Source organism: Myotis davidii, unplaced genomic scaffold, assembly GCF_000327345.1.
Source record: "Myotis davidii unplaced genomic scaffold, ASM32734v1 scaffold395, whole genome shotgun sequence".
NCBI lineage: Eukaryota > Metazoa > Chordata > Mammalia > Chiroptera > Vespertilionidae > Myotis > Myotis davidii.
The window spans coordinates 2,845,635-2,917,723 of record NW_006287904.1 but is presented as its reverse complement, the minus strand read 5'-3'; positions in this window follow the sequence as shown (position 1 = coordinate 2,917,723).

Below are 72,089 nucleotides of genomic sequence, written 5' to 3'. Positions count from 1 at the left end.
CAAGGCCAAATGTATTCCACTTTCTTTAATATAATTCAAATTCTCTCTGGTATTAAAAAAGAAAATGACCACTCTTAATTCCTGTCTTAAAATATAGCAGGAAAAGATGGAGGTATTTTGCCAGGAAATGAGATGACTCTAAAATCAAAAATTGCCTAACTAGTTTCCCTTGTAAACACCCTGGAAAGTAGGTATTCCCAAAGCACTAAGCAATAAACACCAAGCTCCAGAGAAAAAATACAGAAGACATAGCAGGTATTATTGCTTTTGCTTGTACTGAACTGAAATACACTCGGCATAGGATTACCAAGTAAAAGAGCAGGTCCCTGGTGCATGTTAACATAATAAACCTCCTCATTCTTGGTTAGTACTATGTTACTGAAAAATCTCATAATTCATACAGAATTAGATACATAAGATATAGAGACACATGCACACCCAAATATGTTTATGCATATGAACATGTACACATACCCAATGACACTAACCAGACTGTACGCATTTTTCTGTTTTGCTTTATTGTAGCATAACATGTCCACAGTAGGAGAGCATGGGAAGGGGACACTTTGGATAATCTGACCCCTTCTCCTTCTATCAAAGACAGCAAACACAAGTGGAAAAGTGAAATGAGGCCTAGAGTGCACAGCATTTCATGGCCGACCCCCTGAGTCAAGGAACATTAGTGACCCACCCTAGTCCTTCCATTGGTTCCTATAAGCAGAAAGTATCAGGGTCCCATGTATGTCCTCCCAGCCCACCTCGGAGGTCATCTGTCAGGGCCCCATATATGCCTCTCTCTGGTCCTGGGAGTGCGCTCAGCCTGGGCTCAGGACAGGTCAGAAGGACCCCAGAGTCAATGTCCCAAGAGCTGCTCTCAATACTGAGATGTGACGGGAACTTCTAGACAAACACTCCAGCTTCCTCACCCTCAGTGGGACAGAGTATGGGGTGTGCTCTCTCTAGCCTCTCATCAGGACTGCGCCCCAGTGCCCACGGCAGGGATCTGCCTATCAATGGGCCCTTTACTGGCCTTCCCCACACATGCCTGTCTCACTGCCCCACCCCATTACTGTGCTCCCTGAGTTCACTGCCCGAATAAACTACTTACCTAAACCCCCGTTTCAGGCTGTGCTTGTAGGGAACCCAAACTACAAAAGCTTTCCAATTCCAATGCCTCCAAACCAGGCCTCCAACACCTGACAGTTCTGTCTCTCCTGATAAATGCCCTTGGCTGGGCAAGCTTCTCAGCCACGATGGCTCCCTCCTCTGTGCCTTGACTATTTTGTCTCCCCTCGTGGCCTGCAGCAGGTATCCTGTCATGTCTCCAGGGCAGCACTAGGACAAAGCAGCTGTTCAGTAGATAGCAGGTGAATCATCTCATCTCCTCTAGGCCCAGCACATACAACTCCAGCACATCTGCCTGGTGCTACAGCCCTGGAGTCAGGAGCCACCTGGGAAGCCCAGAAGTATGCTTTACTGTAACAGATGGACACACCAACAGGCCTCTGGCCACTGGGCCCCTCTGTTGCCATGGTTTTGCACCTAAGTGGAGCCAGCCTTGCTCTGGAGCTAAGCAATTTGCCACAAATCACTCCTTACCCCCTTGTTCCCAGCTTTACCTCTCATAGCTTCTCTCCTCCTAATGTCCCTGCATATTTCCAAAGAGCACACCCCTCATTCCCTCAGGATGAGGCTGTTCTGCAGCTGGGCTCTCAGACAAAGTCACCCCACATTTGAAAGTTCTTGTGACTATCTCATAAGTTGTTGCAGCAACTCGGAGGGTGAGAGACACTCCACTGCTCCTCACCTTCAGTGTGGACTGCCTCCCATACTTTGCCTCAATCCCCCATCAAGCCCATGCCCTGATACCCATGACCATCCTCAAGCCTGAGCTCCCACAGCCAAGCTGGCACTGTATGGAGATCTCTTTCCTACCAGACTCCCGTCCCCACAGCTGATCATGGTGCCAATTATACATAAGGCCTTCTATGTGTGTTGAATACAAAGAACTTTCCACACCAGGGGGCACAGGCCTTATGTATAACTGGCACCATGATCAGCTGTGCTACTGATACCCTTTAGAGCAGGGACACCGTCGCCTACATTCACTGAGGAACACTGAGTCTCTGAAGTGTAGAGAAGTGGACTCCTAAAGGGGGAGAAGGCTCAGGAAGGAGAAACATGAGGACAACAAAGGCATGCTTGCCTTCATTTGAATACCTTCGCCTGGGAAGAGAGTGGGGGAATAGAAGCTGGTTGGATGTTACAGAGAAGAGAGAGGATGACATCTTCTCTCAGCAGAATATTTCTTCTTGCAGTAAAAAGATTAAGAACTCTGTAGTCAGACAGAATTTGATTTGCAGCCTCACTTTCAGAGGTTGTTCGAGAAGGACTCTGGAAATGCCAAAACGCAGAGGCAAAGGAGCCTTTGGAAATGAGCTCAGGCCTGTGGGCACTGCTGACTGGTAACCAGTGTGGTTTATCTAAGCTTCCTGGAGGCCATGGGGAAATGAACAGAAGGCCAAAGCTGTGCCGACTCCCTTCCAGATGACTCTTCCACAGAGTGGAGGGAGGAGGTGGTTTCTACTCATTGAATTAACTTAGAAAAGCATTTAGAAAATTCCTGGCAGGGATTAGCAGGGACTTGATCCAGGGATAACTCTGGGTAGGCATGTTTTAATGAGATTCAGAGTAAACACCATAAAGAAAGTCACCATCACAGCGAGGGAAAGATGCTGGCCTTTGAACACACCTGGCGGAGGCTGAACCTAGCCGGTGGCACACAGAGCTGGTCTGCAGACGTGTGGCAGCCTCACCACCGATTTGGCAGTGGTGCAGCAGCTGTGTTAGAGCCCTGGCCCAATGTCATGGAAATGAAGTTTTACGTACAGGTCCAACTAAGGTCTCCGAACCAACTGTGGGAAGCAAGATCCTACAACATTCTCCATCCATTTCCATTTCAATATTTCAAAATAGGAGATGATCCTTTTTCTTTAAAAAGGTGGGGGAAGTGGGTGTTTATAGAGCGCCCACTATGCACCACGTTCACACTAGGTGCCCTACATGAATTATTCCATTTAACCCTCACAACGACCTGAAGTAGTGAGGTAGTGTAAGGCAGTATCTATCAGTCAGGCTTCAGTCAGGAGAAGAGAAACCTCTCTAGGTATTTTAGCAGAAAGGGAGTTAATACAGAGTTTATTAAAGACAGGGCAGGGGAGTGAAGGCCACTGAGAATCCCTGTTGGCTTTGGAGAAATCAGAAAACTCTTGGATCACAGGAAATCTTGGCCAATACTCTCACCTGCATGCCACACAGAGGTGAGGGTTCCCAGAAGCTCACCAGGGAGCCCCTGCAAACAGTCTGTCCCTATCTGTTGGCGTGACTACCCACCCCAATCACAGGGGAGGAAGGCGTCTCCTCTCTGCCTTCCAAGTCGGCGTGAATGTCTTGCATTGGCAGGACCCAAGCCAGAACCCTTTTGACCAAAAGAGACTATGAAATGTAGTTTTCAGCCTTCCAACCTCCCCTACCCCCAAAACAATGAAGATCTTAAAATCCACAGGCATATCTGACATAGAAAGGTACTATGCTGCTCATTTTACTATTGAGGCAACTGAAGTTCCTAGAAGTGGAATAACTTTGTCTAAAAGTTCCCTCTACTACTTTGTGGTAGGAATGGGATAGGAATAAGCCTGAGTTCCTCTACCCCGAGGATGCAGAAAAATTCATGGAATTTTCATTGATGTGGAGACACAAATTTGACCATCACTTCTGTGCTCTGGTGGCTCCTTATTCACCAATGCTGACAGCAGAAGAAAGATAAATAAGGCACTCAGAGTGAGGTTTTCCCATCAGCCATGCAAAGGTCTATTTGATGTTCACCCAAAGTCATTAGGAGGAATCTGAAGGCAATAATATTAAAACCTGAAAAAAGTACCAAGTGTTATCACAGAAAAGCAAGTTAAAACCACAATGAGTTGCTCTAGCCCAGCAACATGATGGGTTAGCAAGGATGTAGAGCCTCTCAACTCTCAGACACTGCTGGTAGACATGTAAATTAAACAACACTTTGAAAAATAATTTATCACTACCTCTTCAAGTTAAATGTGTTCACCATCTATGAGCAAGAAATTCCACTCATAAAATAAGTCATGGGAATATAGAGAATAATATTATAATTACTAGGCTGATTGTGGAGATCACGTCTTAGGGTGTATAAATGTTGTATCACTGTATTGTATACCTGAAACTAATATGTATTTTATGTCAACTATAATTAAAAATTATAAAAGAAATTCCACTCATAAAAATATTTCCTAAAGAAATTCTTGCATTTATGCTCCATAATATGAAACACGTGTAACAATGTTTATAGTAGCATCGCCTTAGCAGACTAAAATTTAAAGCAAATCTAATGGCCACAAACAGGATGAATAAATAAAATGGATTATATTCATACCATGGACTCTTAGAGAGCAATGGAAATGAATGAATTACAACTAGACTTTACAAGATGTATGAACTTTGTAAGTTTGATGCTGAAGGAAAAAGAAAATCAAGTATCACTCCATTCATACAAAAGCCAAAATTAAATAACACTGTCTAGATTGCATACATATAGTATAAAATTATAAAGAAGACCAAGGTAAATATTTATTTAAATGGAGAATAATGGGCTATTTTAGAGAGAGACGGGAATAGAATGGAATGGGGGGCAGGCTTAGTGGGGTTTCTATGGTCTTATGATGTTTTTAAGTGGGAGAGCAGGTTCAATGGTGTTTATTATTCCTTATACTATATCGTATATGTTATAGACAGTTTTACGTCTACGATGCACTTCACATACAAAGAAACCTAATGTCATAGTGGAGATGATCTGTCAGTCTCTGTCTTTTGTCGGGCCCATCGAACCACAGCCTGGTACTAGGGGTAGTCTATGAACAGCCTTGCTCATTCCATCTGGCCTTTCAAATGCAGCCTTGCTCACACCCCGAGACAATGTAAGTTTCACTGCAGGCATGTGAACTGCATCCCCAGAATTCCTCCTGACCACTCTCCCTTGCCAGCTCCACAATGCAGAGAAACACACCACAGTGGTTTAGAACACAGACTTTCAAACTTGAATTTCAGAACCTGGATCTGAATCCCAGTCCTGCCACTCACGGGCTGTGCAATCTTGGGAACAGTACCCAACCTCCATGTGTCTTAGCCAGTAAGATAGTACTTATCTCATGGGATTGTTGTCTTATAACAACGAGATGCAGTGAGGTAATGCATGTAACACACTTTGAAGAGTGACTGGCATACATTGACTTCTCATTTTTCCTATTGCTAGATTTGCTGATCAAATGACCTTTCTTGTTTGACCCCCACATCTTAGTAACTATTCTATCTGCCTTGCACCAGTCTCACAAATAGAGATCAGCAAACTATGGCCTGTGGGTCAAATAGGGTCAACTACCCAGTATTGATAAATATAATTTTATTGGAACACAGCCATGCCCATTCATTTATATATTACCTGACTGCTTTTGTGCCACGATAGCAGAGATGAGATCATTGTCACAGAAACTGCAAAGCCCATCTGGCCCTTTACAAAAAATGTTTGCTGACCCCTGCTTAAGAATATGATTGAACTCTGCTCTCCTGGCTTTGATCTTGCTCCCCTCCCATATCCTCCTTATCACAGACCCCATTTCAACCTCCGTGGTATCTGTACCCCACCTCAGGCACATGACTAGTGAAATTAACATAATCTTATGTCCTTGGGCTTGAGGAACCATGAGGTCAAGTCCAACTATGTTGGCCATCTCCCTTCATGGGTAGAAAACTGGACATATCACATACCCAATCCATTCCTGACCACAGTAAGTCATCTGCCAGCAGTTTCTGATCCTAGGGTCTCGTTATCTCATAACAGAAATTTCCAACAGAAGAGCATGTCATTACCTCACCTTAAAACAGAACATGTGAAAACATTATAAACATGCCAATACCATATATCTGTAAATCATACAAAGATAAGTATTAACTAGCAGCATGACATGGCCATAAAAACGTTTTAAGTCTTCAATATTCACTATATGCTCCTCTTAAGTAAGACAAAGTCTTGAAGATAATAATCATGAAGCCATATGATTCCCCAATGTGTCTTAGGAGGAAAGAAGTCAATGTGAAACACACATCTATTTTTTTTAACGTTATCCCTACACCACTGACTTGGTCCCCACGACCTCCCCCGCCCAAGACAGCGCACCTACTTGGCAGCTCTAAATGAGAAGCCCTCCAATGAGGATGAAGGATGACACTAAGGCTAAAAACAGAAACCAGAAAGCATGCGAAGTCAAGGAGTTTCAGCACATCACCCATCCCCGCCCAGAGAAGGAAAAGAAATAGGAGTGCCCTCCATTGTGTGCTATTTTGGTCACATGTGATTAATAGCCTGTCACACTGTCAGGGGAACCCAGACTCCATCAAATCGACACACAGGGCACATTTTTGTGCAAAAGGTGCCAGGGGGTTGCACTGTGTGTGTGTATATATAGAACACATACCTGCCACTTGCATCCCTTGATCCTGAAATACTGCTGAAATTCCTCTCCCCCCACACACTCCCAAAGTGTGTGTGTTTTGCCATTTCATTCAGCAAGCAGCTGTGAAAGCTATTATACTGCCTGCATAGCAACAGAAAAGGATCTGGTAAGTGTTTAATGAGGGGGAGGTGTGATAAAAGGGATAGGGCAGTTAAATTGGGTAACTCAGGAAAGATTGAAATAAGATAATGAATGTTGTTGTCATGGAAACCAGGTCACAGTCTATAATCTAATACAGCTCTGGCTATAATATTCTATATTCTGAGAAATGGGCAAATGCTTACTTTTTTCACTCATGAGTATTACTTTCATAGATATTAACCATCTAGTCAAAGTACTTCATTTTCCCACCCATTAGTGAAGCGATACATAAGTGAGATATAAAACACTCCCTCTAGAATAGAACACAAAAACCCTTTGTGAGTCCTAAGAAGAATATAATTTATTTTTGTCCCTTATGAAATTGGCTGTCACATTTCTCTTTTCTTCCCATAAACATCCTATCTTCCAGGCCTGCTCTTTAAAGTATATATATATATATACAAGGACACCCAAGAAGTTGATATTTTCCGTAAAGTTTGGCTTTGCAACCACATGTGCCCCAAATTTCTGTGTCAAAAGAGCCTTTCCAATAATCATTCCTGGAAGTTTCTGGGCTGGCTGATTTCCCAGGGAGAACTTAGCACATGGGATTTTAGGTGACTTTAAAACACACAGTATTACAATACTAAAATAGAAATAAAAATTCAGGACTCAAAAATCTAAATCTAAATGAAAGATCAGCATGGGGGAGAGAATGCTACAATACATACTTGTAGCCCTGACCGTCCTGGTTTTACTCGTGGAACCAACAATTTGACTGAGCATCCGGTGGTCAGAGCTAAAGAGAAATCACACAAAAATAAATATGTAAAATAAATGAGAATAATACATGGCATTTTAAAAAATAAGTCAAGCTTTTTAAAACTCACATTAAGAAACATTTCTTACTTGGAGGCTCATATATGGACCACTGAGAGATAGTGTGCCTAGTAACCCAACTGCAAATGCAGCGATGGTTCCAGTAGGTGTGATCCTTTGAAGACAGTCTGGAGGGGGAGGGAGAGAGGTGATGGAGAGAACGGTGGGGGAATAATATAGAAGATCTACAGAGCATGTAAACTTGTCCTGCTTGATCCAAGAATAACATTTCCAAGAACTCCCATATAGTCACTTCCAAATGTTCCTTATTTCAATTAACCTATAGGTAAGAATTGGAAAGTAGGCTTTTTAAAAAAAAATTCTCTAATCTAGACTGTAGATCTACTCTGGCTATAATTGATATTATTATTGACAACTTTTTATGAAAATGGAGGAGCAAGTTCAACTTGTTCCTCCAACCAACTGCCAGACGATGGTGGCATTGCAAAGGCATTATTACAATGGAAAAATCTCTGAGGATGGTTCTAAAACATTCACGCTGCAACTGTGTCACCCTGGAGAACTTGGTCCAATTCATACTCTATCAAAGGCAGAGACCAGTGCTCATCGGATCTTCATGGGCTTCTCTACATTTCCCAGGATCCTTTGCAGTTAGGTTGCGCTCTATGGCTAAATTCCCACCAAAGGAATGTGGGCCAAAAAATGATGTCAGCCCTTCAAAAGTCCAAAGTAACCCCCCAACTTGCTTTCTTCCCTTGTTATGGCAACCTTAGAGGTTTCTGATATGTGTATATAAGCTTATATTCCAAATAACATGACTATAACTAGCTGCGATATGAGCAAAAATAACATTTAATCTTGCTAAGCCATTGAGATTTTAGGGTTTATCTAGTGTGAGAGTAAGCATCGGTTACCTGGATGACTAATACACTGGCCAACAAATGACCTTCACCACTTTTTAAATCAAGTGTTATTAATTTTATTATCTTACATATTTTTGGGTTAAATATTCTCTATAAAAATACAGACTTAAACTTACATAAGTTTTAACTACTGCACTATCTTTGGACATAATTTATTCTCTCTCTCTCTCTCCTCCCCACCCCCACTGACCCATGCCTTCTTAACAGAGAGAAAAAATATAATTAGAAAAAAGAATAAATATGGTAAATGCCAGATATAGATAAATACAGGGAAAACGGATACAATGCTTAGATATGCTTCTGTAAGTTTCAGAGGGGCATGGTTTTGGCATTTACTTCAAGCAGTAAGCATGTAAAGGCCACTCCTGTTAACTTATAAATGTTGGCACTGAGTACTGAGAAGTAGACTGAGATTAGCAGACACAAAGTGGAAGGGAAGTGTCTTAACTCAAATGCAACAGTGCTATTCCAGACTCTGCATCGGAGTCACCTGTCTCTCTACTGCCTCAAGTGGATTATCTTTCATTGACTAAGTCAACTTTTCCAAAACCAATTGTGGCTTAATTAAGGAGGTTAGTGATAGGTCACTGTTGTTGTTTTTCTGTTTCCCAACAACTTGCCGCTTTTTTTTTCTGTAGACGGCCTGCTTTCTTTAAGGATATTTATCTGTTTATTGATTTGCAAGAGTTCTGTATAAATTAAAAATATTAATCTTCTGTCATATTTGTTCAAACATATTTACCCAGTTTTCTTTTAATTTAAGGTAAATTTATTTACTTTCAAATTTTCCTTTATGATTTCATCATTAAGTTCTTGTTCACTCCAAACTAACATAAATATGAGCTTATATTGTCCATGTATGTTCACAGTTCGCTTTTTTCACCTTTACATCCTTTGTCCACCTAAGAGTTATGCTTATAAAAGGCTTCGGATGCTTCTTACTTTATTCCCTTGAGTATTTTTCAAATAATGGGTTTTCCCAATAATATTAACAAATATTTGTACTTTATCTAACTGATTTGAAGTACTTTCTTTATTATATATTGGGCCAATTATGATACAGTTGGAAGAATAGACAATCTTGACTTATAACAAGAATGGCTCTAGTGTCTGTATTTAAGTGTAATGCACATGTTTTGGTCAGATATATTTTTATTACATGCAGGAACTATTCTTCTAGTCCCATCCTATCTAATATAGAATATGCTAATTGACCCTCATGCTGTCACAAAGCTGGCGGCACCCACAGCCAATAAGGAGGGAATATGCTAATTGACTATCCCGCCCTCAAAGATGGTGGCACCCACAGCCAATAAGGGGGGAATATGCTAACTGACTGCCCTGCCCTCAAATATGGCAGTTCCCATAGCCACAAGGTGGCGGCACCCAGTCCCCTCAGCCCCGCCAGGGCAATAGGCACACGGCAAGGCCTGGGAGCAGGCCCAGCTGCCCTGTGCACCTGCCTCTGAAGTCCCCCAGTCCCTTCAGCCCCCCAGCTGCCCAGGGCTGGCCTGAGACACAGGCAAGCCTCAGATGTCAGCTACCCAGCCACCCAAGGCCAGCCCAAGGCACAGGTAACCAGGGCCAGCCAGGCTTGCACTGCTGGCAATGGCAGCAGCAGAGGTGTGATGGGGCGTTGCCTTCCCCTGATCACTGGGTCGCCTCCTGCCCCTGAGGGCTTCTGGACTGTCAGAGGGAGCAGGCCAGACTGAGGGATGCCCCCCTCCATTGCATGAATTTACATGCACCAGGCCTCTAGTTTTACTATAATTTACTTTAAATCAGGAATAGTCACACATTTTCCCCTTACTAACATAATGGATTATCATAATATATGTTTTTATTATTATATCATCATTAAATTCTGGAATAAAATCCACTTATTCACAGCACATAATTTCTTTAATATACTTGATTTCATGCATCCATCATGTGTTTAGAAATTTGCATATTTATTTCTAAGAGAGATTGGTCTGTAGTTCTCTACAGTTATGCTAGTCAGAAGGGAAAAAAGGAGAAACTTATCTTTTTGTGCTCAAGTATTTCCAGTGGCATGGTAAGTTTGTGTTCTAAAATTGTTAGAAAGAACTAATGCCTAAACCCATATGGGCCTGACAGGCTTCTAGGGGTTATTTTTTAGACATTTTTCATAATTTCTATTAGGTTTTATTCAGTTTTTTTTCCTATTTCTTCTATAACTAGTTTTTTATATTGCCCCTAGTCATTCATTCATGTATTTATCTGTACTGGCATATATTGACATGGAAGTCTACATTTTCTGATATGTGTATATAAGCATATACAAATAACTATTTAACTACATATTTTTGATAGTTCCTAATGAGATATATGGCTATTTTTATTTCCATGATCAACTTTATAAGAGCTTATTTTATTGGTCTTGATCTTTAAAAAAGGGGGGGGTATAAGGAGAAAAAGGAAAAAAGAAGCAAAATAAAAAGAACAGAAACTATTATTTATCACTTATTTCTCATATTCATAGATAGGACATGATTCAAAATACAGCCATTAAATAAAGTCCATCAATCCCATTATTGATCTCTCTTTATTCTGTTCCTACTTAATAATTAAAATATGTTTCATACTATTTCCTTGAGTCTTCCATTTTTCTCTTTTTTATTTTGTACATCTGTGTAATTCATCACCTAAAGTTTTGTGATTGTTATATTTTCATTTGGATTTTACCATTAGCAATTTAGACTACTCTCTTTCATATATTTAATTTTTTCATATCATTTACTTCTAATATCAATCTGGTTTCCATTTGTTTAAAATTCCATATATGTCCATTCCTTCACTATTAAGCATTATTCTTTCACTTGTTTATGGGCACCTACTGGGGAACTTACATAGTTGGATTTCATGTTATTTTAGACGTTTTTCACATTTGACATTGACAGGTAGTTTAATGCTCCCTAAATGTCTTTCTCCTTTATTATCCTGCAAAACAAGTTTAAAGTGTGGAAAATGCCAATTAAAATCAGAATGGGGAAAGCACACTCAAGTTTTTGTGTGCACAAAAGCCCATGCAAGCATGCATGCATGTATGTATGTATGTATGCAATTGTGCATGTTTGCATTCATTTGTATACATGTATATGCATGTGACATGTGTGCAGTCTGAAACCAAAGATACTGAAAGGTGACCAACCAGACGAACAAAGACCAAAAAACCACACTGTATCTCATGGGGCATGTTCATTAGCTTCTCTGTGCTACAAAGAGTTGCAGTCCAGTATAACAACGGTAGCAAGAACCTATCAAATATGGTGAACTATCACACTCTTGCTGCGGGAGAGGCATATGGGCAGGACTGGGAGATAAGTTCCAGATTCAGAAGGACAGGCAGAAGCTCATTTAAATCAAGAATTGAAATCCAGGCTTAATGACACTTCCAGGGAGCTGCAGAATTTTGCCTTATATCCTTGAGTGTACAGGTCTCTGGTGATAATAACCGAATAAACAATCTGGCTTGCCTGAATCTGAATAATCAAATCTGTAACAGTGTTGTTATATTTCTATCAACTCCTTTCAAGCTCTCAGAACAATTTCTTCACAGTTAGAGAAAGGCTCATGCTGGCTACCGCTCTGGACTACCTGAACCCTATATCACCCTCCCCTCCCAGTACTGCCCTCGGCTGTTCCAATGAGCTACCTAATTCATCTGAGGCAGGGACCCGAAAGGGCCTCTCTCAAGGTCTTGGCCAACTGCCAGATCCTAGTGATGGGACTGGACCAATCTTGTGTTTTAGAAAGAGCTGTGAAATCTGGGCTTTCTAAAATATGTTACAGAAACGTGTTCTTCTGAAATTCAGTATTCCATGGGGAATTCTCTCTCCTTCCTGCAGAGGAAGACCAGTTACCCTGAGCATAGAGAAACTAGAAGCCAGAACACACCTGCTCCATGCATTTATTCACAAATAGATCCAAAAGAACTATATGAGGTTTTTCCCCTCCATCCAGGTATAAAAGTAGGCCTCTTTTAAAGGAAGAACTATCTTAATGCAGCCGTGGGATAGTCACACAGGTTTTTGAAAGTGAGTTTAATGCACTGCCCTCACTGGGAAGCATTTCTATTTCTTAGGCATCATTCTCTCCTCCACTTTTTATGCTCTGCACGTTGAGCTCACCTGTTCAATCAGCCTATAGTCATAGGGATCAGGGGGGGAAAAAATGCTTAACTACATTTCAGATGTCAATGGACATCTGGGGAGGGGAGCATCCTGAGTAAAGAGCCATCCTCACACACCTGTGGCCTCCTGAGGGCGGTTGCTCTCACAGAGTCCACTGCGACCTTGTTGGCAGGTGGCCCGACAGTCTAGGAAAGGACCCACGTTGGCGCTTGTCCATCTCACCTGCATTATGCTATTGGCAGTGTTATCCTCCTGCGATGGCCCAGCTCCAAAAGGCCCAGACATACTCTATCAAGAACTACTTTACACACCAGTCTTTTCTTCTTAATTGTTCTATCACATACACAACGTGGTAAACATAAAAACCAAGAAATATGATAAACAAAGGCTGAATGAGGCACAGGTGTTCCATGCAGGTCTCACTGAAGCACAATAAAGCCAACCCATTCACGAGGTTTAGATGCATTACTTTCTCCTTCAGCAGATTTTTACACACACACACACACACACACACACACACACACACACACACACACACACACCACGTTCACAAATTAGGGAAAATTGGAAAGTCAGATGTATATTCCCTGATGCAGCCTGGCTAATGGGCCCTGGAGGAGGAGGGGATTGTGTTTTTCCAGGGAAGCAGCCAAAGAAACACTCTCTTTTGTGTTTTCCTTAGTGAGGTCATGAGCAGCAACCCCACGCATCAAAGGTGCAGAAGGTAACATTGCCGAATGCTTCACACAAAGCCTCATTTGCTACCAGTGCTAGTGTTCTCATTCCTCTTTTGAGATTACAAAGAGCCCATTCAAGCTAGACAAAGCCCTCCTGGCTTCCTCGAATGCCAGCCCCTGGACAGTCCTGAAATGCAGCCTTATCCCAGCCTTGAAACACCAGGTTCATTTTCCAAGATCCCCCTGTGGCACACAGACATTGCCTGATAAAGCTTGGCCTACATATGAAATGTGCATGGCTGTTTCCCCCACCCATCCTGCCAGCTGCAGCTGGTTAGAGTGCCAGGCTAATGAGGCCAAGGCCCCCCACAGCCCCATCTCCAAGGGGTTTCAAGAGAAACTGCCAGTTCAGGTCTCCAACATTTGTAAGAAATTGTCATATGGGCAGTTAGCACAAATGCTTCAAGGGGAAAGTCCCTGCATGAGATAGGAGACTCAAATACTTCAACCTTAATGTCCCTTCAACAAAGATGCTACCAATGAACGCATCTACTAAGCCCATCAATTCCTTCATGAATCCCCTTTCTCCATCTTGGCTCAGTCAGCAAAGATAGGGTAGGTCAATCAAGTAAAATTGTAACTAGAATCCAAGTAACGTGAATGGTTATAGAAACATTTTACCTCCTCTCTGGTGTTGCATGATATGACTTTTTTTTTTTCATACAGAGAACAAGATAGTGATTATCTCTGACCTGGAATCTCTGCATCGTTAAAGCCCATCCATCAGAATTACCTCTAAATGGAAACTTCATGAATGAAGTGTGTCTACACCCACTAATACTCCTTGTTTCAGCCATGAATGAGATCACTTCATGAACTTTGCTAAAAACAAAATAGGCAAACCCAAAACTTGGTAGGTCCCTCTTTGTTGCTATGATCAGCAGCAGCGTCAGCAATGACTGAGCTCAGAAAGTAGCAGGAAAACAGGAAACTATCAATAACCACAGCCCTTTTCAGCCCAGGAACAATCCAGCAGCCATCTCCCAACACAGAGCTCCCGGGTGGGCCAAGGAGCAGATGGATTGCTAGCCTTTGTGAGGCATTCTTCTTGTTTGAGAAGGAGCTGTAGGCTAACCATCACATTGCTCTTTGAGCCTCGAATGGAGCCCATAGCTCTTTGGAGCTTAGCTGTATTTTGTTTACACAGCTCCTCAGTGAAGGTTAACAAGGTATAAAATAATACGGCACACAGCCCTATGCACCTCAGTGTTCCAGAAATCCAAGTGCTAAATGCTGTAAGAGCAGAGAAAGAAAATAAGAGGCATTCCTAACAGTGTGGATTTAAATTCCAACACTGACACTATTCTCTTCCCAGCAATTTTTTTTAGGTCAAATTTGAGTCAAAGAAAGCAGTGCACTTCAAATTCTCTTAAAGACGCTGGGTGATTGGTGTTTCTAGAATATTCAACAAAATGCCAGCACTCTGTCAATTTATAGTGTTGCTTGCTATCGATCCCGAGTTGACTCAAGAAAGAAGTTAGAAAATACAGGTTTCGTTTCCTTGGAAGGAAATTAGCATCATGATACTTAATCACATACCAAAACTATTTGAGAAGCCTATGAAGAGAATTTGAGTTGTCTAGAGAATGGAGAAATATGCAGATTAGAAACGTGTTTGCCATACTTTTAATACTCAGGATAGTATACTTAGATGAAAGAACTGAGGCCCAGAAAAAAGGTCTTACACTGAAGGATACTCAATTAAGCCCTTAGAAATCCAGAAAACAAACTGGAAAGAAATGAATAAAATTGATTGAAAACCCATTCACCAGAATAGCTAGAATGAAAAAGAGAACAGTGGCCAAATGAGCATAACGACATGGAAGAACTGGCCCTCTCATAGCGCATGCTCCTGTTGGGACTGTAAGTTGGTGCAACCACTTTGGAAAAGGGTCTCATGATATCTACGAAAGTCGCTCACCTACCTATTCTATGACCCAGCAATTTCACTCTCAGGAAAGCACACAAAAGAAATGTGTGAACATGTTCACTAAAAGACAGGGACTAGAATGTTCATAACAGCATCATTCACAACAGCCCAAAACTGGATACACCCCAAAGGTTATTAAATGGGAGGTTAATAAAGTTGTAATATAGTCATACAACAAAATATATGCAGTAATAATCTATAATAATAAAAACATAATACGCAAATCAACCGAACAGTCGAACAGCAGAACAACCTTCCGGACAACCTTCCAGATGATGCCGGGACTGCGAAGGCCTACTCTTGCATGAATTTTGTGCATCAGGCCTCTAGTAATAAACAACTCTACACAGCAGCACAAATGAAAATCACTTAAGTATTGCTGAATAAAAAAAGTTGAAACAAAAGATTATATATCGTGTAATCCCACTTACGTAGTATATGCAATCAGATCTAATTAATCTACGGTGTTAGAGGGTAAAATGGAGGATGGTGTTGGAGAGGGTAGAGAGTGTGGACAAGAGAGGCTTTGAGAGGCAGATTTCTTAAACTGCATGTTTATTACATAGATGTGCTGAGGGAAATATACTCCACAAGTATTCCTTCAGGTAGAAAGTATAAAAGCAACAAACAGACATTCTCTAGTATGCAATAACTTACAATGTCCAGCCCTTGTGGGCTTTTCTTGCAAAAACTACTAGAGGGTGAAATTTGCTAGCAAAAAAAAATCCATCAAAATTCGTACAACAGGAAAGGAGAAGGCAGGAAATAAGGGCTGCTAGTTAGATTTAAATTCATTTAAATATAAAACTTAGTCCAAGCAACTATGAGAATTATGAAGTCTTTGGTTCTTTTCATTTCACTGCAAATTCATCTCTGCTAAATTAAAGAAAAATTATGTTTAATCCTTTCAGTAAAATTAGCATGTGCTATATGAAACCAATCTTTGTTCTCTATCTCTCTCTCTCCTTCTACCTGTATGTATATTAATAAAGGTATATCTGATGTTGTATTGACCAAATATTAAAAACAGTTGTTTCTGGGTAGTGAGATTTCAGGTAATTTTTTTCTTCTCTGCATGGCCCATTTTACTGTATTTTTTATTTTAAATAATGAACATTTATATGTCCATAAAAAAGTTATTTTTCTTTCAAAAATAAAAAATAAATTGAGAACAATATATATAAACAAAATCTATACACACGAGTCAGGTAAGAAAGCATGCTTCCCTTAGCAACACTAAAGGAGATATTTAAACACAGTCAGCATTCAATGAACACATAATTTAGCAATCAACAAAATAACTGGGAGTCAGCATGTAAATTATTCATATTTTAATTTTTCAACTGTTTACTCTTTTCAAATATTTATTTCTCCTTTAAAGCAAACTCATTTAAGAGTCTAAAATAAGAATAAGAAAATTTTGTATCAAACTGGGTTTAAATTACATATGGAAAATTTGGGTTCAACAGAAGAAACTTCTGATGGCAGAAAATAGTCAAAGCTATCATAAGTGGTTATAGAACTATATAGTTCATTAAAATTGACTTATATAAACCATTTTCTACCTTAAAAATGTCCCTCCCGCCCCCATATATCCACTCCTAACACATCAAATCTTCTGAAGCAGGCCCAAAGCTTCTATCACTTTTGATGCTCCTTTTTCATTGCTCATGGCACCCAGTCAGGGGTTGCTATTGCAACTTCACTCCTGAAAACTCAAACACATCCTCTGATCCATACCTTCCCATTGTCTCCAAAGACCGGCTACCTCTCTAGTCTTTTTACGTCTATTCTCATAGCATTCATTCATTCCTTAACTCACTCATGGAACCTACTACGAGCAGGGCACTGAGATAGGCCATGAAGGAAAGACCTCCTGAGTGAGTTTTCTGCCATCAGTTGGGTTGGAGCTCCATAAGTAAAAGGACGAACAAGAGATGGCTATGATACAGTGTAAAAGAGGGAAGTAGCTGGCCCTAGGAAGGGGGCACTGTCCAGGCTGGGGAAGTCAGGGAAGGCTCCCCCTAGGGGTGAAGGGTGAGATAAATCTGAACCATATGACAGCCAAGTGCAGAAAAGGCTGCACCAGGCTGAGAGAGTGTGGCGTGTTGGGGGAAATGTCTAGTCATTCCTTTAATCTGACACATTCAAGAGGAGAAATGGAGAGAGCAGAGAGGAAGCCGCGGCGATGGCCTGTGGGCCAGAGCAGAACATTCGCCAGGAGGCACCAGCAGACTCCAAGCCTCACACGATTCTGTCTGAACATCACAGCCAGATCATCTTTCCAACAATGTATCTCTAATTTTCTCATTCCCTTGATTAAAATGTGTCAGCATTTCCTCAATTAAGTATACGCATCTTTGAAATAAATGACAATTGTTTTCTCCTTTTGCAGCAGACTGGTGGACAATGCTGCACAGTCTAAGCATAATCCATGATGATCATGAGGAGGAGGTGAGAGAAAATACTAGGAAAATTACCATTTTGGCTCCTCATATGCCATAATGTTAAACTGAAAGTTCTCATGTGTATTCACATGTCCCTAAGTGACTTTAATCACAAAAGCTGCCCTGAAATGACTGCCCTGGCTAATGTGGCTCCATGGTTAGAGCATTGGCCTGCACACTGAAAAGTGTCAGGTTCGATTTCTGGTCAGAGGCACGTATCTGGATTGCAGGTTTGATCCCCAGCCCTGGTCGGGGGATGTGCAGGAAGCAACCAATTGATGTGTCTCTCTCACATCAATGTTTCTGTCTCTCTCCCTCCCCATTCCTCCTTCCTTTCCACTGTCTCTAAAATCAATGAAGAAAATATTGTCAGGTGAGGATTAAGAAAAAACAAAAAAGTTGCCCTGATTGGAACAAAGGGACTTTTAAAGTATAACCATACAACACTAGTTCTGACTAATTAAGAGAAGTCAACTAGTTTATGAAACTTTGGAACAGATTCAAAATTTATCTCCAGAAACCATGGGCCTTTATCATTTCTGAGTAAGGGAATGAATAAAAGTATAAAAATTGAAATATGGACAATTCTTTAAGACATGACATTGCATACTTCCAAGTATGTAAAATGATCCCAAAAATGTTGAGAAAGCCTTATAGACTTACTGTAATGAACTGATAAGTATGATAGATCATCAAAATAGTGATTTAACTAAGAAAATGTAGGTATTGGAAGTACAGATGTGCTTAAAAACACTTTATCTTTAGTATTCAAGAATCTCATTGCAATTTTCTTTCTTCCATCAATTCTGGCAAAACCCAGGCTTTTTTTTACGGGGGGTGGAGGGAGGGCTGTAATCAGTGATGATTCAAACATGGTGATTTCCCCTGGGGAAAAGGCTTAAATGTGCTCATCTCTTTGGGGATTCCATCTAGTCAATGTACATACATTAGCACATATTCCGATTTAATGGAATCAAAATAACTAAGTTGTAGTCCACTCCCCATTCATTCATGTGCTGAAGATGTGATGACAAACAGAAGACTGTCATAGAGTCATGAAGGAGATAAACATGAGCCATAACAGAAATATGATTAGAGCTTTAATAAAAAAAAATATGTACAAGACACTGTGGGATCCAAACTGATGCATCCCAAGTCTGTCTGTAGATATTCTGAAAAGTGGTCTAAAGAAGACAGAAACTGAGCTAAATGTTGGAGAACGAGTGAGTTTCTCAGGCAGGCAAGGGCGGGAAGGGCATCGGAGCCCCAGCTCAAAGGTCTGAAAGGTGAAACCACCTGCCTTGACCACAGGGTGCAGGAGACAGGAAGCACCTAGAAAAGGCAGCTAAAATCAAATGATCAGCCCCGGGGAACAGTTTCGGGTTTGCCTTTTGAAAAGTTCATTCTGGCAAGATTGAGGAGTGAGGGCAGTAAAGGATGAGACCAGTTAGAAAATGTCAAGATAAACCCCGTGAGAAATGATGAGGCTTGAACTCCTTAAACATGAGATGCTGGAACCTGGCCTTTTTAAATAAAGTGTTTGGTTCCATTCTCTCTCAGTGGGAGCTTGTTGACATAAATGGAAAACTTCAAAAGCAATTAAAATTAGATCATCTGACTCTGAATTTTCATTCTTGGATTTCTGGGAGAGATTTCTAGTCAGACTGTGACTCTGGTAAACACCGCAGGGCTTGCTAATCTGTCAATGACTCTAAATTGAGGCATGTCCAGGAGTGACCAAGATGCAAACAGAGGAAGCCCAGTAAGGGAGGACCGCCCCCCCAAAAGAAATCTAGTGTCCCCATGGTCCCTCAGTTTATCATTCACATCCCAGTCCATTTGGAAACCCTCTTGGAATTATCCCCACTCTGTACAAATCCTTCCAGACCTTGGTTGGAAACTAACGTGACCATAATTTGTTCCCTATGCATCAATTGCTGATAACCAGTTCTAATTTCCAGGCCCTGATGATTCAAGAGGAAGATACTGAGCTGTTTGTTTTGCTTGCCAGAGGTATTCTTAGCTTCTTAGGTAGGTCACTTTGCTCTATGGAGAGAATGGGAGCTTATCAGTTTTTCCTTCTCATCTCTATTGTTTCTTGCCAAAAATCCTTAAAATTTTAAGATGACAGCATTTGCAGATTTATACTCATGATATAGAAATGTCTTTGTTATTAGATTATAGCCGTGAAGATGTGAAAGACTAGAAGAATCAGTCCTGTGAATTTAGGTGGCCATCAGGACCAGAAGTTGGGATAAATCCCCATTATTTGGTTCATTATCATAGGTCTAATCCATTCCAGGATGCCCATAGTTCAATGGGGTCCAAAGCAAGCCAATGGAAAATTTTTCAGGTACATGAGATAACAAAACGATCTCTTATATGAGACCTTTGGGACACATCCCTTCCTTCTAGAGCTCTGCCTGTCATCTCAAGAACATCAACAGTTAAATCACTCTGGAACCAGCTGGTAGGGAACACCAAAAAAACGGAGTTGACTTTCCCAAGGTAATAGTACTGAGTACTCTTCTCTGAGTCTTGCCATGGCTCTGAAGCCAAGCTGCTCTCTCTTTTTTTTCTTTCTTTCTTTTTTAATATCAGAGAGGAAGGGAGAGGAAGAGAGATAGAAACATCAATGATGAGAGAGCATCATTGATTAGCTTCCCCCTGCATGCTCCACACTGGGGATCGAGCCCATAACACGGGCATGTGTCCTGACTAGGAATCAAACCGTGACCTCCTGGTTCATAGGTCGATGTTCAACCACTGAGCCACGCTTGCTGGGCCCAAGCTGCTCTTCTATTTAAGGTCTTGAAGCTACATAAACTATTTGTTGAAATATATATTTGATGTAAGCAGTTCATTCACGCTACACCCCCTTTCTTGGCATGTGATTCAACTTTGTAAACATTGTCAATAAGGTTTATAGCATGATCTTTAACCTCTGGCTGCTTTACATATATTGAAAATTCTTATCGCATCCTGCTTTGTGTGTTGGGGAGGTTGGTTTAGGGGTGAGAGTTGGAGGCCCAGTGTGGTAATCAGTGGCTACTGTCTTTGTTTCTAGTTCTGTTTAACCACTGACAAAAATGCTGACAAGTTAGCCACACAGCAAATTTCAAAAAAAATGTGTGTGTTTACTTGAGTTATTTTTATGTTTGAGCTCCACCTACGCACACCTGCTGAAAGTGTAGAGGAGATGTAGGACATGTGGTGACAGTCCTTGGGCTGAAAGACCTCAAAGGAACTTAAGAGAAGCTTAAGGGCTCTGAGATCCCCTTGTGGGAATTGTAAAGTCTGTGAATATGCTTCATCCAGGTGTCTTTCTTCTATTTTGAACATTAAGCAGTCAGAAAAAAAAAACAAAGTGCCAATTTGCATTTTCAGTGGGAAGCAGAAATGTAGACCTTCAAAACAGACTATCCCACTTGAAAAGACCAGCCAGCCATACATATTAATAGTGAAGAGATCAAAGCCAAAAGAGGTTAACAGTTTTATTCCCAGCTGGGTAAGCAGTTAGTGGAAGGGGTAGGAGTAGGTCAGATGTGTTCTAATTCCCAACCCAATGTTCTTGCCTCCACCCTAAGAACACTTCTCCATATTACCTATGATCAAAGGGAGTTGGCCATGATGGTCTTGGTCAACATGCGAGACTTCATTTTGTAAGACTGTTACTTAAGTTCCAAATCATCTGTGCTAGAAACTCTGAGTCATCTTTGACTTTCCTCTCACATGCATTCCTCTATCCCAGGGCTCCTCAAACTATGGCCCGCGGACCACATGCAAATACAAATATTGTATTTGCTCCCGTTTTGTTTTTTTACTTCAAAATAAGATATGTGCAATGTGGATAGGAATTTGTTCATAGTTTTTTTTAAAACTCTAGTCCGGCCCTCCAACAGTCTGAGGGACAGTGAGCTGGTCCCCTGTTTAAAAAGTTTGAGGACTCCTGCTCTATCTACTGAAGATGGCTACGACATATCTGCCTCTTCTTTTCCTACCCCCACAGATGCTGTTTCACTTCAGGCCTTCAGCATTTGGGTCCTGGATTCCTACCATGGCCGCTTAAGGCATTTCCTTTCTTTCAGCCTTTCACTTTTTCAGTTCTACATACTACCAGTAGATTTCTCTTTCTCCCAAGTGATTGGATCACTCACTTTCTGAAATACCTGTTCTGGATTCTCATCGCTTATAGAATCGCATCAGAAATTCTAAGCACAGCCTCCTAGGGTCTGAACTGAACATGCTTCTCTGACTTAATCTCCCACCATTTGTTTTTAGCAATTCTGTGCTGTTGACACTGGGCCCTGCTACACCTTCCCAGAAAAGAAAAATATGTATGCTGGCCTCCGTTTATGTCCCAGGTATTGATACATGCTGATACCTCTCTCTGGAAACTATGCTTTCCCTTTCAGAATATCACTATTTAAAGCAATAGGTTAACTGAGTGTGAATGAATAAAACAACAGTTGAATTCAGTACCTGTTCATTCCACTTTGTTTATATTCCATAATTTACTCCTTCAATTTCTCTAGATAATTAGTTCCTTGAGAGTAGGGACCATAGATCTTTGCCCCTATGTCATACATCTTCCTGGAGATGAAGGCTTACCCTGCTCTGCCCCTGCTGCTGTGACATCCCACAAGCAAGTCTTCTGTCAGGGCTTCCTGAGCTAATGGACATGTGACCTGCATACCCCAATGTCCTGTCACTGCATACTCCGCTGGAGGAAAATAGTCAGGGTCACCAATACAACAAGGATCTGGTCCATGCTCCCTGCCACCACTGGTTCACCCCCAAAAGCCAGTGCATACCCAAGGTAAGGAGAAGGCCCTTGGCTAATTGTGCACAATGCCAAGAGGGGCTATATTTGGCCAACAATAGGGACCTTATCATCTGGCTGAAGGGTTTCAAAAAGAGAAATTCCCTAAAAATTTGGTGATAAATTTCCAAGCGGGTCTCCTGAGGCTACTTCTGGGTGTAAGAGCCTTCAAGAAGCAAAAGTTCTGGTGGAGAAATAGTTCTTTTAAATCAAGGACTTCGTGCAGAAGGGTCTTCCTGGGGTTAATATTTAATAGGGAAAATGTCTTCTTGGAAAGATTAGTACTCGGATAGAAAGGGTCTTCATGGGAAAAGGGTCTTTTGAGGGGCAGGGTTCTCGTGGAAGGAAGGTCCTCACAGGTGAAAGATCCTTTTGAAGGAAGGGCCCTTAAAGGGAAAAGTTCTCACGGAGAAATGTCCTCATAGGAAAGAGTCCTCATGGGGAAGGGTCTTTATAAAAGAAGAGTCCTCCTGGTTTTAGAATCCCTATAAGAGAAGAGTCCTAAACTCCTATAGAAAGAGTCCCCCACTGTGAAGAGCCCTTATGGAGGTTATTCCTCTACCAGGACCTTTCCTCCATGAAGACCCTTCTTCATGATGACCTTTCTAAGAAGAGAGGGAGCTGTGAGGATGAGGCTACTGGTTTCCGTGCTTAGGAACAACATCAGGGGACCTAATAATAGCAAGTACACACTGAACACATACTATGTACCAGGCACAACCTACCCCCCTTTACAGTAGTAGCTCATTTAATCCTTAAAATAATCCCAGAAGGCCGATACCGTTGGCATACTATCCATTTAACAAAAATGAAACTGAAGAATAGCAAGGCTAAGTGAGGAGACTAAATCATACATTTGGAAAAGGGCAGAACCAGAGTTTGAGCCTAGAACTCAGCTTCTGACCCAATACGTTATCCTACAATAGGGCCAAAGGCTTTCCATTAATCTATCTCAGAAAGGTCAGAGGTTACGTGCCTGGAACCAGGACCCTCACAGATCCATAGACTTGATTACTCCCTTATCCTGTTAACTCTGAGATATCTTATGCCCCAAAGAATAAACAATAAAACATTAAAAACACAAGGTTTTGGACTTTAAAAAAATAAATAAAAACAGGCTTTGGAAGAGGAGAACCCAAATGTGCAGTATTGAGGAATAAAATGTGGATTGGGGCAAGAAAAAAGTCAGCTCCCTGAGCTGGTCTGAGCCTAAACAGAAGCAGCTTACCAAGCGTCCTTGACCCTCAGCTGCAGCTCCTGTGACATGAGCAACTCCATTATAAACCCAATTCCGAAACACTGGCGAAGGCCTCTCTGATGGAACACCCGCTACTTGCAACTGGTCACCAGCCCAAGAAATAAACCCCCACCTTTAGATTTGCACTGTGTTCCTGCCTAGACCCCAGCTGAACTGTAATTCCAAGTGTGTGGAAACAGCACAGTGACTCGCTTTCTCTGAGTCTGGACAAAGTGCTCTCTGAGACGCCTAAGCAAATGAGACTTCCAGAGATAATGCAAAAAGAAAGCAGGTGGGGTGCCAGACGATGGCCCAGAAAGCTAATGAGATAAACATGGAATTAGGCTGGACGACACGGAGCTTCAAGAACTAAGGGGAGAATTAAGGCCAGGGTCAGGCATTTCACAGACTAAATTACAGCATGTTTAAAGTCACAAATTCTTAACCTAAGCCACAGACATCTTTGGCTCAGTCCTCACTCCCCATACAATAACTAGTTGACTCCACGTAAAGATGAGAAGATGAACCATAAATGAAAAGGGACTATATTTATATATAAGACAAAAAAAAAGGAAGAAAGAAAAGTAAGCAAGATAAAAGTCATACATAAAGAAAAGAAGAGCTCATGCAAATGACTCTTCAGAGTCTCAAAGAATTACTTAAGACTTTCTTTTTAAAAAGGCCCTTAAAAAAGAAGTAAAGGTTCCAAAAGCTTCAAAGGAGATAGTACGATAATAGAAGGCGCATTAAAGTGAGCTGACAAAGCAGAGATAGAAGCAGAAAAGAAAATGAAAACATTATAGAGATTAAAGTCATATTAGAAGCAGAAAACTATTGAATATATATAACTGAAAACATAGCCAGGTCCCTGGCTGACAAAGTTCGGGTAATCACTCAAATGGTATGAGAAAGAACAGATATTTAAAGGACTATTAAGGGGAGAACAATGGTGCAAGATTCATAAAGTTATGAGTTAAGTAAGACATGGCTCAACAACTGTACACCAGCCAAGTGATTCTTCAAGTAAAATTGCAACTGAGAAATATTCTAATAGATTCAAGAATGCAGGAAATATAACACCTGTGATTCCTTTATGAAGAAAATTATTAGAATATTAAAGTGAACATAAAAATAAACCAAAATAAAGAAAAATGTGAATAAAATGGCAAGGTAAAAGAAATGCTTATGATTTGTTTTAAAATAGAAGAAAACTTGACAACTGTGGATATTATAGTTAAAGACTTGTAAATGTTATAAGACTTGACAAAGTTAAAATAGTGAAATTAGAAGTGTTGAGAAAATAGAGATAGAAGTATGTTTGCTAATCGTTCATCTTTTATAGCAAAGATTTCCAAAGATACCATTTAAAGTTAAATTATGTAGTTCAAAAATTATTCCAAACTCATAAACTTTTTTATAATAAATAATCTTTTAGGATTAACATATTTTGTAATGAGAAATACCGTAAGTATAGTCATTTCAATAACAACTATTGTATTTTTAGGCAATTCTTCTAGTCTAAACTTTGACCTACCTATCTAGTTAGTTTTCTCTGTATATGCACAGAGAAATGTCTAAAATGAGTTTCATCAGAACTTTATTATTTCTGGATTTTTTGTGTGTCTTGTTTTGTCTCTGGGGAGTGGAATTTGTAAAAATGTTTATATTTCTGTGATCTTTTATTGGTTGAACGTTTTATGATGAGCAAGTAGCATTTTTTACAATAATAAAAGTTACTTTTCATAAAAGATAAACAAAATGAGAATAATATTTGCAACATATGTGACAAGCAATAGTCCATATAAAGCAACATAAACATTAACAGTAAAAAGATGAACACCAGAAAATATAGGCAAAGGACATTAAAAGTCAATTTGCTAAGAAAAAATACAAATGTTAAAAAACCAATAAAATGTTACTCAACTAATTATCAAAGCACAAAAAATTTAAAGACAGAATTAATATATATAAATATTTGTTTATCAATTTGGCAAAAATTGGAAATATTATCAGTCTACATTTGGTGAAAGTGGGCAAATGGCCTCCTTGTACATTATTGGCACATGATTCCTAGTACACCATTCTTCCAAGCATATAATTTGGAGAAAATAAAATGTATTGTGCATTTTTAAATATAGTGAGTTTCAGGCAAAATCAGGACATTCAAGAGGTAGTTTTGGGGCAATAATGATCTTTTCATGTTCTCATTCTCTTCCAAACTATTCAATATTCGTCTTTTATCTCATGTTCCTTAAATGAAATTGTGCTGCTTTACAGTGATTTCCAACATAATTTCATTACTTTGAATCACCAAAAGCAACTAGGATTTTTATGCACTGTTAGTAGGAATGTAAAATGGTAAATCGCTTTGGAGACTTATTGAGGAGTTTCTAATAAAGTTGAAATATGCACTACAACCCAGAAATTCTGCTCCTAGCCGTGTACCCAAGAGAAATGAATGTGTATGTCCATAAAAACGTGTATGAATATTCATAGCCTTATTCATAATAGACAAAAACAGAACACAACCCAAATGTCCATCAACAGGAGAACGTCTATGGTTTATTCACACAATGAAATGCTACTCAGAAATTCAAAGGAGTGAGCTACCGATATACACAGCACACATGAATCTCACTGACATTATGTGAGCGAAAGGAGCCAAGGGAGTTCACGCTATATGCTTTCATGTACATGAAGTTCTAGAATAGGCACAGCACCCTATGGTGGTGCTAGGTGTCAGAATAGTGGTCATATTTGAAGAGGGGGCTATTCACATGTCCATTAGCTATTGACTAAAAAGCGACATGAGAACATTTTCAGGGGTAAGAAAAATGTTCCATAAGTTAATCTGGGTTTGGGTTGCACAGGTATATGCAAAAGTTAAAATTCTTCCAACTGTCCACTTATGGTTTCTGCATTTCACTTAAGTAAACTGTACACAGCAATGGACTACTGGCTTGAAAGAAAGGCCATTTCCCCGTGGGGAAGGATCAGTTCCATCCCAAGCACCTTCTCTCCCAATGCTTAGATTCCTGGTTGCCTGGGAGCCTCAGAGGCTGGGGAGGATCTGAAGAGCAGGGTGGATTCAATCCAGGGAGAGGAAGGGGTCACTGACCTCATTTCCTTACTTTGGATGGAGCTGTATCTGTGCTGTTGGGTAAAACAGCACAAATGTAAACGAGGTGTAAACTGCTTTCACATCTCATTTAGGCAACAGATGAGGCGTGAAATGCATTTCACAGGCACAAGTACTGGTGGGGTATGCTTAGCATGGCACAATGTAGAACATTTGTTCCTCTTCCCTCAGGAATGCTGGATTATTTCTGAACATGGCTCCTGTAGAGGGTAACGGAGGAGGGGTGGCGGTGTAAGTGCAGGAGGAGGAGGAAGGGCTCTGCTGTCTCCTATACCTATGGCACCTTCCTTCCTTTCTCTGCCTGACCACCTCCTTCCTACACATCTGTTCAAGTCCAGCTCAAACATCACCTCCCCGCCCATCGCTGGCTCTCAGGATCTGTGGCTCTCTCCCCTGGTCACCCACAGCACTTGGCTCAGCATTCAGGTTTGTCACTGATTTCCCTCCATTTTATGTTAGAAGGACCAGGAGTGTGTATTGCTCTTATAATCCCAGGCTTGGACTCAGTAGCTGCTCAATTAACCTTTCAGGAATGGCAGTAAGCTGAAGCAGGGGAAGTAGAAAGGGCCAAGAATGTATTCGGGGAGGGCAGTTTAGCAGCCAAACCTTCTTCAAATACCCAAAAGAAATACAAGTTCCAAAGATGATTTAAGAGCTTAGAGGATTTATATTATTTTAGATCTCTCAAAGAAGTACATGTCTGTACCCTTCAGGGCGAGCTTATTTGTAAAGATAAAAGTGGGAGTTAATGTGTTCTGATCACTGAAACAGTGTTGTGGCCCCTCCTGAGAGAGGAACTTTGATATCTCCGGCTGATAATTGTTATATCTCTCTATCACCTATTCTAAAATATGTGACTGGGTTTACAGGCCTTTGCCCACTAACAAGATAGATCTTTTTGAAGAGAACAGGTTGGGTTTAAATTCCCAATGCCTCTCCTGATAAGAGCTGCTTATCTCTGCATACACTGCAACATACATGTTGAATGTTGACTTCTTTTTTTTTTTCTTTTAGAAAAGCAAGCAAGAATTTATTGTCTGCAGCAAAAACATACTTAGGGCAATGAAACAAGGAAGGGCATAGAAGAAGCAACAGGAGAGCCTAGGCTGGGCTGCTTTGGTTCACTGGGAAGTCAGAGAAAAGGGAGGGGAAAGGGGCCTGGAAGACAGGTTCAAGGGGTTAGCCCTGGACAAGCTGCCACTGCCCATTGCTCCCCTGATTGCAAGTCTCATGGGGTCCCTTAGAGGTTAGGGGATACATGTGGGTGGGGGGGAGGTCTTAGGGGTCAATCAACAGAATATTCATCAGCTTTATGCTGATGTACAAAAATGAGATTTATTCTCTTAATTTGTCTGTCCTTGGGTGTGGTTGGCAAATGGCACTAACTGCACTTCTGTTCTTTGTCTGCCTGAGTAGGGTGATTTAAGCCATCTACCCTCTGGCTGGGGAGGAGAAGTGCAAGCAATTTAATCTCAAGTGTCCTTGGTTGAGGGAGGATAGGATTTACTAGGTGGCTGCAAACTGCTGTTTAACTGTCTTAGTCTCCCCATTCCACTTGCCCTGGAATTTTCTTAGGGTCTTACTATTTACTTATGGTGGCCAAAACAAGGCCAATTCCAAGCTCTAACACAATTAAACTATCATACTAGAGAAACTGTACTTGGAAAATTCCAGGGAACTCAGGGAAATTGAGATGGCAGCATACTGTGAAATAACTCTTTCACCAAGATTGAGATGTGAGATCAAGCCTAGCCACAAACTTGACCTCAGAAAATTGTTTAACCTCTGCAGATCTCTGTTTCCTCCTCTGTAAAATATGAACAATTCGGAATTCAGTTTGCGCTTTGCCTACAACCCAATGATTGCTTTCCTAGGAATGTACCTCAGACAGGTACTCAAATTCAGATGCACACTAATATTCATGCACTGGTTATAAAAACAAAGGGTGGGAAACAATGCGAATGCTTATTCGTGTGGGCATGGATAAATAACATTTGCATATGAAACAGACCTACATAGCCTACTTAGATGGGTCTTAAAACAAAGGATGCACAACATATTAAAGGTACAGTTTTGAATTTATAGTACCATAGCATTTGAGTAGAGAAACAGTCAAGATAGACGGGGATAAGAGAGTACTAGGGATGAAAGAAACAAAAATAAAATGTCAAAGAAAATAAAAAGAGATAGGAATCTAGAGACATTAAATCTTGGTTTAGCAAGACAGAGACAAAAAGATAGGCAACTATTTCTAAGTGGACAATGTTTGATTTTTCCTGTTTATCTCAAGTCAGAGTGAAAAAAAACCTAAGATTTTCAATGGCTTTACATGTGGCCTCACATTTTCACCGGATCATCTACTCTGTGTTTAAATAACATGCTGCACAACGTAAGCGGTAGATAGTCACCGATTTTGCTCAGTATTGACAATCAAGGCCTTTTTTCTGATAATGCAATATTAATTGGGACCATGCTAACATTTAATTAATTTTAAGTACAAATAGATCATTTGTCAACAAAGGGGGGTAAAAAATATTAATTGAAACATGTGAATGGTTATTTGCAAGTGGAGGAAAGATCCCACAATTAAAGTTAATCACAGTGTGATTAATTGATTTTAATTGATTCAGGATGGTTTCCTGTGGCAAAACACAAGTCTGTCAATAAAACTTACAATTAAGACTCATTATGGAAAACAAAGTTACTAAGGCAAGCAGCGACGGGACAGGGCACAGCGGGCTGCTTTCCTTATGATGCGGAGAGGCCAGCATCCCAAGCAGGACAGCAAAGGCCCAGGGACTGGGCATTCTGGGAAGGTGGAAGATGTGCTCAGGAAAGTCTTCAGCCAAAGGTGGGCGCATACTTGGGTCTGAGAAATGGAAGCTTTGGAGATGAGAGGGTTGGGTAGGGAGTTGGGTCCAGTGGTGGATGGAGATGGAGGAGAATTGTGTCAGCAGCTCTATCCCTCAAGTATAGAGATAAGCAAGGCTCGGCTACCCCATGAGGTATACAGGTGCATGGAGCCAGAGGTTCTAAAACACAAGATCTGTAAGTCTTAGGAAATCAAAATGGAGTCTCCCTACAAATGGGGATTAACACAGACAGGGTTCTGAGAGCCTACAGGGCCCCAAGCCTCAGACATGACTGCTGCTCAGAACAACAGGCCCACAGGGCACTCCAGGAAGATGCATGCAGGCTCCCCTGCTCTGCAGATGATTCTGGTGGGAATTCAAGGTCAATCTGTTTACTCAATTATCCCGTTCTTGGGAAACTGAAGAGATTGTCACTTGTTTTCATTACATGCCTGGAAGGTGAGGCCTTCCATGATGTCGTCCCATCAAACTTCTATGAATTCCTCTCCCTCACACCAGGGGAGAATCTTGGAACCTGTCAACAAAGAGCTTTTTTATAGATGTCGGGTACAAGCGTAAAAACTTTTAGTTTTAGTTTATTTTTTTTAATTGATTTCAGAGAGGAAGGGAGAGCGAGAGAGATAGAAACATCTATGATGAGAGAGAATCATTGATTGGCGGCCTTCTCCACGCCTCACACTGGAGATCAAGCCCACAACCTGGGCATGTGCCATGACCAGGAATCAAACCAAGACCTCCTGGTTCAGAGGTCGATGCTTAATCACTGAGCCACGACAGCTGAGCTGTTTTATTTTGCATTCTCCGCAGAGTACAGCTGTGATATAACAAATATATCTGGTCTTTGTCCCCAGTTCCTGGCATAGTTTTAAAAACCCTTGGAACTTTGACTGATAGGAGTGTCCTTGTTATGGTTACAAGGTGATTCCTGGCTGAGGTCCTACACAGCTTCAGGATGGGAGCTAGTCGCCAGGAAGACGAACCAGTCACCTGGCAACTTTAGGCCAGTTCAGCCTCTGGGGAGGGGAAGATGGCTGGAGATTACATTCAGTCATGTGGCAATGAGTGGATCAATTTCCATAAAATAAAATAAAACCCTAATAAAAACTCTGGATATCAACCCTCAGTGAGGCTTCCTGGGTGGTGAACACATTGATATGCAGGATGGGTGACATGCCCAGATTCCAGAAGCAGACGTCGTGAAAATATGGAATAGGACTGGAGTCCGGCCCCCCTCCACCTTCCTTAACACTTGCCCTATCCACCTCTTCCATTTGGCTGTCCCTGAGTTGTATCCTTTATAATAAAAATATAACCATAATAAATATAGCACTTTCAGAGAGTTCTGTAAGTTGCTCTAGCAAATTATCAAACTTGCGAGAGTCATGAAAGTCTCTGAATTTATGTAGCAGGTAAGACAAAAGGGCAGGTGGCATCTGAGATGGGGCAGCATTGTGAAGGGCTTTGCCATTAACCTCTGGGGTCTATGCTAATACCAGGTACTTAGTGTCTTCACTGAATTGAAATTTAGGACACCCAACTGGTTTCAGAGAATTGGTGTCAGAACACAAAAGCCTGAGACAAGAGCGTGGGTGCAGACAATTTATTTAAGAGGCAGTCCCAAGAGGCAAATGAAGGGAGTGAGACAGAGAAGGGAGAAACGCCAATGCAGAGTACACTGAGTGCTGGTTACCTCTATGGGAAGTGGGGGTCAGTGCTGTTGGGGATGTTCTTGGTTTTTTTTTGTTTTGATTTGTATTTGTGTGTGTGTGTGTGTGTGTGTGTGTGTGTGTGAAGAAAATGCTATTCTTTTGTCTCTAGAAGCTACTTATCTTTCCTGTTTCTTCCTCCACCTATTTTCACCTACCTTTTGATATATAATTTCAGAGAGGAAGGAAGAAAGAGAGAGAAACATTGATGGGCTGCCTCCTACACACTCCCCACTGGGGATTAAGCCCACAACCCGGGCATGTGCCCTTGACTGGACTCGAACCTGGGATGCTTCAGTTCGCAGGCCAACACTCAATCCACTGAGCCAAACCAGCCAGGGCTGTTGAGGATGTTTGAAAGAACCAGATAGAACACAGCTCCAAGAACAAGGAAGCCAAGGGGCTCCTCCGCTGATTCTCTTCCCCGGCCTGTTAAGGGTTCCTCTGGGGAAGGGGCTTGTTAATTTCTCTACCACTCTGGTGGTAGCACTTTCCTTGGTGCAGAGAAATTTCCAAACCAACAAACAAAGAGACACACAGGTATGAGCTTGACGTGAATACTAAAAGCAAGCAGGAATTTGAAAGGACATAGTTTGGTGCCTGACAATTACCTGTTGCACTCAAGAATCTCAATACCCTCTATAAATTATTCCAAGCTGCTTTCGTGGAGTAAAATTATAAACAAATCATTTATTAGGCAAAAGTAAAGCTTCGGAATGCCTCTCTTTTCCTCCCAGTTCCACCCTGCAAGAGAAACAGCCCTAGGGGGTACTTGCAAATAAGTCACCAGGCTCATACCACGTAACATGGGTCTCCTTGCCAAGAATGATTGAATTATGGATGGTACCAGCCCCTAAGAAGCTAATCCATGGGCCAGTCAGAGACCCATGAAAGTAGTGAAGGAGAAGCCATGCTGTCAGTGCTGGAACTGGAGCAGAAACAAAGGGAGCATACAAAGTCCTGACAACGAAGAAACCCCAGTATCACAAACAAGGATGTTCCAAGATGGCCCAAGGCCAGAGCGACCTTGGGCAGGGCAAATATCTAATGCCCAAATCGCATTCTAATATGCACAGAGCCCGCGCTATGGCTGTGTTCCGCAAGAGGCCTGGGTCCCTCCCTGATAACACAATGGTAGCCTGAAGGAGTGCTCTCTATCCCCGGCCACCATAAGAACCCAACACTGCTGCCAAGGGAAGGGCTCTCACAGATGCCCCATCTAAAACCTTCCGAGGCCACCAGAACCTACTTTGTCCACCTTGACTTTTACTTTCCTCATCACATCCTTGGGCCAACAGTTGTCCTAAAAAACACATCTCACAGATATTCACTGAGTAAAGGTTTGGAGGAGGAAAAGACTCCATTCAACTGTAGGTGAGGTAAGACGCATGGGTGCTCGCCAAGGAGAGAGGAAGAAGGATTAAGAAGACATGAATTTTGAGCCAATTCTGTACTATTTCTTGAAGCACATACACCTACTGGGACATTGGAGTTAACAACCAAAATGAAACCCCCTTTCTGAGGCAAGTCACCACTTTCAACCTGCCTTTATTGACTGGAGCAACAGTACTTGCTTATAAAATAGTCAATTTGACTCTTTGAATTACAGGAAAATTGAATTATAAATACTGTCTTCACTTCTCTCTGAATGTTGGCTTTATTCTTTCATATTGCAATCAGTCTTACTCCATATACTGGAACATCTGGCCAAACTCACCCCTTCCAACTTTGGGGTGGATCACCATAACCAGGAGGATATAAATTATGTCGGCCTCATCCTGAGTAATTTGCCCAACACTTTGGCTAGAAACATGGGATATGGGCCCAAAAGAGAATTGGCAGTGTTCAAATAGGACAAACACAATAACCATACCCATCTCCACCACTTCCCCACGTATCTATCGCATAAGTATATATAGTACCTACTATGGGCCAGGTACTAGGTTCTGAGCTTATGATGGTGAACAAAACCAGTATAGTCCCCACCCTCACTGAACTTACAGTTGAGGGTTTCTATCTAACTTTGGGAACAAGCTACCTAACATCTCTAAATTGCACATCTCCCCTGTAAAACAAAGAGAATCATATTTACCTTTCCTTGTTGTTGCAGGGAAAATTTGACATGGCTTCCGGTGTTCAGCATTAGCAGCTCAGCTGTGGCACTGTGCCCAGGTGGCAGCTGGGATGTCCCCGTTACCTCCAATTCTGCAGTGAGATTCTGGACATTGCTCCTGGCTGCACAGCTTCCCAACTCTGTCCTTCAGCCTTGCTCTGCACATCCTAAGGTCCTTTCACAAATTACCCTTCCGCTCAAACCAGTTTTTCATTGTTTGCTACTAAAAACCTTAACTGATAATGTGCTTGATAAACGGTAACTATAGTTACTAATCCCTCAGCTCCTTGTCCCTTTAATAAGAAAAGTACAGCTGAGAGCCATGCAAAGTGGAACCCGAAAGGAGCAGTCCTAAGAATTAAATCAGACCCAGGGCCTGGCCGTGGCAGGTGTTGACGACAGCCCCACGTCTGATGCACAGGCAGGGGGAACTGTCCCTGTCATTTTGCAGGAACCAGAAGTAGAGAAGCAGTTCTTCTCTCCACGTTCAGAGGTAAAATAATGATCTCTACAAAGGAGCTTTCATGCACTGCACTGATTAAAAGTAATAAGAGGCGGCTGCTTCGACTCCAGATTTAATTTCAGACACTTAAATGTGTTATGGCCTTTCAATTGAGTTCTGTGTATTCAGTGGAGCAGGAAGGCAGGGAATCTTAGATGTTTCCTTGTCACTCAGCAGACATTAAGGGGAAACAGGTCCCCATCTCTGACCTTCAGAAGGTGGGCACAGGACATGATTATCTCTTTGGCTCCAAACCTTGATCTTGGTTTCCACAGGGGGAAAGTCTCCGAATTTTGCTAAACTGACCCCGAGATGACGTGACTATCAGAAAACCCGTCAAGGGCAGCTGGGCCACTGCTCAGAAGTCTGGGCAGGTCACTCAGAACCTGCCTGTGAGGAAACGCCTGTCTGCCCAGAGACACCTCTGGCTGAAGTCAAATGGCTGAGATTCACCTGGTCTCATTTCTCCTGCTCCAGCCTCACCCAGCCCAGGATTCACATCACCCCCGGTTCCACCACTTATGCCCTGTGATACTTTACTTCTCCTGACCTCAGTATTCTTACCTTTTAAATGGGATGGTTCTATTTAAGACACAGAGAGTATTACATGCAATGTCTATAAAATGCTAAGATGATGGAAAGTGGTTACCCACTATCTCTTACTGAAAGGCCAATAAATGCAACCTAATGTGCCAATACCTAAACCAGGGCAGAGAGTTCAGACAGGGGCGTGGCCTCCTTGCTGACTTGGCCCCCGTGGCTCTGCCTCGCCTCTTTTCTCCCATATTCTCATACAGAGAGATGAGAAGACCAGCAATAGAGACTGGGTCTCCTACCCCATGTAGAAGCTATTAACATTTTCCAAGGACACAAAAGACGCAAAACCAATAGAGCAGAAAAGCATGGTTTGGATGTAGGAGAAGTATGAAGTCAATTTAGAAGTTAGAGTGGCTCTCTGCTTAGCTCCTGGGCAATAGTATTGCAACCCCACACCTGTCACAGAGGCCACGAAAAAACCTGGGCTGGGCTGGGCTGGAAAAACAAAGCAAGGAGCATATTATTGAACACGCTGAATGGAAAGTTCCTCTGCAAAAGATAGATATCCAACACAGTGCTGGTGATGAGGCAGGGAGCAGGGTACACTGTTACGTACATTTCTTTTTTCTCAAGGTAAGCTATATTTTTGTTATTATTAGGAAAGTAATACATACAGATAATAGAAAACCGAGACACAGACAATTACAAAGACACAAACACACAAAACACCCAGAACCGCCACAAAAATGGCAATCACTATTTCTGTTTAGGAATACGCCATGCCCAAGGTGCTCATGGGCTGGAAGGGGAGAGGTGAGAAAAGGCATCATTGTAACTAACGGGATGGTTGCTAGGTGACCGTGCTGGGCAGATGCTGAGGAAGGACCAGGGGGAGCAATAACTCTGGGAGAAAGGGGATGAGGAAAAAGTCATCCAAGAAGTGACGTTTGAGTGAATTTAAAGTATGAGTTTGCCTGTTGTAAAGTAGGAAGTTTAATGAAGAACAGTAAGCCACTGGCTGGGAGGAGACAACTGAATTGCTCAAGAGTATCCATCAAAGAATTTATATCCCCTAGAACTATTACAAAGCAGTAAGAGCAAACAGAACATCTAATTTTTTTAATGGACAGAAGACTGAACAGGTACTTCACTAAAAAGGGTATTTAAATTGACCAGTAAACATATAAAACAGTGGTTCTCAACCTTCCTAATGCCACGACCCTTTAATACAGTTCCTCATGTTGTGGTGACCCCCAATTTCATTGTTACAAATTGAACATAATTAAAGCATAGTGATTAATCACAAAAACAATATGTAATTATATATGTAGTTTCCGATGGTCTTAAGCGACCCCAGTGAAAGGGTCGTTCGACCCCCAAAGGGGTCACAACCCCCAGGTTGAGAACCGCTGATATAAAAGATGCCCAAGTTAATTGGTTACTGAAGAAATGCACACTAAATCCACAATCCTCGATCAACACTCACCCACCAGAATAACTAAAATTAAAAATATCAAATGTTGGCAGGGCTGTGGAGCAATTAGAACTCGTGAACTTTCCTGGTGGGAGTATAAATTGGTAGAGCAACTTTAAAAAACAGTTTAGTGGTATCCACTAAGTCTGACTAAATGCCAAGCTAAGGAAGAGCATTCCACTCTTATGTATAAATCCAAAAGAAAGAGGATGTATGTTCATTGAAAAGCCTGTAAAAAATGTTAACAGCAAAAAATTTCCTAATAGTCTCAAATTGGACAAACCAAAATGTCTATAATAGTAAAATGAAGGCCGGCCAGTATGGTTCAGTGGTTGAGTGTCAACCCATGAACCAGGAGGTCATGGTTCAATTCTTGGTCAGGGCACAAGCCCAGGTTGCGGCCTCGATCCCCAGTAGGGAGTGTGCAAAAGGCAGCTGATCAATGATTCTCTCTCATTACTGATGACTCTCTCTCTCTCTCCCTTTCCTTTCCTCTCTCTGAAATTAATAAAAATATATTTTAAAAATAATAAAATTGCTTTAGCTGGTCTGGCTCCGTGGATAAAGTGTTGGCTTCTAGACTGAAGGGTCCTGCATTCAATTCCAGTCAAAGGCACTTACCTAGGTTATAAGCTCAATCCCTGGCCCTGGTGAGGGCATGTGCAGGAAGCAACCAATAGATGTTTCTCTCTCTCTGTTTCTCCCCTTCCCTTCCACTCTCTCTAAAAATCAATGGAAAAATGCCTTTGGGTGAGGATGGACAATAAATAAATAAACAAAAATAAATGTTACAAAATAGTAAAATGAATAAAGTATGATATGTTCTTTAAATAGAGGCAGTTGGGTGGGGTGGCGGGGAGACAGTGCACAATGAAAAAGAACAAATTACAAGAGCATGTAACAACATAAACGAATTTCACAAAAATAATATTGAGAAAAATAGCTAGACATAAAATATGAATGATTCCATTTATATAGAGTTATTAAACAGTCAAAATTAACCTGTGGTTTAGAAGTCAGGAGAGTGGATATTCCTAAGGGCAGGACATTACTGCAAGGGCGCACTAGGCGCTTTTGGGTCATATTCTGTCTCTTGATCCGGGTGCTGGTCACTCCGTATGTTCACTCTCTGAAAATCCATCAAGCTGAAAGTGCATGCTATGTGCATTTTTCTGTACCCCTGTTGCACTTCAGGAACATTTACATTAAGCAAAACAGAAGTGAAGGTGGGCTCATTTTGCCTGAAATGCAAATTGCCTGGGGAAGCTCTAGAAACTGAACCTTGTGTTTCATAACCACCTACCCAGTCTGCTCTTAAGAGCCAAAGACTGGAAGGAAAGGTGGATAGAGGAGCAGCAATCTGAATTCCTCATAGAGAAAAAAAGAAGAGGGAAGCGGCGAGAAAGTACAAAATGAAGACATGGAAGCAATCAAAACAAAGGCAAGAGGAGAAGCAATACTCAGCAAGGCTGCAGAGAGGGTACTTTCAGGGGTCTTCTATAGTTGTTACTAGAAGGCCTGCAGGCTAGACATTAACAGACAGAAGCAGGACAATGACTTGAAAAGTCCAGCGGTTTTGTTTTCTAACTTTTATATGAGGCAAATGCAAGCCAATCTATTTAGAACACACAGTCTGCAGGAATTGTTCGCACTGCTTTGATTCAGGTGGGGTGGGATACATTCTGAAGCAAGTGGAGTTTTCATGAGATTCTCCCATCCGGGGAAAAGGGAGGTCCAATAAGGGTCTAGGATTCTTAGGACAGAAGAAAATCCTTCCATTGTTTCCCACCGCTCCCTCCTCTCCCACGATCCATCATCCCCTTACCCTCATCCCTGCGTCTTGATGCTTCTTTCCCTCCCTCTCTCCTCCTTGCTGCCTGTCAGCTTCTCAGATGTCTTCCTGTCCTGCAGATGCCTTGACAGGAAAGGCCGGAGGGCCTGGGCTCAGTGCCTGAGGTCTCCACCCTGCAGGCTTTGATAGAATGTAAGTGGAACCCAGCATCATTCATCACTGTCAGGTCTGCTGGGCCCTGAGTGTTCACGTCGGCGAGTGCAAATCCAGCTTGTCCCATATCAGAAAGGCCCTCACACATTTGCTCTCTGTTCCAGATTCCCAGGGAGGTAATAGCTCTTCTCCTCTCAAGGTAAAAGGCTTGAGGTCAGAGGCTGGGCTTCATGAGAAATCCTGGTGTCTTTCCATATCCTCCGCATGCCTTTGGAGTAGCTGGAACCCGAGGTCATGGTGAGGAAGGCAGCTTGCTCCTACTCAGACAGAGACTCTGAAGGGCCTCTCTTAAAGGAATAGCCTTCCTCTGGGAATGTGTGGATTTTATGCCTCCTTTTGTAGAAAGACTCACCTGTTAGCATAAGAGCCCAGCTTCTGGGTCATGAAATCATGAAGGCCAGTGATTCTCAAAGTGTGGTCTCCTGACCAAGACCAACAGCATCAGCATGACCTAGGAATCTGTTAGGAAGGCAAATTCCTGGGTCCCACCCCCCGATGTACAGAATCAGAAACTCTGGGAAAGAGGGCGGGGGGGCGGGGGGAGCTGCAATCTGGGGTTTAATAAGCCTCTGGTAATTCTGTGCAAACTCAAGTCTGAGAAACACTGCTCTACGCAGAAGACTTAGACATCACTTACCTGCCCTCTATTCTAATTAGCTGGATCTTCTGAATTTCTTCTGAGGAATGGGGCCATTTATGCAGTACCTGCTTGAAGACCGAGGAATCCTAAATTAGCAGATCTCTGGAGGAAGCTTCCTTTCAGCTTTAATATCTACGATTCCATGACTTCAAAGTACTCTCATCATGATTTTCCCAGGGTAGAGCTAGGAGGAGTTCATTTGTTATTCAAGCCAGGTGCAATTATCCAGCCGCGGGGATCCGAGTCAACACCAGAGCAGTTGAGATACAGCGAGGAGTAACCAAATACTAGGCCATCGTAGTGTCCTACAGTGACAGGTGGACCCTTCCAAGCCTCCACACTTGCCCCCCACTATTTACAAACTTGGCACACGCTGCAGCATCAGTCATGAGACATGGATCCGGGGAGAGTCTCCCCATTTTGCTGATGGGTATCTCAAAACAAACCACAGAGAGGAAAAAACAGACTTCCGGGATTTCTCCGCCCCTTTATTCAAACCAACTTCTACTCTATTGTCCCCAAGACTGGTAGCACTAAAGCCAGCCTATTTCAAATAAATCTACCACAGTCTGATCCAAAGATATTTGTTTGCCTGATTTTGTCCCAGACTGAAAACTGCACACGTCCAAGGTTTAAGAGCTTATGTTAGGAGAAATTGAACCTTATCTCAGGATAATGTTTTCCTGCCGCTACTTAAATTTCCAGAGGCATTTACAAAAATTAAACATCAATGGGAAGCCAAGTCCTTTATTTATAAAGCCAGCAATAGACATTGATCCAGTGATAATGTTATTATTTTCCTTATTGCTCCTGTCAGTGTGTATTTCATCATCATTGGGTTGGATGAGTATAGGGTGTCACGGGAATAGAATGTTTATTGGCTCACAGTTTCTTGCTGCTTTGAAAAGGTCTGTGGTTCTGTCTTAAGGCCTTTAGAATGCTAGTTATGCACAAACACATATGAGCATACTAAAACTCGTAGATAATTGGTGTTTCTTATCATTACTTCTTGGCTTTTTTTTAAGTGACACATATTTTTTTTAATATGGTCAGCATTTTGTTGACATTATAGAACTTAGTCATGCATCTTGAAATTAGCTTCCATGACACTTGAGCCACTTAGCAAACAGGTGAGGCAGATGGGCTCCTTTTAGGCAAATGGGGAAAGTAACTTCATTTATAAGAAAAATGGACAATAACACTGGAGAGTGCTGACTCATTCTGGTCCTAGACACAGAGGAGCCTGAACTAGACCAGGGTAAATGAGACCATAATACACCCTGCAGTTGTCTAATGGTCTGAGGGGAGGGAGAGAAAGAGTCAACTGTGGTCATAGGAGGTGAACTTAGGAAGTCAGGTAAAAAAGGAAACTTGGGCATGAGTAACTCTCCTGCTCTGACATTGTGTAAACAGAGGCAATAGAAGTTCAGTCTCAATCACTAAAGAAATGCCTACGAAGTCTCCTTCCATCTGACACACACACAGAGTTCAGGCTGCTGAGAACTGAGGTCTAGATAAAAGGTACCTAGCAGATACTGTGGGGAGGGTGATAGAAGGAGAAATAGCAGCTGGCCCAGTGAATTCGTGTGGTTTCCACAGCAACACATGTATTCCTGAGGTTGCATTCAAGGCAGTGTCCTTCTCCGCCAAGGTCAGTTTCTCCTTTTGAATTCTTGATCTCTTCCCTCGTTGTTTTAGCGTATCAATTAGTCCATCTCTCTGCTATAGAGTCTCAATCACATCTTTCCCAAAAACACTTAAAAAGACTCAAGTCTTCCCCATCTGAAATGTATCTCCCTTCCCCTCCACATTTCCTGAAGCTACAGCCCTGTCTCCTCCTCCTCACACCCAAAGTTTTCCAGAAATTTTCTATCCTTGCAGTCTCCATATGCTCCCCTCCCACTCACTCCTCAATTCACTCCATTCTGTCTTCCACCCTCATTACAAGCTTCAAAAAGCTTCTGTGAGCATCAGGTGACCTCTCTGTCGCTAAAGTCCAAGGACAATTTTCAGTCCTCACTTTGCTTGAAATGTCAGCAGGGGTGATGACTGCTCCCCTCATCTCTAATCATCTGGGCTCTCAGGATTCCACAATCCCCTGGTTTTCCTCTCACCTCCCTGGCTGTTTCTATATTTTCTTTGCAGGGTCGTCCTCTCTATCCAACATGCTAGAGTTCCTACAGTGTCTAAGGGTCATTTTTGAACTTCCTCTTCCTTACCACCCCCATCAAAAACATCACCAAATCCTGTTACTTCAGGCTCTTTGGATTTGTTTGTTCTGTTCACATCTGTCTGTCTTTACTCCTTTCACCTGCTGAGAGCTGCAGAGCCACCTCCAGAACAAAGAGAGAAATTTGCCTAAGGTCATACAATTCATTAATGGTCACTAGCAGTAGGCCTGGGTATTCTAACCCCTGGTGCACTGGTGCTTCCTCATTACCCTAATATAATCATACTTTATCCAGAAGAGCCAAAAATTAATTATGAATATGATGTCATTTATCATCAAGACATTGTTGAGGAAGAAGAAGGGAATATGAGATCCCTCTAAGCAGAAATATCCTCTTTTGAGTTGGCAGGATTAGAAAAACAGAGCCAAGATTTCGTGTATGTCCTCAGAAGACCTTCCTGAAGACCATTCTCCTGGGAAGTTAACAAAAATTGAGATTCCAACTTTCTCCATCTCATCTGGGTAACAGAGGGAGCTGGCGACAACTGAGGAAGGAAGCAGACAAGCAAGACTCAAACTTCAAAGGTTTGACTGCAACTGTCAGCACGAGGTGAGAACAACAGATGAGACAGTAACACTCCCTGCAATAATCAATCCTTAAGGACTGTCTCATGGAATGCAGAGCAGACTTGTGCTGAGTGGCTTCAGGAGGCAAAATTAAGACTCAAGGGAGAAGTTACTGATAGACAGAGTTCAGCACAGTAGAAAAAGCTCTGTTGGAGCTGTCCAAGGTGCCAACTGCAGGACTGGGCAGAAGGAACACTTCCATACGCTGTACACCACTTTTTCATGGGGACTGTCACACAGACTCTTGCACAAGGTAAGTGAGATAAAGGAAGACCCAGCTTTCATACCCTGCCTCATGGCTAAGACAGTGCTGGGTGGCTTGACCTTCACTAAAACCATCGGCTAGGTGTTATTGCCTACTTATACACCTGAGAATTTAGGCTCACAAAAGTTAGGTGTATGACCTTAATTACGCAGAAAAGTAACAGAAGATCCAAGATTTTATTCATCCACTCAACATAATTTTATGGAATATTATTATGTTATACCTACTGAGATGGGGATGATAGATAGTAATTGGAAGGGTATTCTCATATCATCAAGAAGATAACAAATAGAGGCGGTCCATTAATATACAGTGAGCTGAGGTGGAAGTTAGTAGGTGTAGGAGGCTATTGGACACAGACGAGGGACACCTACCTTGCTAGAAAGAAAAGAAGTGGTCAAAGAATATGTGACCAGAACCAGGTCTTGAAGACACAGTAAACAGAACTTGAAAAGGTAAAAAAAGGGGGGGGGGCGGGGAGAGGGGGAGTAGAAGAGATGTTTTTGATGCTCCACCAAGATCTCCTTTACCAGGACAGTGCTCCTACATTGTTCAGCAGCTATGCTGACTGGTATGGTTCACACGTGTCCCTTTCTCAGGATAACTGCTTCTGGCCAGTGGCAGCCTCCTCACATGGAAGGTCACACACCCCACTTACAGGCATAGTCCTCTCCAACGACTAACATGGAGGTCTATGGGCCTTGCCTGAAATTGGGACAATCTCTATGGTGCAACCATAGTCAGAGCTCTCTGTAGGATCAATTGAGACCACATGCTTGCTTAGCTCCCTCCCCTAACTTATCCTACTTCCTTCCCATCTCCTGAGACCAATCCCTTAACATATCATATGAATCCCTGTCATTCTCTCTGTTTTTAGAGAACCCTACCTAATCCTAACCCTACCTAAGTCGAGGGGGAAGGATGTTCTAGGCCAAAAAAAAAAACAAAAAACCAATACATGTGAAGGCATGGACATAAGAAAACACAGTGCAATACAGAGCAGCAGTAAATTGGAGCAGTGGGGTGAAATACAGTGTGCATGATAAAAACTAGGTAGGTAGAAACGGAACACAATCCTATTATTTCCTGACATCTAGCCAGTGACAGTCTCCCTCTCCATGCGACCAGACTGACCCGTGGTATCCTACATGGCTGCCTCAGAGCACATCTAGGCAACAAAGTGAGTTTGTAGAGGAAGGAGTTAATAAAGCAAGATTCCTTGATTTATTCTGTGGCATTTCACAAAGCAGGAACAAAGACAAGCCCCCTGGAATTGCCTGATTCTCAGGCCACACTGCCTCTATGGAACTCGTCACTGACTCCACTGGTGGGTGAGCGAATGGTCTTGGTAGGCTATTTCTGTCCTCCTCTGCCTCTCCAGAAACAGTGGTCTCCCCTGCCCCTTTCACTGGATCCATCTGCTTTCCCTGCTTTCAAATCTGGCCTCTATTCATAAGGTCTTGCCCCCGAGTCTCTGTCAGCACTCGGCGTTCAATCCTAAAACTTTCCAAAGCCAATGAAGCTCTTTAATCACAAAGCTGGGCTGCCAGGGAAAGAATGCCAATTGGAAACTTTCTCTTTTTTAAATATATTTTATTGATTTTTTTACAGAGAGGAAGGGAGTGGGGTAGAGTGTTAGAAACATCGATGAGAGAGAAACATCGATCAGCTGCCTCCTGCATACCCCCTACTGGGGATATGCCCACAACCAAGGTACATGCCCTTGACGGGAATCGAATCTGGGATCCTTCAGTCCGCAGGCCGACATTCTATCCACTGAGCCAAACTGGTTAGGACTAATTGGAAACTTTCATTTCATGAGGTCCTAGGGAGTTGAGAGAGGGATGTGTTCCTTTTGTCTATCATGCCATTAGCACAGAATAGACTCAGGAGGGGCAGAAAATCAAATGCAGGCCCAGTATGAGAAATTAATCCAAGAAATACACAAATCCCTAAACAAATGAGAGGCCTCTGCACATTCAAAAAGGAAGCAAAATGGCCCAGTTGGAGGCAGCTGAAACAGTTATTTTTTCGTTGGAAGCACAGGACAGTCAAAGGTGAGGAGAAATAGACCCCAACCAGACAGGTTGGGTTCACAATGAGGTCGGGTCCCAAACAAAGTCCAACCCCTGCATCACTGCTCAGGTTCAGAATAAAAACACAGAGTTTATTCTTGTACTGTTATTAATTAATTAATTAATTATTGTGTTGAAAAGTGAATAAAACTGTAAACCTACTTTTGCCCCACCCTGTATACTCCCATTTCGCAAGTAGCTCTCTGAATTCTAACACCCTCGTTAGCTCCTGGAATGACAGACAGGAATAAGACACAGTTCTTGTGCTCAGAGCCTAGAAGGAGAAACAGATACACAGAGAAGTATTCACAGCACAGTTGCCTAAACTCAAGAGAGAAGAAACACATTACACCCTCTGGGGTGGAGGCGGAGGCCAGTGTAGACTCCCTTTCATGGACCTTGCAGAAAACAGGCCTTCATTTCCTTCCTAGGCATAACATCTAACAAAAACCAGAACACCAGACACATGTCAGGGTTCATGTCCTCCCCTGCCTCTGTTGGTTTTACCACCAGAACAATTCTGGCTGACTTCGGCCATAAAGTAATCTATCTGAAGAGTTTGTGATGCTTCGTAGAACAAAGGAAATGATTGAAGGACTGAACTTGGACAAAAGCTGGGAACAGCAAAGCTCTGAGGACTTAGGCAGCAGAAGTTACTACCAGCTGGACAGCATACCCCTGCAGAAGCAATGGGCTCCAACAGACTTTTCCTATTGTCACCCCCCTCTGGGAAAAACAGCATCCAATTGGACCAGCTAAAGGCATAAGACCAATTATTGCACCCTTCTCTACTCCCCAGGATGAGAAGAGTAGTTCTACAAAAGAACGTGAGATGTTCTTGCCAGAGGAATGGAGGGCAGTTCCTCTCAGGATTCCATATAGGGCGCATAAGCCACATGGGCCTGCCTGAGACTTTTAGCCAAGAAGTGCATCAGAAGAGTTCTTATTAAGAAGGCAGAAATTAAGCCCTTTCCCTGGATACAATGACTCAGAAGTCCCTGGATGGAGCCCAGGAATCAATATCTTAATAAGCTCTTAAGTGGCTCTACCAACCAAAAGTCATTGAAGCTGGACCATCTCCTGGATGAGGTCTGCCAATACCAGGAATAAGCTAAAAAAAAAACTGCCATGAAAAAGATGATTTTTCCCCAATGGACATAAGACACTGGGGAATAGGGGAGGCTAGGGGACTGTCTAGGGCGGGGGGGAAAAATGGACACATATGTAATACCCTTTGTATTAAAAAAAAAATTAAAAAAAGAAAAAAAAAGAAGAAAAAAAAAAGATGATTTTTCCCTATCCTTTTGAACTGCCTATATTTAAATCCAGCATAACCATGTTATAAGACTTGAGGAAAACAGAGCTGAATTCCTCCCTATATTTTCCTGGTCCTGGAATATCACCTGATTCAAGAAAGACAAACATGGGGATATGGCTGACTCTTCACTGTTTTCCACAGAGATCCACACGTCCGCCTATCTGGATTTCTAGCCATAACCAGCAACACTGGTGGGCTGTAGGTTCAGGGGAGAGCCAGGGTGGATCTTGCACCCAAACTTATAAGGCTCCCTGATACATACCAGACACCTTAGAACAATGGCTGTTCCATATTAGGCTTTCTTTGTTAAGTGGAGGGAGGTAAGAAGGGAGGAATTTTCTGAGCCACTGTCCAAAATTTAGCTAGAGAATTAATCAACTGAGTACTTTTTCACCGAGACCTAAGGAAAGCTCTGTGCCCTTTCCCCAAACATTGCCCGATGTGTCTCTTCCATCTGGTTGGTCCTGAGTTCTATCCTTTTACAACGAACAGTGATCTAGTCAGGAAAATGTTTCTTGGAGTTTTGTGAGCCATTCTAGCAAATTAACCAAACCCGAGGAGGGGGTCTTCAGAACCTCTGATCTCAGAAGCACAGGCATCTGAGTGGGGGAGGAGGAGACTGAGCCTGTGAAGTCTGGTGCTACCTTTGAGTAGATAAGTGTCAAAAATGAGTTGAATGGAGTTGAATTTTAGGATACCCATCTGAGAATTGCTTGTTGGTATGGAGAAACACTCTCCCACCCCCATACACACACACACACACACACACACACACTGGAATTAGTTCCAGGGACCTAATTCAGAACTGATTATTTACTGTTCATGACTGCATGGAGATGGAGGTTAAGGAAAAATTCTTCCCCTCTGATCCTCCCTCCCAATTTAAGCCACAATGCAAATGGGGGGCGATTTCATGGTTTAGCAATAGTCTCCAACTGATCTTTGCAGGACTGCAAATAAAGGAGGCTGTATCCTCAGGAGTGCTATTAGAGCTAAGGTCTCTCAGCTCATATTGTTAAAGAACATTCATTAGCAGGCTCATATAAAATCCTGAGAAGGAGGCAAATATGAGTCTGCAATGTTCTCTGTAGTTCTTATGCAATTGCCTCTTGGGGCTCATTAGAGCTGCTTTTGTAATTCGCCAGTTATAAATTCCTTCCCATGCTCTCATAGCACTGGGAGATCGGTCACCCCAAGTCATCATTTGGTGCTGACACTGCAGGTCCCCCTTGGTGGCCCAACGTCCATGGCAATCTCTCTGATGACCACCTGTGGGTGGTGGCCCTTGGACAACCTGGGATGGCTTCCCAACTTGTTAATGGTTGTCCTGTTCTCTGCTGATTGGGTTAAATGATAACTTTGCAGACTGTGTTAGGCAGCACCTGCCTCATTTTCAGCTAATTTATTTTAAATTGGTTTAGTACAGATTTTTTTTACCCAGTAATGTCTACAGAGCTATGAGTTCATTTCCTCACCCACCCTCTTGGATGTGATCAAGGAATGAAAGTGGCTATAAAGCTTTATGGCAAGATTTTAGAAGAACAGACAAAGGGAACCAAACCAAGCTAACTCCCAACCTGGAAAACAGACGTCTTTCAAAAGGTTCTTGTCCATGGTGGGAAATGATGGGATAGGCAGTTACACAAAATCTAACATCTGATTATGTAGAAGAATACATTGTACTTATTTACTGAACTTCTATAAAATATATGGCCCTTTATATATTTTCTCCCTTTTTCCAACGCTCAACCACTGAGCCATGCCAGCCAGGACATATTTTCCCCCTTTTATGTAATCCTCCCAATAACCCAATGGAGGTAGGTATCTATGAATATATTTAATAATAATAATAACAACTAGGGTTTAGGGAAATTAAGTAATTTGCCCAAGATTACTCAGCCAGTAAAATTTGAACATGGGGCAGGTAAACTTTATATCAGAGTCATTCCTAGATCATCTATATTTTGTTTTGTTTTGTTAATCCTCACCCTAGGATATTTTTCATTGATTTTTAGAGAGAGTGGAAGGGAAGGGGAGAGACACACAGAGAGAAACATTGATGTGAGAGAGACACATCAATTGGTTGCCTTCCATACAAGCCCCAACCAGGGCCTGAAACCGAGGAACGTGCCCTTGACCGGCATCAAACGCAGGACCCTTCAGTCCGAGGGCCTACGCTTATCCACTGAGCCAAACAGCTAGGACTACATCATCTATATTTTGAAATCCTTTTGCCTTGACCTGCCAAGCAGCTAAGACAGGAGGTGATTTGGGGCGTTATGAAAGGATTCTTTACTTTCAAAAAGGATTCTCTACAGGGTTCTTTGAAATTGCCAACTCCCCTATAGTGCTGAAAATATAATTTAAGTTACAAAATTCCTATTTACAAGAAACATTTCTGCACCACTTCTGCTGTGAAAAGCAGAGCGGGGTTCTTAAACCGTCACTTTTTTTTTTTTTAACAGAAGTACCGAAGATGTAGGACTGAGGAGGTCAAGTGTCATGAGATCATGTAAATTCAGTGATTAGTGTGATGTCGGGTACATAGTAAACATTCGAAACTGTCATCTGTCATTATCACTATATTTCCTCATGTGTCTCAAAATGCACTCTGTGCAAAAATGCTCATACATTTCTTCCCTCCCATCAGGATATTTCTTCTCTCTTTGAATCTTGAGTTGTCCATATCATTGCTTTGGCCAATGGAACATTAGCAAATGTGATATAATCGGAGACTTGAAAAATGCTTGAGCATTCTGGCTTGCCCACCTACTGAACTTGGAACCATGAGACCATCATGGCTTTCAGTCTAAGCTAGCCTCCTGGAGGCTGAAAAGTCATGTGGAGGAGCACCCTTCCACCCCAGGGAGAATCCAAGCTGATAAGCATCCAGACCCTGTCTGCCAACCTGCCAATCACTAGACATGCAAGGGAGGCCATTCTCCATCGCCCAGCAGACCTGCCCACTGACCGCAGATGCCTGCGGGCCAGCCATGATCAGCTGAGCCAGCCCACGCCAGGACTGGATGACTCACAGACTTGTGAATGAAATGAAATGGCTTTTGTTTGAAACCACAGAGTTACAGGGTAATATTTTACACAGCAAAAGTTAACCAATACACAGTCCTAGGGCATTTTCTATCTTGTATGTTCCTAAGCCTTACAAGAAGTAGAAAAGAAAACCACAGAATAACAAGAAGTAGAAGCTATCCACAAGAGAAAACAGTGCCCAAAGTATGAACTGAATCACTGGGAACTTAAGGGGCTCAGAACATGGCAATTAGCATTCAGCTCTTCTCTCTCCCCGTCCACTGATCTCTCCACCATACCAGTCTCTCTCTGTGAATTTTTTTTTTCAGGCTAACTGGACCAATTCTATGCTTCCATTGTCGTCTCCAGCCCCGAGGGAAGCAAGTCAATTGGAGTTTTAAGTTCATAAATGCAGAATTTTCCCAGTGTGCTTCTTCATTTCTTCTTCCCTCTTCAGATCTCTTTTGCGGGTTACGCAAGTCAGCTAGCAAAGCAGGGGGGAAAGTGGATGAAAGACAGACAGAAGCTGCCGGAATGTTGTATGACTAGAGGGTGTTTCTCACCTTCAAAGCACATTGGCCATAAACTATGGGCTACACTTTCACAGTTCACGTTTCTATAGAATGCCTACTTTTGAGTTCCCTGGCAGAGGAGAATATGTTCCTTAAATTAAAAAAGTATAACACAGATGACGAATGGTGTGTTCCACTCAGCATGGAGGGGAAGGCAGTGGACACGCAGGAGGCATCTGTTTGGGCAGCGGTCAAGTGAATCACTCTACCTTCCACCCTGCAAAGAGCTGATAAACCATTCTGATGAAGAAGGAGAAAGTGGCCCATCCTCTCCCTCAACCATAAAAATCCAATGGCCCCGGAATAATGAATGAAGTTTTCATTCAGGTTTGAGCACTATATTTCAGCTCCTCCCTCCTGAAGACATTTAGGGGTGGAGGGAAATGTAACACAACAGATATTCAGTGAGTCCATACCATTACACGCTATTCAAATATTTAAACCCCTCCATATTGGCCAGTAAACAGTAAAACTGCCATAAATTCCAGGATTAATAAATAATGTCAATTCTGGTTTATCTCAGAAAGCACACGTCGTTGCAATGTCAAAATGCTTTTCTATTTTGGGTTCTGGATCTGCTGCCATCCACTGTTATTTGTTTAATGAGCTGAGAATTTGTCTCCTGGTTCAAAAACCTTTGGGAGAGAGAGGGAGACCAATCAGCCATCTGTACACACCCACAAGAAACACCTAACCCTGCTGGGCTCAGGTTATGGCTGAAGAATGTTCAAGGTCAATGGGCCTTAAAATATGTCAGAGCCAGACCCCCGACTTGAGCTCAGGGAGCTTTAATTTATTTGACAACACATACCCCTGTGGGGAGCAGCCATCCCTGACATTCGGAACAAGTCTTGGAGGAGACTCTTTCCGGATGTCCCAGCTAATGTCTCCATGACCCCCCTGTGCCTCCTCAAGTGACCTCTGTGCAAAGGAGCCTCATACCCACCCCGCTTCCCCTCCCACACCTCACGCTCCCCAGGGCAGACTGAGCCCATCCAAACAGCCTGTCAATAACCACAGTTCATCTTACTGTTTGTCCATGTCCCTTCTTCTTGTCGCTGCCCTTCTGTCTTTGTTCCACTTCATGGACAGCAGCCTAGCCAGCTGTCTCCCTCTCAACAGTGCCCGCTCTCCTGTGACTGGCCTAAGCAGGACCCACCGTCATTTGGATTCCCTCCATGAGAAAGGCCAACAAAAGGTCCAGGTCCTGCAACCAGGAGAGGCCAGTTTGCCCCTGGCCTGCTATCTTCCACTCCTGCCTTCTCTTCTCTGCCTGTCCCTCTGGGCCGCTTCCCCCAGAGGCAGCCCCTGCAGGAGCCAGCGCCCAGGTATCAACCTGACTAACTGCAGGAAGGAGACATGAAAGGAGAGGGATCAAGGCCTGGGGACCATTAGAGACCTCAATGTAAGATGGGGCAAAGGCATGAACCCCACTCAGGCTGCAACAAGATTGCCAGTCTCCCAGTGATTGTCGTCATAACGGGGAAGATGTTGGAAGAGTTTGATGCACTTATCAAACCATGGCTCTGACAGAGCACCTTTGAGCTGGTGAATGCTGTATCTGCCAGAAGAGCATACTGAGAACCTCAAACACCCGACAAGCAACTAGGAAATTATTCTATTGATGGGATGAAGGATTTGTGTTACACATATGGCACTTTGAAATAAGTTTTTAGGTTATATAAAGTGTGTATGTATGTGTGTGTGTGTGTGTATATATATATATATATAATTTAGATATAGTAACAATATAGTATATAAATATACACTATGGTATATAAATATATACTATGTAATATAAATATACATATATGGTATATACTGATATAATTTATATGTCGTATATATAGTTTAGTTCTAGAAATAAAAGAGGCTACATATATTTTTTATTTTTATATTACATATCAGTTATTAAATGTTCTACATATTGTGGTATAAGTAACCTCCTAATTGGCCATAAGTAAGAGATATAAAGAGCAGATAATGACCTTGCACCATCACAGACGTGGGACCTTTAGTGTCATGGCAGGCTACAGTGGGGAGAGGGGGAAGATAGCATACAAACACACAAAAAAATAGTGAAAAAAGGACTTCCTGATGGTGATTTCTTACAGATATGACTAAACCAATCTAATCTTAAGAAGAAAATCAATAAAATTTTCCAACTAGAAATTATCAAGACAGAATTCAATAATTTAATTATTGAAGTTGAGATCATGAAAGATTATCTAAATGAAAGAGCAGTTATTAAGGGAGCTACCCCAATGGGAGAGTGTGTGAATGAGAACAATCAATCTGAGAATGGCAATAGGGATTAGAAAGTTGAATTATTTAGACATAATATTTTTAGTCCTCATCTGAGGTCATGTTTTTATTGATTTTAGAGAGAGGCAAGGAGAGAAATGAGAGAGAGAGAGAAAGAGAGAGAGAGAGAGAGAGAAGAGAGAAAAGCATTAATGTGAGAAAGAAACATCAATCAGTTGCCTCCTTTCTTAAACGTGCCCCAACTGGGAATCGAACCATCAACATTTTTGTGTCCAGGACAATTCTCCAACCAACTGAGCCACCCAGCCAGGGCTAGACATAATATTATTTTTAAGTATATTTTTATTGATTTTAGAGAGAAAGGGAGAGATATAGAGAGACAGAAGCAACAATGAGAAAAATCCATGGGCTGCTTCCTACACCCCCGCTACTGGGGATTGAGCCAGCAAACCAGTGATCTCCTGCTTCATGGGTGGATGCTCAACCACTGAGCCACACAGGCCAGGCTACACATAATGTTCTTTAAAGAATGTAACATAGCTATGGCTGCTCCTAGGTAATATAGCTATTATTGGTGCCTTTGAGATGGTGTCAGGGATATTGTAGTTGAATGGAGACAAGTGCTCAGATGGCTTTCCAAATAATAATAAACAATATGTTAATGATATATATTTGAAGAATCATGGGATGCTATGTTACAAACACCCACAGTAGTTTTCCTGCTTGAACTGACCCGCACATTGACTATTTCCCCTGGACTGACTTGGTCATTGACTGTTTGACCTGAACTCATTCTCTATGTTCTGTGGAGTGATTCAGATCTGTTGTCTTCCCTGCATTGATGAAATCATTGCTTGTCATTCTCTTTAACCATTTTCCTTGGAATAACACAGTCATTTACTGTTTTCGCTTCACTAAGGGTATGTTAATGTCATTTTGTCATCAAGTTCTTCCTAGATTGACTTATCTAGTGACATAGTCACCAATTATCAAATCTTCTCCTGGGGTGGTGGGGGGGACTTCATTTCTACTATCTTCCCTGACTCAGTCATCTTTTTCCCTTGGCCCAACTCCATAATCCATATGTGCCCTGAGATGCGTTTCATCAACTCTTTTTTTTCCCTACATTGACTTAGTCATAGTTTTCCTTGGAGTCCCTGGATCATTAGTTGTTTCCCGTGGACTAAGGAGATCACTCACTGCCTGCCATCTCATTATTAATCATTTTTATTGGAGTGACTTGCTCATAGGCTATTTTCCTTCAGCTGAGAGATTTCAGCCATATCCATCAACTATTTCCAGTGGATGACTCGGTCTTTGACTTATTTCCCCTGACTGACTGGTTTTCAGCTCTTTTGCTCTTTTCTCTAGACTGCCCCAATCATTGTTTTCTCGAGAGTGACTGGCTCATGAGCTGTTTTCCATGGATTAAAGGGATGATTCACTGCCTGCCATCTCAATATTAATTGCTTTCTTGGAGTGATTTGCTCATAGGCTATTTTCCCTCACCTGAGTAGATTTCAGTGATTTTAACCAACTATTTCTTCTAGTTGACTCAATCATGAACCTGTTTTGCCTGACTGACTCTGTCATTGACTTTTTTTCCCCTGGGCTAACTCAGTCATTGACTTGTTTTCCCTGGACTGACCTGGTCATCAACTTGTTGTATCTGTCTGCCTAGACCAGTGGTTCTCAACCTTCTGGCCCTTTAAATACAGTTCCTCATGTTGTGACCCAACCATAAAATTATTTTCATTGCTACTTCATAACTGTAATGTTGCTACTGTTATGAATCGTAATGTAAATACCTGATATGCAGGATGGTCTTAGGCGACCCCTGTGAAAGGGTCGTTCGATCGCCAAAGGGGTCACGACCCACAGGTTGAGAACCGCTGGCCTAGGCTATTGACTTAGTTCCCCTAGACCAGTGGTTCTCAACCTTCCTAATGCCGCGACCCTTTAATACAGTTCCTCATGTTGTGGTGATCCCCAACCATAAAATTATTTTCATTGCTGCTTCATAACTGTAATGTTGCTACTGTTATGAATCATAATGTAAATATCTGATATGCAGGATGTATTTAGGCAACCCCTGTGAAAGGGTCGTTTGACCCCCAAAGGGGTCGCGACCTACAGGTTGAGAACCACTGCCCCAGACTGACTTGATCATTAACAGTTTTTCCTGGAATGACTCTGTCATCGACTTCTTTTCCTGAGGTTGATTATTCTTTACTATCTAGGTTATAGTTTGTGTAAGTGGGGTTTCTAAGATTAGAAAATAGTAATTTTAAATTAATGTATGTGAATACACACACATATCACACATACATGTATACACATATGTATGTGAATTTTCTTCAGAAGTTTTATCGCAGGTTGTATTTCAACAACAAAAAAATATGAGGAGGTCTTTCCAAAGTCTGTGTTGCCAAAATTTAATTTTCCCCCTCAATATGATAGATGAGGAATGGTGTATTAAGTATATGTAATGTTTTGCTCATTTTTGCAATTTGTTTATTTGGACTTGTGTTTAACTTTGCTTTCCTCTAACTTTCAGAGTGCTTGTTAACACTGCTCTTGAGATAGAGTTATCATTGTACTTTTATTAAATTATAATTTATCAAAATATAAATATACAACATATTTTCAGTATGTAAGTTTTATGGGGGATGCTTGGGGACAGTAAAATAACAGAAAGTTATACATAGGTTCCAATATTCTCTTGGCTCAATCAATTAAGATTGAACTATCCAACTGGGTACCAATCAAATTGCATCAGTCAATGATGTCAATCAATGGAATAATCAATGATACTGGCTCTGTCAGTCACCTGACCCAGAACTCACATCCCTTCAATCCCACACTCACATTTGCCTGTGACATTAAACTCTAAAGAACATGCTCATCTCACACCCAATTCATATAGTTTTAAATATCTGACTGCATTATAGTGGGGGGTTACTGACTATCATGAATAGCAATTCATATAAATAAACTACACTATCTAATACAAAAGTAGATTGTTAGAATGGAATTGAAATGTACAGTGGTTTCCCTGGAGTGACCTGGTCATTGACTGGAAACCCACCAGAGGATAAGGAAATGCCTCTCTGTCTAGGGAAATAAAATTCAATTCAATTCAGTCTGGGTGTGACATGCGTATAAAATCAATAATATGGATCTACAAGCAATAATACAAATATCAATAACACATGAGATCAAACATACCTTCAAACTCCTCGGCTGTTTCTTATTCCTACCCACGGCTACCGTATTGTCGGTCTGCAGAAATAGGAAGAGGGGCATATCTTGACGCATCTGTGGGCTACTGCATAACAAACAGGCATCCTTCCAGCTCACCCCTCGCCTGTGGAGGAATAAGAAGGAAATAGCACTTTAGAGTCACAGAGAAGGCAAGCATTTTACCTAGTTCTCAGACCCTGAAGTCTAGAGGAACAGGGTCATGGGCCACTTTGCTTACTAGTACTTCCTGCGGGGTCATACTCTGTGATATTTTATTAAAGTGAGAATTAGATTCACCAGCAAGAGATGTTTTCTGGCTTATTGTCTGCATATGGGCTGAACGCAGCACCAGTGGTAGACAGAGCCCAGAGCCCCAAATCTATCCAGAAAAACTGTCCCCAAACCTCGGATTTAAAAAGACCCCTAAAAACATTGACAGTATATATGAAAATTTTTCAACACTAAATTTTAACTTTATTTTTTAAAAATCTGACATCAGGTCCCTGCCAGTATCTTCCACGGATAAATATGAATGAGAGAAGGAATATTTTTGCTCTCCTCCAAACACAGCTCTCACTCAGCAGGTCCATCTTCTGAGGGTGGGAAGTTCTAAACTTCCCTGCTCTGAGTAAAATTTTGAAAACAGTCAGAGTTAATGAGGCCATGACAATGGACAACTCTTCAAGAGAAGAAGGGTGAAATAAGGACTGAGAGATGGCAGACCCTGGTGGTCAGAAATCTCATCAGAAAGCCAGCAGCAGGAACAAACCAGGCTGATAAATTAATCCAGGGAGCCATGTGATCTGGGGGAATGGCAGACTCCTGTCTCCAAGACCAATTTCTCTTCCTGCTCAAGCTCATCATTCTTATAGGGATAGGAAAGAGAGGGCATCTGCTTCACAAGTTTGGCTTTCATTGTGACAGGCAGCCAAACCTCTTTTTTGTTTTTTGTTCAGTTACAATTCAAGGAGGCAGTTGATCATGGATCGTTAACACACAGTTTCCAAAACACTCTAAAAGTACCTCTAATCCAGGCAGTTGGAAAGGGTGAGGAGCCTAGAGGAACTTGCATGGGAGGGTTTATGCGCTTGGTGCCCATCATTCATTCTCACAGTCCATTGGCTGGGGTTCAGTCACATGACCAGACTGAACTGCAGAGAAGGCTTAGAAATGTTGTCTAGCCTTATGTGTGAGAAGAAGAAAAAACATTTTCAGACGCAGTCATTGGTCTTTGCCTAAGGACCAGTCCAGGGATGATGATCAAAAGTTCCTAATGTACTTCTTTGATTTTCTATGAACCCATAAGAGGAAAGAAAACCCTAAATAGCCACTTTAGAACCTACTTTCATATATCATTACATTCACATAGGAGCAGGAGGCTATGAAGGTTCCCACCTTTCTGCTTTGGCCTCAAGCAGCTCAGTGTTTTTATAAAGTCTATTCGCAACTAGGTCTGGAATTCCAGTTTCTTTTGGGGTTAACAAATAATATAGAAGCATCGAGATGTTTTTTCATAAGAAATGGGAATGTGCTATACAAATGTACTTTCCTGAGCCTGACAATACAAGAAAAGAGAAAGCAAGCACAACAAAATAATACTGTTCAACTATAAAAATAAGAATGCTGCTTATCACAAACCTGCTGTACGTTTTTCATGATAGAAAGTGTAGAGGTCAGGTTGGAATATTCTTGCTGCTTAGACCATACAGACTTCTTTTCATTTTTAACTTGTAGCATGGTATAGTGCTTATTTAGATATTTGGAAAACAGACTAAGCTCTCTGGACTACTGGCTGTGTGACTTCAGCCTCCCCATCTGCAAATATAGGAGTGCAATGAAGACAAGTAAGATGTTACAAAGCACACAGCCCAGCATCGGCTTTATTGTAGGTGCTTGATAGCTATTACAATTAGTTGTAGACAGAAGGACGTAGAAATGGCCACAAAGAAGGTCCCCTTTGGGATTTTGACAGTGTATGGAAAGGTGGGCTACAATAATTCTACCTAAATTTCAATGGGCAAAGCAAATAAGTTGTTGCAAGATAAGCTCTTTTCTGGCCCTTTCTATAACTGGAAAATTCCTATTTGTCGTTGAAAGAAACTCAGGTGTCACCTCCTCCAGGAAACTTCTGTGATCCCATTAAGGCTGGGTAGGTGCTTCTGGGCTGTGGTCTTAACAGTCTACTTCCAACCTGTGTCTGTCACTGACATCATATTTACCAAGAAGGAGCCCATAATTGGTTATTGATCTCTAAGATGTAGTGATTTTACGGCAGTATTATGTCTTCTTTATTATATCCTTGTCGCCTTGCAAAACATCTGGCACTTAGTAGACTCTAAGTGAGTAAAGGGATGTATGCTTGAGCCCGGTAATGACCCAGTAATGTTTAGGAACTTGTCAAGAGGAAGGTGTTTGTGCTAGGCACGGCCCAGCAGACCTTGGAGGAAAGCCATGTTCACGCCCCACTAACTCGGCTCCTTCCAAACCAATCATTAATGTCCCCATCAGAAAGCTTTTAACCAAGACTTCCAACAGCTTCCTCCAGGATACTATGGAATAAGACTCAGGGCTGGATTGAGAAAAGCAGGGAGGATAAGAAGGCCACAGTTCCTTTTCATTGACACCATGGAAAAGATTCTCATCCAATGAAAAAAATATATACGTATCTTGAATGGAGTTAATTTCTTTCCTTTTCACTCACATCTGAAATAGGGTTATTTTCTTAATAGCTTGTGGCAGCTTGTTTTCTATAGCAGCTTTTTCAATTGAGCTCATACAGTAACAATTTACTTCAGAACAACTGAAGCAGTTGGGAAAAATACCGGCTGAGGAAAAAGAGGAGAAAGGCACTGGCCAGGGGAGCTGGTTGGATTGTTTCCTCTCTTTTGGAGATTATTTATCATTAAAGCGCAATATATTTCTTCCAGACCTGGAAGATTCACACAAAGACTAACAAATCACACAGTAAACCAGCAATAAGCTGAACAATTACTCCAAGCCAGAAGATGTATTTCCTATGGGAAATGTGATTTGAATGGTTGAGGTTTTTAAATTCACCTCAGGATGCTCCTGGGCCATGCTGCCAGTAACAGGGAAATTCCGCTATTTGGTATTCTCTCCCAAGTGAGCTGGGCATCATTATGACATGATCACTGTTGTTATTTAACATTCAACAGATATCCACAGGGGTTAGGTACTGCTCAGATTCCATTAAAGAGAGCTCCTGTCTCCAACCCGTTTGCATCCTAGAATGACAATAGAAAGAAACTTGGGAATGAAATACATCTTAGAGATACACTGAGTTTTTCCTGGGATCCTTTACATAACTTGCATTCTTAGGCATATGTGTTAACTTCCACAAGGAGTGAAATTTCTCTCTCTTAAGACAGGTGACTCCAACACTCAAGTCATTTTATACGTAAGTACCAGAGGCCAGGCAAGGAAGGCCTTATCACCCCCAGAGTCATTAAAATTAGCATCAATGTCATTTGTAGAAGAAAACATTTGGTACATTTTTCTCTTTTTGTCACGGCCAATAAAATGACCAGTTAGCCTGAGTGTTTTGTCAATAGAGGTAGCTAAACAAGCAATCTATTAAAAAACCAAACAATGCTTAGTTAGAATTTCAGAGCTAGGTAGAGGAGGGAAAACCAGGTGACTTGCCACAGATCACACAGCTATTTAGTGACAAAGGCTATTCAGGTCTAGAATTAAAAACACACATCTATAATAATAAAAGCATAATATGCTAATTAGACCAGAAGTCCTTCCAGATGAAGCCGGGGCTGCAAGGGAAGCCCAGGTCCCGGGTGCCAGAGGGAAGCCGGTACCAGCAACCGGGAAAAGGAAGGCCTATTCTTGCACGAATTTCACACACTGGGCCTCTAGTATGCTATATAAAAAAAGAGATAAGTCCAGTCAGCATGGCTCAGTGGTTGAGCATTGACCTATGAACCATGAGGTCATAGTTTGATTCTCAGTTGGGGCACATGCCTGGGTAGTGGGCTCAATCCCCAGTGTGGGGCATGTGGGAGCCAGCTGATCAATGGTTCTCTATCATCATTGATGTTTCTGTCTCTCTCTCCCTCTCCCTTCATCTCTGAAATCAATAAAAATGTATTTTTTAAAGAGACAACATGAAGAATATAAAAGAAGAGAAGTTAGGGAAGAAGGTAGCAATTTGGAAGACTTTATCCAAGTGTTTGTATTACTTATCTGTATAGATTTCCTGGGATAGTTCAGCCATATTCGATATCTGAGGAGCTTGGGAAAATAAACTTAGTCCATCCTCTATTTGGCCTCATCTCATTAAAAACCAAAAGTGATCTGGGATAGGTTTCTCTTGCTCTCATCTCATTAAAAGTCCAAAATATTCCAGAATCATTATCTAGACCAGCCGTGGGCAAACTACAGCCCGCGGGCTGGATCCAGCCCATTTGAAATGAATAAAACTAAAAAAAAAAAAAAAGACCGTACCCTTTTATGTAATGATGTTTACTTTGAATTTATATTAGTTCACACAAACACTCCATCCATGCTTTTGTTCCGGCCCTCCGGTTCAGTTTAAGAACCCATTGTGGCCCTCGAGTCAAAAAGTTTGCCCACCCCTGATCTAGACTTTATCTCATCAGAAGCCCAGAGTAATGCAGAACAGAGTGTTTCTGGAAGGAAAGAATTTTCAGAAAGTTCTGAAAAGACAGTTTTTCCTATTGAGATGTGCATGACTATTCTACAAAAGTAGAAAAATAATGAATGGATATACTAAGGGCAAAGCTGGAAAAAGGCAGTGGGCTTTTGTCTCACATAAGTTTCTGCATATAATCCCCAATTTTAGAAAAGATCTCCAGTTCTAGGATTTCTTTCCTTTTGATATCTAAAGATTAGCTGAGGTCACTTTGGTTCCAAAAATGACATAAAATATATGGGTCTGATCGCATTTCACACACTGTGGGAGATCCATGCCCTGCCCAAGATTTCACTGAATTCTCTGTGGCTTTTTGTTCCCATGGCCACAGGAAGCCATGTTGGCAAACACTCTCCACCTTACTTTCATTGCACTCTCTCAATGCCCATGTCCCTCTGCCTGCTGCTGACCCAGCGGTAGAACACTAGGACTTCCCTAAAGCACCATTCCCACAACCCTGTGCATTGCATACATTCACTCACGGACTCCTCACAGTAACAATGGGGAGTATTACATTGCATCAAAGTATAGACTAGCAAACAAACTTGATTGCTAGACAGCCTTGTGCTGACATCGTGCCTGGGCACACCTGCTGCACCCCACAGACCCGCACACTGGCCCCCAGAGATGTCCACCTCAAGCCTGTTGGACACTTGTGGTGCTCTCCTTCCAAATTAGTTTTGCATCTATTTACATGGCTACTTCCAGCTCCCCAAAGTTCTTTTCTTTTTTAACCCAGGATAATGAATCCACGTACAGGTTTTCCCCCAGCATGCCAAAGGGTCCATTAGGACATTGTCTTCAACCGTTCCTAAAGTAAGACTTTTTCTCTCCACCATTCCCCCTTCAATTCCCAATCACTACCCTGGTTCAAATGTTCATTACCTCCCGCCTAAGCAGGATTCTTCCCTCCTTCCAGTCTCTCCCCTTTTTAGTTTGCTCTAGTGCTAACAGATGCATATTCTAAACACCAGCTTCCTGTGAGCCACACACTCCTCCCCCTCTCAGACACCTTTAGTCACTCCTCACTGCCACTCATATTTGCACACACATTTTCAAAATTTAATTCTCTAAAGAGAAATCTTGAAAGGCATGAATAAGTACCTCAATATATCACCTCCTAAGGAGAATTGAAGCTGATCGAAAAATAAAGCTACAAGGAATGCACCATTAAACAGGAGCTGGTAAGAGCACGGAAGTCAAGAAGTTCAGTTATGTTTCCCATGCATAATCATAATTAATAACACAAGCTATCTGTGGCACTTCATGCTCAGAACACTTTACGGACATAGGCTAATTAATTACACAGATAAAGATATTGCAGGTCTGTCTTTTGATATCTGTGAGTTCATTAAATTCCCCATTTGGCTAACAGAGTAATTTCCTGTACTTTCCAATTCTGATGTAGGGTGGAAGGAAAGGAGAAAGCAACAGAAATGTCAAACAAGAATTAGCCTTATCCTCCCTTCACTTCCTGGGAATCTGTAAAAATAGGTTTGCAGGGGCCCTCACTCATCTTTTGGGGAAGGGGATATAGGGAGGGCTTTCCTAGCCTCAGCCAACCTCTATGTTAGAGCCCACAGCTGCCACCCTGACACTAAGGCCCGGGGTGGAAACACCTGTCCATCAGGGTTACCCCCGCCTAGGACATGGCAAGAGCGTGGAGGTCTTCCCTTTGGGGTAATGAACCCAGGGTCTTTCTGAGACCCTCTCCATGCCCTGGATCTCAAACAACTCCTGAGAAGATGCTAGAACTCACCTGACAGGCCCAGACCCATTCTATTTCTTTCCTCCCCTGGATTGTCCTTCCCACCCCACACAGACCCTTGCTAGAACTTTAACATTCCTCTGTGAACTCCTTTTGGGAACCTTGACCCTAGACTCACAGCTCTGGACATCTAGCTTCACAGTAACCCCTAAGACGGGGGCTCCGTCTTCCTTGGGACCTGGACCCATAGAAACCTAGTTTACCTATCAGACTAGAACTGAAATACGGTACATTCTTAATGAAAACTGTTGGAGACAGTCTCCCACCACCACTGCCTAATTACCAAGCAGTATAACAAGGGTTATGTTATCCTGTGCCATATCAAAAGGCATAAATTTGTCACAGGTAGGATCATCGCAGGAATTTGATAGAACTACAGCACAAACTTCTACACAGCCCTAAGGGACAACACTGTATTATGGAAAAGGTTTGGCTCTGTCACCGACTGGTTCTGGATTCAAATCCTACATATGCCAAGATGAAAGGAATAAACAAGTTTATTATACTTAGCCAAGTATAATATGTCTGGCATATAGTAACTACTAAGTAGAGGGATTTGCTTAGTTCAAGTCAGTTACTATTACCCTACTCAGGAATATAATTATGGGCCCAGCGGTTCTGGAGTAGCACAAACTAAGACTGGCTCAGTGGTTGAGCATTGACCTATGAACCAGGAAGTCACGGTTCGATTGCTGGTCAGGTTACAGGCTCATGCAGGAGGCAGATGATCAATGATTCTCTTTTATCATTGGTGTTTCTGTCTCTTTCTCCCTCTCTCTTCCTCTCTGAAATCAATAAAACTCTCTTTTCCTCTCTGAAATCAATCAATTTTGGGGGTCGAGAGAATTAAGAATTATTTTTATTTTGTTTCCGTGGAAACAGAGGAAAAGATTTGTACAAGGTCTTCTAAGCTCCAAAATTTCAAAATCACCCCTAATTGCTCCCATCAATTCTACTTGTTTCAATATAATCCCACAGTCACCGAGTTGTTCCTTTAATGTCCTATGAGTGGTAGAATTAGATACTTGAGCATACCTTTCCCTCCATTCAGTTTTTCACAATAGGTTGATGAGACAAGCCTAGAGGGAGTTATCTAAATATAGGACCTGAAGAGGCAGCCTTGATTCCTTCTGGTTGGTATGTGATAAGCAGGGGACTTAGAAGACTTGCTGTGTCCTAATGAGGGGATATGAAGGTGCCAAGAACATTAGTGAATCAAGTGAGTCTGTGGTCTAAACACAGAGGTCAAGGAGAACCAGGACTTTGTAATAAGACTTCAGGTTCAAGTGACAGCATGCTCCTGGAAAGGCCAGACAAGGTCAACCATAACCAGTACACCTCCCAATGGCTCAAGAACCAGCCAAATTATCCAGTTCATGGCAGAGGCCAATAAGAACCCAGAAAAAGCATATGAATTTCTATTAATGCGTGTAAGGATCTCTCTCCCAACGCCATGAACAGACATAACCGCCTCCTGAAAGAAAATACCCAGTAACAACTTGGGAAGGACAAAGAAAAAGAATGAGTACTGTCTTTTTCCAGAAAAATACTGAGTTACCTCAAAAGCATAGTTTAAAACTAAGACAGGGAGGGATATCTCACCGATGTATTTTGTAACTTCAGTGATGGATGGGGAGAACAGGGTGGCCATTATTAACATCAGATCAGTGATGGGAATAAAGAAGCCACACTGTCTTCGCCATCTGAGAGAATTGTGTGCATGTACAGACCCCTACAGATGTCACCAAAGCCCTGCAGCTTAGCGAAGCTTCCCAGCATCATGTGGGTCCAATTGATTATTTTCTTCATATTCTAGGGTCTTCATTCATTGTCCCATCTGCAGTTGCTACTATTTCATGTACCTCAACTCATTTTCTTATATTTCTTTTTCTGATTCAGGAAAACTCCTCAAGTAATTATGTTCAAATTGGCTACATGGGTGGTAAATATTTTGAGTACTTGATTTCTCAAAAACATTTTTAATCAAAAGCAGGGCTGGGGACATTCAGAATTTGAAGTTTATTTCCTTCAACAACAACAACAACAAAAAGTATTTCTTTACCCTTGACTGTGAGAAGTATGATGTCAAGCTGATGCTCATTGCATCTCAGGTAACCTGCTTCTTATTTGTAGAAACTTTCCGGATTTTCTTCTTATCCTTGGAGTTTTGTATTTTAATTTGGTTGTTTCTAACTGTGACCTTTTTTCTTAGCAGCCTGCTTCATGTGTGTTAGGCTAATATACTCTGAAAACTATTTTCTTTCTTCACCTCTGAGAAACTTTCCTCTATTTTTCATTGCTTTCTTCCACTTCATTATATCTCTCATTATCTAAGAGTTCCTTCTGAAATTCTTAATGCGTGAATGTTCAACTCTTTGTTGCTCAACTGTCTAATTTCCTTATTTTCCAAATAGTGAAAACTGAATCCATCCTATCTTTCTAACAATAGAAGATTGATTAAATGAATCATTACACATTTGTTGTTGAGAGAGGAAGTCATTTTTAAAATGATGATTTGTAAAAGGAAATCTAGACGGGCATGCAATTTAATCAACAACTACAACAAAATTAAAGAACAAATGTACTAGAAGACAGCACCAAGAGAAATAAACTTGTAATCTCAGACTAGGTAGGGCTTTCTGAATATGATACAAAACCCAGAACTATCAAAAATAATTTCATAAATTTGAATGCATGAAGCTTTATATTTGTTTTGCCTCTGTTTTTTATGAGCCTTAGCCAAGTATAATATTCACAGTCCTGGCCAGGTGGCTCACTTGGTTGGAGCGCCATCCCATGCACCAAAAGGTTGTGGGTTTGATTCCCGGACAGGGCACATACAGGAGGCAAGCAATTGATGTTTCTCCGTCACATCAGTCTCTCATATTCTCTCTCTCTCTCTCTCTCAATATACCCTTGGGTGAGGATTTAAAAAACTATAATATACACAGATAAAAGTGCACAAAAGTGTACATTGATGAATTTTCACAAACTCAACATCTCTGATCTAGAAAGAGAATGATACCCATACCCAGAGCCTCCTCCTGTCACCACCTTCCTGAGGGTCACACTTGCCTGTTTTGGGGATGGAGAGATAGATGATAGACAGATGATAGATAGATAGATAGATAGATAGACAGACTTAGAGATAGATTAACACAGCATGTGCTCTTTATGCCGGGCTTCTTTTGCTCATCATTGTGTTCCTGAGATTCACCCACATTGTGTGTGTGGTTACAGTTGCTCATTCTTACTGCTGTCTGCTTTTCCACATGCGAATATAATCCAATTCAGGTACATTCTATTGTTGATAGGATGATCTCTTAGACGCGTTTTTCACTATGGAAGATTTCCTTGACTACTTATCTTCTAGCTTTGGTCTTTAATCTTGGCTTTTCTCTTTTTTTTTCCTCTCTCTAATATATTTTTATTGATTTCAGAGGGGACAGGAAGGGGAGAGAGAGATAGAAACAACAATGATGAGGGAGTATCATTGATTAGCTGCCCCCTGTACACCCCCACTGGGGTTTGAGCCTGCAGCCCGGACATGTGCCCTTGGCCGGAATCGAACCCGGGACCCTTCAGTATGCAGGCCAACACTCTATCCACTGAGCCAAATCAGCTAGGGAACCTTGACTTTTCTTAAATATTATTGATTTATTTTTTAAGAGAGAGGCAATGGAGAAGGAGAGAGAGAAACACTGATGATCAAGCCACCACCTGGGCATGTGCCCAGAATGGGAATCAAACCAGCAACCTTTCAAAGGTGTACAGGATTATGCCCAATCAACTGAGCCACACTGGCCAGGGCCTAAGTTTTCTCTTTCTTTTAAATCAGTCCTTTGATTTCTTTTTCCCAGTTTTATTGAACATATTTTTAGTTTCCAGGGATTCCTTTTTGGCTAACGGCTTGTTCTATGTATAAATGTATATAAAAAGGCTCCATGTAGGAGGTAGAGACTGGTGACTTGCAGACATCCCTGTGGGGCTCAGGCTAGGGAGCTGTCTGCAGGTGAGGTCTCCCACAATCGTCATGTAAAGAGATCTTGGGTTTTACATTGAAATGATTTCTTGGATGGAGCTGCTTTGTTCTCGATGCCCTTATTTCTCTCTTTCTAATGTTAATTTCTGCTGAGTTCATTTCTGATCTGCTCAGCTTTTCGGCAGATCCCCAAAACCACAGGAAGATGCCTTCCTGGGAAGATCAGACATTTTCTTTAGAAACTAGTTCTTGGATTCTGTGCCATTGTCAGAGGCCCTGTGCATGAGGGGATGTGGGAGGAAGAGGGACACTCCCCAGGAGACTCGGCTGTGGCCATTTCATATTTTTAAATGCTAACCCTGAGGATCATCCCACGGGCAGAATTTTGTATCTGCTGACCTCGACCTCAAAGCTTTTTGTGTTCTCCCTTGGAGAAGACTGCTCACAACTCCCATGTTTCAGGCGGCCTTTCTCCAGTTCTATTGTCTCCAGCAAACCGATCACAGCTGTCTTTTATCATCAAGGATTTCCTTAAACTTGTTCTTTCGCTGTCGGTTTCTGCCCTTGCCTTCTAGCGCTATTATGTTTAAGTTATTTTTCCTAAAAATCTTCCTTTGTTCTTTCAGGGGGCTTTTGGGAGAAAGGAAGGCTAGACATATCAGTCTGCCATCTTAAACCTGAAACCAGGGGTGCACTTTTACAGGTCACTCCAGTGGAATGAGGAGACTGGCTGGTAATGAGGCAAGAATGGCTTCAAGAAATCCCGATTCTGCCCTGACCAGTTTGGCTCAGTGGATAGAGCGTCGGCCTGCGGACTCAAGGGTCCCGGGTTCGATTCTGGCCAAGGGCATGTACCTTGGTTGCGGGCACATCCCCAGTGGGGAGTGTGCAGGAGGCAGCTGATTGATGTTTCTCTCTCATCGATGTTTCTAACTCTCTATCCCTCTCCCTTCCTCTCTGTAAAAAAATCAATAAAATATATTTAAAAAAGAAAAAGAAATCCCAATTGTGATAATTCAAGCATGCTCTGACAGCTTCTTATGTTCGAATGGGGATGGTAGCAATGTAAATAAGTGGAAAGACTTATTAAGAATCATGGAAGTGGTCCAACAGGCGTGGCTCAGTGGTTGAGTGTTGAACCAGGAGGTCACAGTTTGATTCCTGGTCAGAGCACATGCCCAGGTTGTGGGCTCGGTCCCCAGTGTGGGGCGTGCAGGAGGTGGCTGATCAATGATTCTCTCTCATCATTGATGTTTCTATCTCTCTCTCCCTCTCCCTTCCTCTCTGAAATCAATAAAGATATATTTTTTAAAATAAAAAAAAAGAATTATGGAAATGGAATCAACAGCAATCAGTGAGGGATTAGACATGGGCATTGAGAGTCAAGCTTCTGTTGCTGATGTCATTTATAATTATGAAGAGATGACATTCTAATGCATCAAAATTGTCCTGATTGCAGCCTAAACATTGCATAAGCTATAAAGCTAAGGATGTCCAGGTTGGACCCAGTTGAAGAGTATGCATTTTCAGAGTGAGCCTTGCAGATAAGATGCAGCTAGGACTCCCTGGAGACTTCACCAGGCAAGCTCGGGAAATAGACATCAATAACTTCCAGCAGGTTTGGGCCCTGAATTGTTCCTTAGGCTACTAAGCTGCTAAGACTATGTCTCCTGAACAAGTTTTATGGTAAAGTGCATGCATTTTGAGAAATGGAATGTCTTGGGTAGAAGTTTAATCTTTGTATTTCCTCTGGTGAACTCCAATATAATTAACTTCATGTCAATAAATGCTCTACTTTTATAGCATACAAAATCTGGACTGTTATATTCTGATGTTGTTTGCACTCCATATGGAGGCAGTCTTTGGGGAGGACGCTAATATCTGATTTCAAGTGGGAATGAGGGAAATAAGAGTATATTTTCAGAAGCAAGAAAAAGTGAAAACTGAACTCGAAGGAGGTAGTCCTCAAACCCAGACATCTTCGCCCCATCACCACATGCTCCCTATCCCCTTCCTTGCAGGCCTCCAATGCCTTCGCTGCTGTGTGATCACAGCGGACTGAAGGATGATTTTTTAAGAAGAGTGGTTCTTTAGTTCCAGACGTTTCATAAAAGAAATGCTGAGCGCTTTGGGGGTATTTTATAGACAAATAACAGGGCTTGTTCAATATCTTGGTTGCAAATAACAAAAAAATCCTATTGCAGAATAAGCCAAAATAAAAAACAAACAAAAAAAATGACACACCTTTTAAAATCCAGATTTGAAGCATCTATAGTAATTAAAATACCTGTAAAATTCCAGCCAAATCAGAGCATTATTAGATCATATTTCTATCTTCTTGGTCAGATTCATGAGGAAAAAAAAAATTGTTAAGAGACTCAGAGTCCCTCAAAGAAATCATAGAAAAGGCTTTTTTGGGCTTTGCTGGGTCGTGGGGAAAGAGAAAAGGGCAGCAAGTGCTGGGTTTGGGACAAAGGTGAGGAAGGGAGAAGCTTGACCAAAGGCAATGGATGCTCAAGTGATAAAAAGTGAAAGTGATACCTCCCTCTTCAGCACCTTGTGAGCTTATAAAGCACCTTCACGCTAATCATTTTATCCTTGTTTTCTGGGATAGGCAAGGGAGGGTATATTACTAGCCCCATTTTATGGGTAAATAAGCCAGAGATTTTAAAGGGACATACCCAGGGTTTCACAGCTGGCCAGTCGGGGGAGCCTCCAAGACTTCTGAAGCCCAGTTTTGTGCTCAGTGGTAGCTCTTTAAGGACCACAGTCCTTCTTCATGGTTTTGTACTGGCCACAGTGGTTCAGGTAAGCCAAGCAGCAGCCTTATCGATGTTCTTCTCTGCTGAAGGAAAAACAAACAATCCATTCAGCTCAATCAGTCTAATTTAAAGTTGACTTTGTGTAAATGGGGAGGCGGGGAGGCTGTAATTTTGATTTCTAGCTAAGATGTTTTGCGACATTTAAAATTGCTTTCTAATCACACTATATTGATTATCTCAAAGCAATGTCCCCAAACTAATGAGACCCAATCTGACAGGAATTCATAACCATTGATCTGGGCTCCAATCTGTCGTTTGTTTATACACACAATGGAAAGTCCCAACCGGCTACTTAGGGTTGCCCTGTCAACCATCTGCCATGGGCGCTGTTTTTGGTGTGTGAGAAGGGGAGCTGGGTGGTGATGAGAGTGTACGAGTAAGTGTGTGTTTGGGTCTCTTTGTCTGTGGGTGTACAAGTAAGGGTGTGTTTGGGTCTCTATGTCTATGGGGGTGAATGGGGTGCTCCAAGGAAGTCTGTGTGGAGTGTAGAACTTTTCTTCTCTAAAATGAATAAGTGAAAGAGAAAGCGACATGAGCATGTAGCTTTGCACAAGTTCCCTAGTCGCGGAGTCTGGCACAGGGATTCAATGCACATTGTTTATGGAGGAGATGCTCTCAGGAGACAGGGAGTAGGGGATGAGGATGGGGCAAGGAAGGGAGCTAAGCAAGAACATGCTCTCAGGTGGAAGAGAGTTTCAGCCTGATCCTCCTGGGAGCTCTGGAGCATGACTGGTGTCAGAGGCCTGGTCCCACCTTGAAGCCTAGCACAGGCTTTATTTGCACCAGACTGCCATTGGCTGCAGACCACAGGCTGCGGGAAGAGGGGACGGGGACAGAACATCCTGGGCCAAGCAGCTCTTGCTTAACTGAGAGCCTATTGTCTAGAGGAGGGGAGCTATAAGCCAGTAGCACAGACACTAACAGCGGCTGGAGACAGATACTGGCCCGGGAAGGGGAGTCTAGTCAGAGCATCAATAGTGCCCTACAGGTATCCCATAGGTTTTTATTTCGCAAAAAGCAAATGCACCCAGAATACAGTTTGTATCTCCTGCATTTTCTGATCAGCAGCTCTGATCCCAGACGTCAGACGCCGTCATGGTTGTGAGGCAGTATCAAGGCTAAGTGAGGTCTATAGGTCCACTCTGGTGGCTTTGGGCTGTAATAAAGAGTCCCAAACAGGTGAAATCTTAGCAAGGTCTGTAGTCCAGTTAGTTGTACTGTGCCAATGCCAGTTTCCTGGTTCTGATAACACACTCGTTTTGTAAGATGTTACCTTAGGGAGAAGCAGAGTGATAGGTGCACAGAAACTAACTCTCTGTACTATGTTTACAACTTCTTGGGAGTCCATAATTATTTCAAAATAAAAGTTCTTTAAAAGAATAACATCAGGAATGAGGACACGAGGTTTTAGTCCTGGTTCCAGCAATGGGCTGTGCAATCCACTACATTACAGCCATGTGAGGGGAGCTATCACGCTTTATTCTTCCGTGTATTTCCTGTCCTATCACAGGACCGTTAAAAAACAGACACTAACAGCAAGAGTGAAGAAATCACTCAATGACTCCATGAATGAATGAGTGATTACACAGTTAAACTTGAACAAATTACTTAAGAGCCTCAGCTTCCGCATCTGGGTATGGGGTGATTGCAAGAACCCATGGTATTCACATAAAACAATGTGTGTCACCCAACTGCTGTCCTTTATACTGCCCGCAGGCCTCGGGCCAGGCTGGAAGGCTCAGAATCACCCGGAGAGAAGCTTATAAATGCAGATTCTCTGGCCTAATGCAGGATATCTACGGTGAGGTCCCAGAATCTATAGCTTTAATCAGCTCATCCAAGTGACTGGGTCAAGTAGCATGTTTGGGACCTAGCTATGGCAAAGATGCCAGCATGTTATTAACCTGCCAAGTCAGAAGGGAAGAAGAGGAAAGTGAGAGAGGAGGAAAGGACAAGGAGACGGAAGCGTGACTTGATGCGGGGAGCTGTCAGCATCCCCTCCAGCCTGATCTCTGCCCAGGCCTCCATCATACAGGGAATCCACAAACACACTGGTGAAGCAATTTGCAGTCCCATTGCCCGTGAGCCCACTGATTTGAAGATGTGTGTGGACCCCTTCTGACTATCCTCAGAGTAGCTTAGGGATTTACCAGATATAAAATGACTCAGACTCGCCGAAACCGGTTTGGCTCAGTGGATAGAGTGTCGGCCTGCGGACTGAAGGGTCCCAGGTTCGATTCTGGTGAAGGGCATGTACCTGGGTTGTGGGCACATCCCCAGTGGGAGATGTGCAGGAGGCAGCCGATCGATGTCTCTCTCTCATCGATGTTTCTAACTCTCTATCTTTCTCCCTTCCTCTCTGTAAAAAATCAATAAAATATATTTAAAAAAAAATGACTCAGACTCGATTCCAGATTTTTTTTTTAGGGATTTACCAGATATAAAATGACTCAGACTCAATTCCAGATTTTTTTTGGAGTAGGTAGTATTGTTTTGATATATAAAAAGTCTGTCGTCATAGAAACATATCTCAAATAAAGCTCCTTTTAACAGAATAAAAGTCTTCTCCTTTGCATTTGCCAATATCAATTCATACGAAGAGAAGACATCAGGGTAAGGAAGACATTAGGGTAAATCTGTGGGGGAAATGAAATGTGAAGTACCTTAACACTCAGACTAGCCTGTTACTCTCACACTGCTAGGGTTAACCCAGCAAGTCTTTCCCTCATAGCTAGTCTCTAAATCAGACTTTCCCATTATGTTTCTCAAAAAAGTGGTGATTAGCCTTTAGAAAGGCCATCTTTCTTTTTTAATGGATTATAAGCAGGTACTTGGCAAATTATTTTAACGAGCTGTCAGGTTTTCTTTAGGGGTGTGTGTGTGTGTGTGTGTGTGTGTGTGTGTGTGCGCGCGCACGCACATGCATGCGTGCTCTTTGAGCCACAGAAATGAGAGAAGTGGTGGTCTCCTCACTTTTTCTATCACGGGAATGATTCCTTTGCTCCAGAACTAAGATCTACCTTAGCTTCCTTCCTTTTACACCCAGCAGTGCTTGCTGGTACCTTCAGGGATGCATCAGGATAGCAATGCGCTTGGCATGAAAAGATCTAGGTAAACAAATCTCTCAACTTTCTCATTTCTCACTTTGAAGAAGTACCACTTGCCTTGACATCCTCAGGAGCTTGTGGGGGCACCGTGAAAGAATAGTGTGATGCTACATTGCCAGCTCCCACGCTGGATACAAATGCCAGCTATTTTTATGGCTGGACTCGGTTCCAGCACTCTTATGCTCTAGAGTCCTTATCCCCTGTGACGCTTTGGAAAGACCCTCTCTGGGTGTCCCCGAGCATCCTGGTACAGAGGATAACACTGAAGGAAAAATACCACCTGCCAGCCACTGTGCTAAGTGCTTTCATGTTTCCCACATTTACCACCTTACACAAGCCCCGAGGGAGGCATGAGTACCCCCCTTTCAGAGAACAAACAGACTCAAGGAGGATGGGGCTCCCAACCGGGTATCACCAATACGCAGCTGGGCGAGTGGTGGTCCCCTGTCCTGTGCTGTCCCCACGAGGCATCCTGATCTGTGTTCCAAGTCACCACTGTGTTGGGGAAACTGGACAGATACGGGTGGTGACACTTTATCTCCAAAGCTCTTTGCACAATCTAATTACCAATTCATCTAAAAAGTTAAAGCATTATTTATTTATTAGCTGTGCACTCTGAATGTGGAAATGTCTGCATTTAAAAGTAAGGCTGTTAAAACTCTCCCAGGATGCTTTAAAGTGGGGGATGAGGGGTTCAAATAACTCCCAGAGAAGGACAGATCACAAGTACGTCAGCGAGATGAGACGCCCTCAGATTACCGTATTCTGAGAACTGTTCGTGTCTCCCAGGGAAACGCTACACAAATGTTCCGTTGGAAGTTCGCTGGAGGCGTGTCTCCCAAAGCAATGATGCTCCTCAGCTGAGCAATGAGCTCTGCCCTTTCATTCAGAGTCTGCAGGCCTCTGTCCATGGCTACGCCCCGAAACAGTGCTTTACCGAGAGGAGGCCAATTGGATTGACCCAACAGACAAATGAATCATCACATCAAATGAATGGGGGAGGAAGGGGGAGGGGATGAGAGAATAAGGGAGAAAGAGAGGGGCAGTTGAGGAAGTTAGAAAGGAGGAAGGAAGTTCCATGAAGTTGGCTGAGGTGGCAGGGACAGTGCTTGGCATTGCTAAAAACATGGACTTTTCTGCAGAAGAAACACGAACTGCGAGACTTACTGGGTCTTAACTTTCATTTTAAGATACGAAAAGTAAACTCTGTTCCAAGACTAATTTTTTTTCTAAGTAAGCCAGTTGGCCCCGTCCTCATCCAAAACAAGCCTCTCTTTAGCCCCACCTGGTGGTCTGTCTGCCTTCAAACCACAAGTTAAACTCAGAGCTATAAAAAATGTGCAGAAAATCCATGTACAGTCCTGGGTTTGGGGCACATGATGGACTGGGAAGATTTTTTTCTAGA